At 43.6% G+C, this 64,932-nt stretch overlaps 2 protein-coding genes and 1 pseudogene across 2 annotated transcripts; all 3 read right to left on the bottom strand.

Annotated features, from left to right (window-relative positions):
• Positions 1-5,013: 5,013 nt before the first annotated feature.
• On the bottom strand, positions 5,014-57,867 carry LOC141206956 (uncharacterized). The gene is made up of 4 exons (XM_073664322.1): positions 57,759-57,867; positions 57,579-57,676; positions 57,290-57,380; positions 5,014-8,159 (listed from the first exon to the last, which is right to left on the bottom strand). The coding sequence occupies exons 1-4, from the start codon at positions 57,841-57,843 to the stop codon at positions 6,739-6,741; spliced, it is 1,695 nt and encodes a 564-aa protein (XP_073520423.1). The 5' UTR covers positions 57,844-57,867; the 3' UTR covers positions 5,014-6,738.
• LOC141206960 (gastrula zinc finger protein XlCGF53.1-like) lies at positions 9,345-16,394 on the bottom strand. Its single transcript, XM_073664326.1, has 6 exons — positions 16,005-16,394; positions 15,696-15,875; positions 15,489-15,612; positions 15,308-15,405; positions 15,021-15,111; positions 9,345-9,373 (listed from the first exon to the last, which is right to left on the bottom strand). The coding sequence occupies exons 1-6, from the start codon at positions 16,080-16,082 to the stop codon at positions 9,345-9,347; spliced, it is 600 nt and encodes a 199-aa protein (XP_073520427.1). The 5' UTR covers positions 16,083-16,394.
• Positions 30,854-30,974, bottom strand: LOC141206964 (U5 spliceosomal RNA; annotated as a pseudogene).
• Positions 57,868-64,932: the final 7,065 nt, after the last annotated feature.

Raw genomic sequence — 64,932 nt, 5'->3', positions numbered from 1 at the left:
ATTCCTCCAACAATGCATAGTAGCCTCCGATATTGGTAACACGGCGACCATAGTGCTTCGCTTCACTACTTCTGTCTCCAATATCAATCTGGTAAAATGGTTTCGGGCAAGTAAGGACTCTATTTGCAACCATTTGTGGCCGCTGTCCATGTTCCACCAGTCCCTGATTCCCGTCAAGACCGCCGCTCTATAGTAGGCTATGAGATTGGGCATGCCCATCCCTCCCATGTCATATGGATAATACAGAAGTCTACCAGACACCCTCGGTCTCCTATTGTCCCAAACGTAATTATTAACCAGTCTTTGAAGGGTATTTATGATTTTAGAAAGGATTTTAATTGGGATACACCTAAAATAGTATAACATTTTTGGAAGGACTTTCATTTTAAAAATATTTATCCTGGCTATCCATGATGCAACAACGTTTTGTAATAACGCCAGCTCCTCCCGCACCGTATTTATCAGTCTAGTAAAATTTACTTCCACCAATTGTTTTGAAAGGGTTAAGGTGATACCCAAATACGTCATTCCTTTCTGCGCCCACTGAAAAGGGTATGCCCCTTCCAGTCTTTGCCTAAGTGACAAAGGAACAAGAATCGGCAGGACAACAGTCTTAGCTGCATTCAGTTTATAATACGAGATGTTTGTAAACGTTTTGAGATCGGACATAATGGCAGAGAAGGACCTGTCCAGATCAGTGCACAGGATAACCACATCGTCTGCATGTAGACTGATTTTGTGGGAGGACCCTCCCACCGAGATGCCCGAAATCTCTGAGTTATTTCTAATTTTTTCAGCCAAGGGCTCCATACATAAAGCAAATATGACTGGAGATAAAGGGCAGCCCTGCCGTGTCCCATTTGTTATGGGGAAGGATTCAGAGAGGAAACTAGACGTCAAAACCTTAGCGGAAGGAGTGGAGTACAATGCGTTAATGGCAGACAGAAGAGGCCCGTTTAGTCCAAATTTATGCAAAACACTTTTAAAGTATCCCTAGTGCACCCTATCAAACGCTTTATCAGCATCTAGCGACAGGAGTGCACTTGGGAGGCCGCTCAACTCTGCCACTTTGATCAGATCCAACATCCTCCTCGTACCATCTTTAGCTTCTCTACCAGCTACAAAACCAACTTGATCCGAGGATATCAGGGAAGGAACGACACGATTTAGTCTAACAGCCAAGAGCTTGGTAAAGATCTTTACATCACTATTCAAAAGTGCTATTGGTCTAAAATTACCTGGAGAATCAGGGGTCTTTCCAGGCTTAGGCAATGTGACAATCGTAGCCTCCAAATTAGGTACTGCTACCTCTCCCGAGTCTCTCCAGGTATTATATAACCTGATAAGGTATGGGGTAAGAATTTTTTGGAAACCACGATAGTACTCATTAGCCATGCCATCTGGGCCAGGGGTCTTGTGACATTTGGATGAATCAATAACATCTTTCAGTTCTACTTCTGTGAAGGGGGCATTCAATATTTGTAACTGCTCCCGGGAAACCTTCGGGAGCTTCAAATCACTCAAATATTGATCAATATCTGACTGTTGTGGCTGTGGGGTATCAACATCATCTTTTAGGTTATATAAAGATTTATAGTATGCAGCAAAGACTGCAGCTATGTCCTTCGGACTTCTGGCTATCAACCCTTTCGAGTCCCGTAGATTATCTATTCTGGATTTTGCAGCCCTTTTCTTGACCCGCCTGGCCAAAACGACTCCCGGCCTATCTCCCACGGTGTAGTGACTAAGTTGAAACTTGCGGAGGTTATATTCATATACTGCCAGCAAATCAGAGCGCAGTTTAAATGTGAGCTGATATATGGCCTCAGTGGCAGCCGGGGAGGGGGAGGTTTTATTTAATATTTCTAGCTTTTTCAACTCAGTCAGGAGGTCAGTCCTGTGTTGCTCCCTCTTTCTTTTCAATTGTGACTCTTGTTGTAAGAAGACTCCCCGTATCACAGCTTTGTGCGCTATCCATAAAGTCTCGTCGGAAACTGTGCCATTGTTGTTTAATTCAAAATAATATGTCAATTCTGCTGTTGCTTTTGTCACTATAGAGTCATTCAATAATAGAGAGGTGTTTAGTCGCAAGACGTACATGTAGGTAGATCGGTGCGTGGTCAGACCACGTAATCGTTCCAACCTCCGCAGATATACATCTATTCAGAGCTCTATTGTCTACTAGGAATAAGTCAATCCTACTATATGACCCATGTCGGAGAGAATGAAAAGTATAGTCCCTTTCACTGGCATGAGAGTATCTCCAAAAATCGTGCAGACCAAATTCATGGACCAACTTGCCCAATTCTCTCCGAGGGCGACCCGATCTAGATGAGCAGTCTAAAGTACCATCCATTGGCATGTTAAAATCCCCACATACAATAACCTCCCCTTGTTTAAGTGTTGAAATGGTAGTGAGGACTTTTTGCACAAATGGGAGCTGGGCAGAATTTGGGGCATATAGTGCTGAAATCGTATGAGGGGTCCCATTCAATGTACACACCAACTCCAAGTATCTACCCATGGGGTCTGCACACATCTGAATGTTCTGGAAGGCCAAATTTTTTATCATAATACAGATTCCTGCTGTCTTAGTCTGGGCATTTGCAAAGAATATTTGGGGGAATTGTGCCTGATGCAATCTATGATTATCAGCTGCCAATAAATGTGTCTCCTGCAGACACACAATGTCTGCCTTTGATTTTCTCACCTCCCTCCACAACATAGAGTGTTTGGCAGGTGAATTTAACCCTTTCACATTCAACGAGAGAAATTGTATACTCATAATTACACATAAAGGAGGAAATTGTTATGAGGCACATACAAGAATCCAATGACTGCTTTCTGGACATCTGTCAAGTCAGCAGTCTTCCCCATGATTGTGGAGCCTACTGAAACAGGCTAAGGGACCTTTTTAAATGCTTAGGAAGCCTTTGCAGGTGTTTTTTGTTAATTATTCTAATTTACTGAGATAATGACTTTTGAGTTTCACTCTTTATATTGAAGACCTGAAATAAGTTAACTTTTTGATGATATTCTAATTTAGTGAGAAGCATTTGTATGGTCTGCAAATCTTGCAAGATAGGGTCATGGAGCAATACAGTTTGATAATATGCTGATTACTTATTACACCAGCCTAGGGGGTTGTTGATTTGCTGAGAAATGGAGGACAAACTATGCAAGTTGATTAAATACTCAGAGTCATGGGCCCCTTCCACCTTGATCTCTGACCGTTGACCTGTGAATGATGGCTGAAAGGACAACGGTGATCCATAAAAAGGGGTCTCTGCCTCTATTCAGTATCATTCTACAGCTAGTCAGCTTAGGGGACTTTGACCCCAGCTGGAGGAATACAGATCGGCTCCATTGACCATTGCTGAACCCTCAGAGACATCTTGAAGAATCCAAGTCACCTGGCCCCAGACTTCACTGCTCTCGGCTAGTTTTCTAAGCTTGTCATTACCTTCTCTCTTTGGGGGCCCTACAAAAGTGGGGTGCCAGTGGTGGGTGTGGTCAACCATGGAAGCCCCGAAATCGCAGCTTCTCTATTCCCGGTGGGCCAGTGGAAGGGTGAGGACTCAGTCATTTGCACCATCTAGAGTACTTGCTGGGACTATTCTATCTGTTTATTGTCCACTTTGTGGTTCAATAAAGTATTACCACACTGTTTTCCCCTCACACTGTGTTGTCTGAGTAGTGTTACACCCACGGAAGAAATAGGGTCTTCACAATAGTGTCTGCCATTACTACGTCTTGTAGTAGGTGTTCCACAGTCTGACTGCTCTAACTGTAAAGAATCCTTGCCTGTTTGCTGGATTGGCCATTCTTCCACCTGTAATAAGTGCCCTCTAGTTCTCAGTATGGTCTTTGGACGGAATAAGTCAGCTGGAGATAGTCGACATCGTGCTCTCCAGAGACCCCCCGAGCCTTCCCTAGGAAGAAAAGCAAATCATCGGCATACAAGCCACCTTCTCTTCCTTGGTCCCATATTTAAAGATTAATTTTTTACATCACCTGTGTCCAGCAAACTGCGGAGCAGTGAGCGACAAGCAAGCTGAGAGACTTCACCAAGATATTGCAGCTATGGAGAAAAGATATCACGGAAAATGGAATCCATCAATGCTTGCAGATTATTGATGGACAATTGTAAGAGAAGAGCTGATGGAATACAAGAGTCAAGCAAAAAAAGAGTTGTCACTGAATGAGTAACAAATTTTGTAATGCAATTTTTTTAACTGTTGATGATTCACAATAGTGTTTAGACAGATTTTAGGTTTTTGAATTCTTGCCAAGTTTCCACTAAATAAATATCAGATATTGGAATAACAAAATATTCTGAATCTTTATATTTTCAAAAATAATAATGTTTCAAAGTGTTGAAACTTTTATGCATTAATTATATGTAGTAGTAAAAGGAAAACTCTTTGATATCATAGAAACAAGAGACAACTACAATTTTCATTGTTATATTTGAAAGCAGGTCAACGTCATAAGAAATGGCTCATTTCATAACTGAACCTGAGAAAGTTTGAAAATATGTAAAACAGTGTTATATGATCTGAAACATATATGAGCTACTTGGGTGGAAGGTTCTTAAGCTGCTCACTCAGGACATACAGGCTCTGTGCAGGTCCCGGTACCTTCCCCTCCTGCTCTGCACCAATCAATTAGATAAGTATGGGTTGGAGGAGAGAGAGCAGCTATCTCAGTGATCAGGAAGGAAACTGTCTCATTGTCCTCCTCTGACACAGGAAACTGCCTCCAGTCTATAAGACACACTCACTTATTAGCAATATTTTTTTATTGCTAAAAAGTGTCTTATAAGTCAAACAATAAGGTAAGTTCTAAAGTAATTTCCCTTTCTCATTTAATTATAGAACTGTGTGTTATATGTTTTTGTATAATTTGTCAATAATATATATAGTTTTTCCCCCATTGGAGTCTTTTTGATGGTCAACAAAATACAACTTTCCAGTAATTCATTTTTTTTATGTTTAAAAAAAAGTTGTTCATTACTTGGACAAACCTTTTTCATTCCTCATGTTTGGTTCTATTAAAATAAAATAAGAAATACAAACTTCCCATGCCAGCGCCATTCCAGCGGTGTCAGCACTTGCATTCCTAGGACTCACGTGAGGTTGGTATGTCACGTGAGCCCTGTGCCCAATCAGTGTTGACGTCAATGTCCCCACTGTAGTGCGGCGGTGTTCACACTGTGCGGTAATGAGGCATTGACCCAAGGAAAGTTCAACTTAAATGTCTTTATTTGCCAAAACTCACAGCTCAAATGCAAAAGCTGTCCTCCAGATCGCAGCTGTGATATCCAAAGAGTCTGTGTAAATCTGATGCCATGGGAGACGGCTGTACCGATCCAGTCTGGGGTGCACCAGTTGTTTCCTTCACAAGCCTGTGGTATGCCTTCACTCAGGCTTGCAGTGCACAGAGTCTCCTGCTCTGCAGCTTGCAAACAAAGAATTGACACAACCAAACCTTTGCTGAAGGTTTAAATGGAATGGGAGTGACCCGCCCTACTGCCACCTATACATCACTTCGAAAATAAATTCCTATTCCGGGTTTTCTTAAATCTAACTTGGTCAAACAGTTTGACCAAGTCCAAACTTTACTTTTATTTTGCACTGCAACCACAGGTGTTTTTGCGACTGCAGTGCACTCTAGCGGGGCCAATATGCCTCTATGCACATCCTAGGGAATATATACCGTCCCTCGAATATGATCCCCCTCACTGCCTCACACCACCTTCAGACGAATCAAACATCATGAGGAAGTCAGAGAGCAACCACAGCCCTGGCTTCCTGTTGATATTCAATACATTCAAAGTCAGGGACAGTGAAGCCGGCACTGATTGGGTGCAGGGCTTGTGAGATGTAACAACCTCACATGAACACCGGAAATGCGAGCCCGGAAACGCCTGGAATGGCGCCAGCACAGGTGCTGAATATGAGTGTTTTTACTTTAACGAGGCCAAACATGGGGAATGACAATGGGTTGTCCTAGTATTGCACAACCCCTTTAAGATGATACAATTTTCGGTTAAAAAATTTCCAACATTCTGAACATGAAAAAAGCTTCTTCCCTGTGTGACTTCTCAGATATTTTTTAATCAGAACCTGTCACCACCAAAAACGCTATTAACCTGCAGATATGGGCTTACTCTGCAGGTTAGTAACATTACTATCGTGCCCGGCTCCTGCACATAGCCAAACGCTGCTGGGAGAAAGTTAACTTTATTCTCCTCAGCAGCATTCGGTTTCAGTCACAGGGGTGGTGCTGGTTCAGTCACCACTCTGAGTATAAAGAGCAGTAACTGTAACAGCACCCCAGCACTGACTGACAGCCGGCCCCCATGCAGAGTCAGTGGCAGTCAGAGCTGGGAGTTTGTTTACAGCCGTTCTGTATTCTCCGAGCGGTACCAAAATCCGCACAGGCACTGCCCTCATGACTGAAATTGAATGCTGCCGGGGAGAATAAATTTAATTTGGCTTTGTTTGGCTATGTGCAGGTACCAGGCAAGTTAGTAACCTGCAGATTAAGCCCATATCTGCAGGTTAATAGCGTTATTTCTGGTGGCAGGTTCCCATTAACAGTTGATTTCAGTGTAAATCATTTCCCACATTAAGAACATGAAAAAGGCTTCTCCCCTGTGTGACTGCTCTGGTGACTAAGAAGAGATGATTTCTTCACAAAACATTCCCCACATTCTGAACATTAAAAAGGCTTCTAGCCTGTGTGGGTTCTCTGGTGTTTATCAAGATGCGCTTTCCGCGTAAAACATTTCCCACATTCTGAACATGATAAAGGATTCACCCCTGTGTGGGTTCTCTGGTGTCTATCAAGATGTGCTTTCCGGTTAAAACATTTCCCACATTCTGAACACGAAAAAGGCTTCTCCCCTGTGTGGGTTCTCTGGTGGCTATCAAGATGCGCTTTCCGGTTAAAACATCTCCCACATTCTGAACATGAAAAAGGCTTCTCCCCTGTATGGGTTTTATAGTGGCCATCAAGATACGCCTTCCGATTAAAACATTTTCCACATTCTGAACATGAAAATGGCTTCTCCCCTTTGTGGGTTCTCTGGTGGCTATCAAGAAGCGATTTCCAGCTAAAACATTTCCCACATTCTGAACATGAAAAAGGCTTCTCCCCTGTGTGGCTTCTCTGGTGGCTATCAAGAAGCACTTTCCGTTTAAAACATTTCCTACATTCTAAACATGAAAAAGGCTTCTCCCCTGTGTGGGTTCTTTGATGTATAATAACATCTGATTTGCAGTTAAAACATTTCCCACATTCTGAACATGAAAAAGGTTTCTCCCCTTTGTGGATTCTCTGGTGACTATATAGATTAGCTTTCCGGTTAAAACATTTTCCACATTCTGAACATGAAAAAGGCTTCTCTCCTGTGTGAGTTAGTTTGTGTATAACAAGATTACATTTTTGTCTAAAACATTTCCCACATTCTAAACAGGAAAAGGGCTTCTCCCCTGTGTGACAGTGCTGGTGACTAAGAAGAGATGATTTCTTCACAAAACATTTTCCACATTCTGAACATGAAAATGGTTTCTCCCCAGTGTGAGTTCTCTGGTGACTAACAAGAGTTGATTTATCTACAAAATATTTCCCACATTCTGAACATGAAAAAGGCTTTTCCCCTGTGTGAAATCTTTGATGTCTGATAAGACTTGATTTCTTTGTAAAACATTTCTCACATTCGGAACATGAAAATGGCTTCTCCCCTGTGTGACGTCTCTGGTGACTAACAAGCTGTGATTTGTAGTAAAAACATTTTCCACACTTGGAACAAGAAAATCTATTCTCTGCTGTGTGAATTTTTTGATGTTTAAGAAAACACTTTTTGAGAGGAAAACTATTTCCACATTCTGAATGTGAAAATGGCTTCTTTGCTTTAGGAGCAGTTCGCTTTTTAATGCTTATTTTGCGACTTGGATTTTCCATAGTAGTCAGTAATGAATCAGCAGACAGGACCTGTTTCAAAGGATTAAATGAGAGATCTTTGCTTTCAAGGGATGCTGGTAAATCTGGAGTTATGGCATTCACTTCAGTTGTATCCTGTGGGATCTCAAGGTCATCTGATTTAAAAATTGAAGATGTCAGTTGTCCCTCTGATCTCCTGGTACAGTCATCTGGCAATAAAAAGAAACAATTATTATTTTTGAATAATATATGCTTGATTTTTATATTTTTGAACATTTGTACTTAAATTGTCTATAAAAAGTTATGTTCAAAAATTGAATTATTCACAAATTAATGACAGTTCACAGTCTAATGCAAATCCTCATAGGATGAACCAGTGGAGCGTGGTGTTCAACTGTTTGTTCATTCTGCCTCACAAATATGGAATAAAAAGCCACCAATGTTCTGCAGTCGAAAATAACACCAATAAAAACTTCTACTCATCCCGCAAAAAACACGCCCCCACTCATGATTTGTCAATGGAAAAACAGGTTTCCGCATTATTAGTGGCTCAAATGCTCTTGAAAAGCAACATGGCTTCCATAAACCAATCCAGCAATATCCGCTCTCCCAAAGTCAGATCTCCCCCCTCACTTCTGAGCCTTGCAGTGCGCCCAAACCACATTCAGCATCCATGTATTTGACATTACTATAGTGAGAAGAACCCACTTAATTTACAGTGTGTGTCTCCTGGAGCTCAATCTGGGAACTAGTAAAATGGGAAATGTGCAATTTTTACTCTCCAACATCCACTGCGTGCTAATTTCCGGAAAGTGCCAGTGGAGTCAAAATTGTCACTACTCCTATAGATTAATTCACTGAGGGTTATAATTTCCAAAATGGAGTCACCTTATGGTGATTTCTGCTGCTCTGGTTTTCAGCAATTTAGTCAAATTAGGGATTCTGTAAATGGTGTGTCCCATCTTGTCTGGGATCTACTCCTGCAAATCTGCTTCTGTCATTAGGCACAGTGTCAAAGATACACAGCCGGAGGGGTCATGCAGATCCACCCATTGTTATCACTTCATCAAGGGTAACGCAACTCCACAGCCTCCAAATCGTAAGAACGATACGCAATTGATCAATGATTGATGGATGAGACTGCAGCTGCTTCCACTACTAGGCCGGTTATTAGGAAACTAACAGCACCAATCATTTATACAGGCCAACTGGACACCCATTACAGGTAGCATATTGCTTTAGGTGAGGTTTACAAAGCAAAAGGTACAGAACTATTAAACTATATATTTAATTCAAAATATAGGCAGTGTTTAAAAAATATACAAGATAACACAAAATGGGAACAAAACAGCAGAATATATACAAATACATAAAAGGTATAAACAAGAAACTTGCTAAACTTGGTCACAGAAATGGCTCAGAACTTAAGAGAAGGGAAGCACTTAGATTTGGAATTGGACAGAACCTCCACAGCGAACTACTGTAGGTCTTCCTAGGTGCTGACAATGATCCAGACCCAGGATTTGCTTTTTATTAGCTCCTAGGTTACGCCCACACACTTCTCCTTTATGAACTCATGTGTGGCTGTTTGTGAGATGTTCTCAGCCTTAAGGATTTTAGGAGAGCAACAACTTAAGATATCTTCACCTCTGAAGATCACAGGCACTAGATATTGATGTCTTATTTTTTTATCAGGATTTTACCTGTACATAAAGATCAAATATAACCTTGTTCGCACCATCTATCAGACCGTTATTCAATTGGAGTGATTCTAGTGCCCCCACCCCCGCCGATGTGAGTTAATGCGTCACATCCGCCCTTCGTTATAACGCTGAAAATCTATATCTCATACATATCGGATCGATACCAACGCCAATATTCCGGTCTGAACCCCGGAGCCGGGTTGGCTACAATCTGTGCTGCATGAATAAAAGTTCTGTGCCTGGGAAAGCACACTTCTCCTCTAGTAAACCCCTCTCCTTTTGGCATGTTTTCTCCTAATATAACTTTCTTGTTTAATTACCTGTACACTACAGGATTCCTATGCTTCAAAAGAAGTTAAAGCATTATCTCTCACTTCCCCATATGTTCTATTGCGAGGTCTTCCAAAAGGAGTTTAATTGATAGCTCTTCTTAGATCTTAAAGCGCACCTGTCAGCGGGATTGTGCTCAGTAAACTACATACACTCTCTGGTGGGCACCATTACACTGATTAATATGATACCTTGGTTGATGAAATCCATCCTGTGGTTGCTGTGTTATCTTTACTTTCAGTTTGGAGATAATGATATACATGTGCTCCGGGGCGGCCTGTGGAGGGTGCGCTATCTGGTGCTCTGCTTACATATTCATCTGTATGCTCTTATGACAGCTCACTGATCGCTCACTGACCTGCCTCCTATTTTACCTAACCCTGCACTACTACATGCATTATGTAAAATAAGAGGCAAGTCAGTGAAGGCTTAGAGATTGTCACAGTTTCACCCCTCAGTGTGACTGGGATGCAGTTGCTGCCAACTCAACCGTTAAATCTGGTAAAGGAGCGTGCTGAAGCTGTCAGTACTTTGATTGACAGCTCGGCCGTCCAATTTGAGACTGGGAGGTGCTGGCTATCTCGAAGTGTTCATTATCCCAGGTGATTGCCAGTATACTTAACTGGGCTGTTTCTCCTAGACCTCTGCCAGATGTACATTCAGCTTGGGTGAGGTTTGTCTCTGCCCCTTGTGTTCTGTGAATTTATCTTCTGTTGCCTGACCTTGGACCTAATTGTGCTCTGATCCGCTATACTCATGGTATTCTGACCAACGGAACGTTACCTGACCACGCCATTGTCTCTTCCTTCTGTTTAGGATGTATCCTCCTGGCTTCTGACTTCAGACTCCCTCACTATCCTGCTTCACGACTTGGCCATGAAAGGTGACACATTATGTCTGGCCAAGGTCTAAGAATGTGAAAGCTGACACATTATCTTGTAGTCTCGATTCAGTTTCTCCTCCAGAACCTGCATCCTCCATTATTCCTCACAGTATTGTGGATTCTATGGTAACCTTGAAATTGGAGGAGTAGATCCATAAAGTCCAGTCGTTGGCTCCTTCCGCTACTCCAGGATCTAAATTATTTGTGCCTGTGTACCCAAGATTGCGTGTGTTACAAGAATTTCAGGATTCCATCTTGAGTGGTCATCCTGGGGTTATTGCTGTACAGAAAGCAATTGCTAGATTTTTTGGTGTCTGTGCATGCATAATAATATCAAAGATTTTTGTATCTGTTTGTGAAATTTGCGCTCATGATAAAGTCAGTCATAGCCGGCCGGCTGGGGAATTGAATCCATTGACAATTCCAGAAAGCCAGTGGACTCATCTGTCCATGGATTTCATCACGGATTTTCCTCTGTCTCGTGGGAAAACTGCTATCAGAGCGGTAGTTGACCAATTCAGCAAGCAAGCTAATTTTGTTCCTTTGTCAGGATTACCTAATGCAGAGACACTCTCCAGGTTGTTTTTCTCATATTGTAAGGTTACATGGGATCACTCTTAACATTGTGTCTGATAGGGGAGTACAATTTGTCTCTAAATTCTGGAGAGCTTTTTGTAGTAAACTCAGGATTGACTTATCATTTTCATCTGTTTACCACCCTCAAACCAATGGTCAGACAGACAGGACAAATCAATCTTTGGAATAAGTTTTAAGATGCTTTGTGGCGGCTCAGCAGGAGGTCTTCGTTTTTACACTTGTTGAGTTTCCATTTAACAGCTGAGTGAATCAGTCTACTGGAACCTCACCATTGTTCTGTAATTATGGTTTTCATCCCTATTTTGGTGAATTTTCTAGGATTATTTCTGAATGTCTTGGGGTGGAGGTCACAATACTAAGATTTGGGAATGTCTGAAAGGATGTTCAAAAGAATATTGGGACTGCTCAGATTCGCCAAAAAACAGAAGGCCAATAGAAGACATTCAGTGAGTCCTGTTTTTAAGATCGGGGATAAGGTTTGGTTGTCATAGGAACATTAAACTTAAAGTGCTGAGATCCTAGAGGTGGTCAATCCAGTGGCATTCAGATTAAAGCTTCCTCCATCTCTTCGCATCACTAAAGTCTTTCATAAATCCCTATTAAAGGAGTTTGTCCCTTCGGCATTGTCTCCCTCTTCCCCGCCTCCTCTGGTTTCAGTCGACGGTGGCTTGGAGTATGAGTTTCAGTGAGTTATGGATTCTCATAGGGTCCGAAATTCCCTCCAATACCTCATCCATTGGAAGGAATACGGACCAGAGGAGAGAACGTGGGTCATAGCTTGAGATGTGAAGGCAGATTGGTTAGTCAGGACCTTCCATCTAAAATTTCCTGGGAAGCTTGGGGGTCCGGTGGCCTCCGTTAGAAGAGGGGGTACTGTCACGGTTCTACCACTCAGTGTGTGTGGGATGCAGTTACTGACAACTCGGTCATCCAGTCTGGTGCAGGGTTGTGCTGAGCTGTCAGTGTGTTGATTGACAGCTCAGCCGTCCAATCTGAGACTAAAAGGAACTAGCTATCTTGAAGTGTTCACTATCCCAGGTGATTGCCAGGCTACTTAACTGGGCTGTTTCTGCCAGATGTACATTCAGCTTGTGTGAGGTTTGTCTCTGTGCCTTATGTTTTGTGAATTGATCTTCTGTTGCCTGACCTTGTTCTGATCATCCGTATGTTTAACCCCTTATGCTCTGATTCGCTATCCTCCTGGTATTCTGACGAACAGAGCGTTACCTGTCTACTTCTTTCTTTCTTTTGTTTATGATGTACCCTCCTGGCTTTTGACTTCGGACTTGTTACGCTCACGCCCGGGCTGACTGGCGTGAGCGTGATTAGTGATCCCACTGGATCATGAACCGAGGAGTGCCTGGAGGGGCGTGACTAAGTATCAACCCGGTTCGACCAAGGTCGCACGGCGCTTCAATCGACTCTGTAAACCAGGGCGGAACCGAGCAGAGGGACCAGGTGCTACTCCAGGTCAGACCCCGGTCACAGCTGTTGACCCACACTGGGGAATGCAGGAACAGGCAGGTTAGGCTGGCATACAGACAGGTGGGTACTGGCAGGCACAGCTGATATGCAGACAGGTGGGTACTGGCAGTCACAGCTGATATGCAGACAGGTGGGTACTGGCAGGTAGGAAAGCAGGCAAAATAGGAACCAGTACAGACTATGATACAGGAACAGAGCCGCAGATGCAGTAGACAAGCCGAGCAGAGCAAAACCCGCAGGTGCGGTAGACAAGCAGAGCAGAGCAAAACCCGCAGGTGCAGTAAACAAGCGGAGCAGAGCAAAACCCGCAGATGCAGTAGACAAGCAGAGCAGAGCAAAACCCGCAGGTGCGGTAAACAAGCAGCGCAGAGCAAAAGCACAGGTACGGTGGACAAGCAGAGCAGAGCAAAACCGCAGGTGCAGTGGACAAGAAGAGCAGAGCAAAACCGCAGGTGCAGTGGACAAGCAGAGGAGAGCAAAACCGCAGGTGCGGTGGACAAGCAGAGCAGAGCAAAGCCGCAGGTGCAGTGGACAAGCAGAGCAGAGCAAAACCGCATGTGCGGTGGATAAGCAGAGCAGAGCAAAACCACAGGTGCGATGGACAAGCAGAGCAGAGCAAAACCCAAAGATGCGGTAGACAAGCAGAGCAGAGCAAAACCCACAGATGCGGTAGACAGGACAGGGCTCTGTTCACATGGAACAGACTGGAAAACACAAGAAGATAGCTGGAACACAGGAGTAGATACGGAGACAGGGAAACAGAACGAGCAGAACCAGATACACACAAGGTACCTGCAATGAAGTAGCGAGTGGACACAAAACTCACAAACAGAAGTACAGAGACAACGAGTTGGAGTTAGGTGCAGGTTCAGACACTGTAGGAAAAGGGAAGGTGCAGACATAGAGACAAATAGGTAAAGGGCTAGGACACTGTTCAGACAGGATCTGAACCAGGAACAAGATACAGGAAAGAGCCTGGGAACTCAGCCCCCAGGATGGCAGAAACTGACTAGAAGTCACAGGTAACAGGCCTGGGTATACAGCCCCCAGGGTGGCAGAAACAGGCAAGATACAGGACAAAACCTGGCAACTCAGTTGCACAGAGCACTGGGTGGAGGGGGTTTAAGTATCCAGTGACTCACAGCAATAGGTTGGAGACGCATTAGGAGTGCGCACACTGCAACTATAAGAATCAGAAAGCAACAGCGCCACCGCCCTAAGAAATCAGACAAGAGACATGCAAACAGAAGGCACTGGAGCAAAGTGTGCAGCCTGGACTGATAGATAAGATTGCGGTCTTTCATGGTGGGAGGTGGTAAACCATGTAAGCATGCCACCAGGGATGTTACAGGACTCCTTGACTATCCTGTCTCACGGCTTGGCCATGAAAAGTGACTCAGCATCATAGAGATATATCATGGCACAGGGGTAACGCTTTTTTATGTAGTTTATCATAATCCTCCTTGAAGTTAGTCAGTTTTAAAAGGAATTTAAAAGTCAGGATAAAGGGAATCTCTGTTGTTATTGTACAGAAATTCACACTTGGTCCTCACTGCACATTTAATGTTGTAGATCATAAAAATTAAATTTTTCCAGAAACACTGGACCTGGTCTTGTAGGGACCATATGAGCACATTCAGCAGCACAGAAGGGAGAGAATTTAGATTCATCCAATAAGATATCAGGGTTCTAGGAAGCCAACAGCATCATTACCCTCCACTTTCTCTTACAGGCCCATCATAATATTATTCATCATGTGATTTTCTAACTTGTCAGCAAATTCTATGTACGCTGTCATTTGGCTTTGTAGTTTAAAGATCTGGGCAGGTAAGAATCAGCATCTCCTAATCTCAAAGGGTAGGTGGATCCTTCCGGTTGTAAGTTCTATAGAAAAGGGCTTTCAATGCCCAAAGTCATTTAAACAGTTTTGGATGGAGGAGAATGTTGTGGTCTAGAAGTAAAATGGTGATCACACGATTGTGATACGGCCGGACTACACCACCGATAAAGCAGCCACAGCCGGTGACTGAGATGAATTGGTAACTTCTCTACATTTAGTAGTTACTACTCACCTGTGTAGTCATATGTAGGAATCTCCTCTTTACACCGCTCATCACCCCTCACATATGTCTCTGTAGTATTAATATGGGTCAGATCTTCACCCTGAAACAAATATTGTAAAAGTCACAGACTGATGGAGAAGTCCCATCTATGATCAGCTCTAATCCTGCCATCCCCACCGTTCTCATTACACAAATACAAAATATAATACTGGTGGATAAAACAAGACACAACACAAGACCTTTACAGCCGTCTACACATCATAGGGGAGATCTCTTGACACCTTCTCTCCATCTACCTGATGATCCTGAAGAACATTGGGATCTTCTTGTTTACAGTCCAGTGGAAGAAGAGGACGGGGACATCTCTCTGGTGTTGTCCTTTTACTGGATAGATCTGGAGGAAACACATACAGGGACTGAATTCATTCTTTACATACAGATAATTATAGGCCGTGTGTATTTAGTCCTGTCTATTACCTGGTGATGTGAGGGGCTGGGGAACCTCCATCATGACGTCCTTGTACAGATCTTTGTGTTCTTCTAAATACTCCCACTCCTCCATGGAGAAATAGACAGTGACATCCTGACATCTTATAGGAACCTAACACATACAAAGATACAGTCATCCCCCCGATCCCTTCATAGCATTACTGTATAAAGTCCCAGCATTCCCAGCAGTGTCACCTCTCCAGTCAGCAGCTCAATCATCTTGTAGGTGAGTTCTAGGATCTTCTGGTCATTAATGTTCTCATGTATCAGGGGGTGAGGTGGAGGCCCAGTGATTGGGTTCAGGGGTCTTCCCCATCCCTCAGACACAGGGTTCTGACAGCGCTCACTAGAGGTCTTCTTCACTACTGTATAATCCTGGTTATGGAGAGACACATTAATAAATCTCACTACAGACATTTCCAGAGTCCTCACCTCTCCAGTTCTGTCCATCTGTTATTCCCATAGATAAGAATGATGTAATGTGACGTCATCAGAATCTCTCACCTCTCCAGTAACCCGGAAGAGGATCTCTAGGGTGAGGAGTAATATCCTCTCCGCCATCTTGTCTCTGTCCAAATCCATCTTTGATTTGGACAGATCCGTGTTGTAGAGACCTGAATGAGAAGAAGATGAGCCGATGTAACATCATAAAAATCCTGTGTAATAATACAATTACTGGAGATAATAAAAGGAAACATATGAGGAGATATATTATTTTACAGTATTTAGTTTTCTTCTTTACATCTAGTAATAAATCCTATATATTTTAGGCCACAGACAACAAGCAGTTTCTTCCTCGGAGTCTACAGCTGAATCCGTTTTTCACAAGATGGTTATCTGATGGTTTTACGAGATGGTTGTTTGTTCTCGGCCCCGACCCTTTCACAACTCCTGTCTCCTAAATTAATCGTAAGAGAAACACATAACGAGAACCTGGCTTACACCTCTGGGTTTTTGTAAATGCGCCATTGATAAATGTCCACCATGTAAATATGCCGAACACACGAAATAGATTTAATCACATTAAATAAAACATTTCATTACACAATGTATCACCTGCAGCAGAGAATTTGTAGTATATTGTATTCAGTGTCTGGAGTGTAATGTCAGATATGTTGGCTGCTCCTCCCGTAAATAAGGTAGAGAATTAATGAGCACATAGGAGACCCCACTAATCCCGCGGCCATTAACCCCTCCAACGTTTCCACACATTTCCTAAGAGAACACAATGGTGACTGAAAGAACTTTCGGTTTTGTGGCATTGAAAGAGTAAATAGTTCAGGTGGAGGGGAGATGTCAGAGGGGCATTGCTGAACCGTGAAGGTTCCTGGACACTGAGGGTAAATCCATCGTACCGGAGGGTATAAAGAGAATATGTGGACGGTTATCACTACTATCTACATTACTGTGTTGGAGCTAGGAGATGAATAATGGCGTTGTGTGAGGACTTCTCTGGGCTTCTGTCCTTCATCCTGCAGTCGTCTGAATGGATCTAATGTGGACGGGAACCAGCTAAGCCGTATTCTGTCCACAGCTGTTACCTCACTGTTCACACCACACAGAGACCCCAAAAGAGTCTCCATGCTGCAGGGGTTAATGCCCCCTGCGCCCAGTAATGGGGAATCTCCACATACCTCCACCTGCAGAGCCGCCACCACATATATGGCTGCTCTGTGCGTACAGGACCTGTGATGAGGTCACAGGAGGGGAGGAGTCAGGGGTCACATGAACAGGGGCCTCAGTGGATGCACATTGTGAACTGTGCGGCTCCTGTACAGTGATATCCGGAGTGAAGACGCTACATGGAGACGTCTCCGCAGTCAGTGACATTTCTGGCATTATGTATGTTTTTTGCCTATCCTTCTCTGAAATTTGATGACCCAATTCCTTCTCCCAACCCCAGTAAAGGGTAGAGGGTCATTGCTGGTGTCCATTTGTGTTGCTTTGTGTATGCAAGATAGAAGTTTAGTACAAGGACCTACTTGCATGATTAAGGGTTCAAACGGAGTGAATTCATCCTTTATACTAGTAACATGTGAGAATTTATAAATGACCTGAGCTGGAAATAAGCCAGGCAGGATAGACTCCTAATTGGAAAGGAGCCACGAAGTTCTATAAAGGAAGGAAAAGAGCCTGATCCCATGAGAACGTGTCTCAATCTAACCCCATCAGATCAGGCCCAGATTAGAAATGAGTCCTTACCTGAAGCAGAGGGAAAATCTGGGTTGCCAAACAAGGGCGTTAATGGACCCAACCTACGTGGTATAGATGATGAGATTAAGACTTGATCCCATGTTTTCAAAAAGTGTTGAATGGGTATTGGTAATTGTTTAGTTTGTACATGTATTTAGTCAATCCAAGGTAGAGATGTGAGTATCCAGGGATAGAGGTCCCCTTCCAGTTTCACCCATTACTTATGTTCCACAGACGTGAACCAGTCCACTGCTCTCATAAGAATCAAAGATTGATCGCAGTTTTTTTTAGATCAGGCATACTAGTACCCACCTTTATTTTCGGAACATCACAATATTTTAAAACATATCCTAGACCTTAACGTTCCCCATACTACCTAATAGCGTTGTCGAGATGGGAGAAAAAGGTCTCAGGAACGCAGACAGGAACGGTCTGGAATATATAAAGAAGTTTTGGCAAAATGTCCATTTTATCACATAAATACAAGCAAACCAGGACAAGGGTTTGAATTTATAATTCATTAAATTTTGAAGAGTTTGTTCAAGGACAGTGATATAATCTAAACTATACAGATCATCCATGTTCCCTGGAATTTGTGTACCAAGGTCTTTCTGTCATTTAAAGGGAAAGTTAAAAATTAGCTGTCGTCTTATGTTATTGCTTCTGATTTAGAGTAGTTGACTTTAAAATCGCTTACTTGGCCAAATTCTTTGAATTCCTTTAGTATAGAAGGAAATTAGATAATTGGGTTTGAAAATAGAGCAACAAGTCGTCTGCATGTAGAGCTAGTTTATAGTGATGTGAGCCTATAGTAACTCTACTAATATCTGGATTTTTTTGTAATGCTACCGCGAAATGTTCCATCACCAATGTGTATAGCAGAGGTGATAAGGGACACTCTTGCTTTGTCTCATTTTTAATAGAAAATGTGTTAGATAGAAGGCCGTTTACCCTATCGCTTTAGGGTCAGTGTAGAAGGATAGAATTTTAGATAACAAGAAAGAGCCTAACCCAATTTGTGGTAATGTGCTCTTCAAGAAAGTCCAATGCACTGTGTCAAACACTATTTCAGCGTCCACAGATACAAGGCACATTGGGATCCCCTGTTTTTTTGCACGTGAAACTAACAATGTTTTATCTGTATTATCACGCACTTCTCTACCCTTAACAAAGCCAACCTGATTGTTGCTAACAATTGAGGGTAGGTAGTGGGAGAGCCATGATGCAATTATATTAGAGAATATTTTGATGTATATTAATGAAATTGGATGAACATTAGGGCAGGCATTTAGTTATTTTCCAGGCTTTGATAAAACTGTTATATGAGCTTCAAGTGATTGGGGGGCAAATGGGGAGTCTTCTGAGATATTATTGAACACTAATGGTAATAACAGAGGTGGAAACATGTTATAAAATCTATTATTGAATCCATCTGGCCCAGGGCTCTTCCCGATAGGGAATGATTTATTGGCCTGTCCTATCTGTTGTTCAGTGAAAGCTTTGTCTAGTATCTCCTGCTCAGGGGTCTGTAAGGAAGGAACGGCAGTGTCCATAATATATTTGTCAATTTTTGTTTCAAGAAAATTAGGTGGCATGTGGTGGTATTTTCCATGAATATTATGTAGTGAGCTATAACAGCAATGAAATGCGTCGGCTATGCCAGTGGGGTTATGAATTTATGTATGTATCCTTTTGTTTTGGATACATACATCTCTGGCAAAAATTAAGAGACCACTGCAAAATTTTCTCTGATTTTTCTCTTTATAGGTATATTATAGAGTAAAATGTACATTGATGTTTTAGTCTATAAACTACTGACAACATGTCTCCAAAATTCAAAGCTAAAAATGTTGAATTTATTTGCAGCAAATGATAAAGTGTCAAAATACTAAAAAAGAAACAGAGAAACAGTGCTTTAAGACCTCAAATTACTCATGTTTTAAATGTGAAATCAATATTTGGTGGACTAACCATGATTTTTAATCACAGCTTTCATTCCTCTTGCCATGCTTTCCACCAGTCTTTCCATGCTTTCCAATAGAAAACTGTTCAGTGGTCTCTTAATCTTTGCCGGAGCCGTATGTCCTTTGCATCCGTGGATGTAACTTCCTTGTCAATGAGAGACCACATTTATCTGTGAATTCGTACGAGTACCTTCGCATGCGATCTTGATATTTTGTATACGTTTGATCTATTAAAAAGACCTTCGCTCCTTTCTTTTTTTTCAATCAGATCATTTTTATTTAACAAAAGAAAGAAAGACCAACATTTTGTGTTTGTCATACAAACTTTGTGACAAAAAAAATAAAAAGAAAGAAAAACCAGTAAACGATACAAGAACCGGTTTACAATGATGTAAATCCCAATATCGCTCTATAGTACAATGTTTTGGAATAGTAATTTTACATTTGCACATAAATATCTGAATACTTCCTGACGGCTTTTTTTCCCCTATTGGGACATCAAAAGAAAAAGAATATATCTAAGAAGGGGCAATTGTGTGGACTGAGACCATTATTATTTGCTGACACCTTAGGTATCAGGATATAAATTCCTGGTTTACGGCAGGGATATGTACAAATGGTCCAGTATAGTATTTCTGAAGCAATATCTGGGGTAATTAACCATTGCTCCCATATATGTATGGATTTCTTGAGAGTGTTCCTTTAATATAAGCTCCACTTTCCAAGCATAGAGTGTTATTTATCCTGGATTTTAGTTCTGTTATCGTTGGGGGAGAATTGTCTATCCAATGTAGTGCCAACAACTTTCTGGCTTGGAATAATATTCCTGAGCTATCTATTGCCATATGGGAGTCTGGGTCTACGTCTTCTCCCAGGAGTCCTAGGATACAGATTTTAGGTTCCAACTGAAGCTGTATCCTAGATACATATAGTACAAGAGCGATTGGTACGTTCCATTAGTCGCCAATATTCACACATTCCCACGTCATATGCATCAAGTGGGCGTCCTTTTGACCACATCTAGGACATGTGTCATCCGTTTGTATTTCAATTTTAAATAAAATACTTGGGGATCTATATACCCTATGAATGAGAAGAATTCGGGACAATCTTTGTGACTCTGACAATGAAAGTTTCGGTGTCAAATCCAGTATTTCCCAGATTGCTCCTCAGATAAGGGACCCACATCCTCCTCCCATTTTGTCTTAACTATCAAAGGATATTTATCCAAATGTAGGGCCAGTAACTGCCTATAAATAAGGGATATTAGATCTTTTGTATCCAACGATGTAGTAATGGTATCTATTGGGTGATGTCAATCAGTATGGCGTTTATTCTAGTTGTGTACTATATGCAAGATGTATTTGCAGATATTGATAAAACACCCTATGTGGAAGGTTAAAACCTGCTTTTATTTGTTCAAACATCTTGAATAATCCATCCCTCAAGAGTTCTGACACCAAACATATACCCATATCCTCCCACTTACTAACATCTTTTAGTTTATGTAGCTCTGGTAAGTTATAGTTGTGCCATAAAGGAGTATAATTTGTGTACTTTCCAATTCCCAGAATATTTTTACCCCTATCCCACGCCTTATATATTAACTTTAGTGTACATTTTAAGTCATTTTCTCGAGGAGGCCCCATATCTAGTACCAAGAATGGAAGCTTCCACTTGGTTCCTTCCATAAGTAGGTGCCCTGAAATTACACAATATTTGCAAGTACCCCATCCATGAAACTACTTTAGCTCCCTTCTAGCGTTAAGCAGGTCTACGTATACCTGGAGGGAAGCAGATCATTTATGTTGTTTGTCAAGTAGATCAATCCGCTCAAGCAAATGGGAGACTTTAGCTGTTCTCTCCTTTTTTTAACCTTTATCTATGTTTTATTATTATCCCTCTGAGGACGCATGTGAGTGCTTCCCATTTAAATGGTAAGGCAGTTTCATCATGCTCATATATTTGAAGGAGTCTATAGTCTCAAGAAGGTCTGAGACACAGAGTGAGTCTTTCAGCAGATTATCATTTAGGTTCCAACATCTGAAGCCTTGGTGGAGTCCGGCATAGTCAGATCTATAATACAACGGGAGATGCGTGTCTGTATAGACTGCGCAAGCGCGACAAGCCTGCACAGTCCGGCTCCAGACAGAAGCAGGCATGGAGGCGTTACAGGTAAGAGAAGCGTATATGGCGCCGAAGATCACAGTATGCGTAGACACTGAACGCATACCGCGATCTCCGGCGCCGTACTTACATACTTACCTGACCGGGAGGAGCGTTGCCGCGGCGCCTCTCTTTGCCGGAGACCGGGGCAGGAGTGAAGGTGTCGGAATCAGTACATGCACATAGCGCTATTTGCAGTGTGTCTTCAGCAAAATGGCGCCGGACAGCGCGGTATGGGCATGCGCGTACTCTGGCGCCGCACTCCTCCCCCAGCCTCCGGCAGAACAGAACAACGCAGTGCTGGAGCACAGAGAAGAAAGGTGAGATTAAGTGTTTATTTTTTTGTATGTGTGCAACGTGAAAGGGATGAGGGGTGCCATACATACCAGGATTGGGAGGCGAGGGGGCAACACATATCAGGATTGGGGGATGAGGGGTACCAAGCATACCAGGATTGGGGGATGAGGGGTACCATGCATACCAGGATGAGGAATGGAGTGCCATGCATACCAGGATGAGGGGTACCACACATAGCAGTATTGGGGGGGTGGGTGAGGGGTGCCATACATACCAGTATAGGGATGAGGAGTGTCATGCATACAAGGATTGGTGGGTGAGGGGACCATGCATACCAGGATTGGGGGGTGAGGGGTGCCATGCATACCAGAATAGGGATGAGGGGTACCATACATACCAGGATAGGGATGGGGTACCATGCATACCAGGATAGTGATGGGGTACCATGCATACCAGGATAGGGATGAGGGGTACCCTACATACCAGGATAGGAATGCGGAGTACCATGCATACCAGGATAGGGAAGGGGTAAGATGAATACCAGGATAGGGATGAGGGGTACCATACATACCAGGATAGGAATTCGGGGGTTACCATGCATACCAAGATGAAGGGTACCATGCATACCAGAATAAGGATGAGGGGTACCATACATACCAGTATAGGGATGAGGGGTGCCATGCATACCAGTATATGGATGACGGGTGCCATACATACCAGGATAGGGGATGGGGTGCCATGCATACCAGGATAGGGATGAGGAAGCCATATATACCATGATTGGGGATGAGGCGTGCCATGCATACCAGGATGAGGGATTGGGTGCCATGCATACCAGGATAGGGATGAGGAAGCCATACAAACCAGGATAGGGATGAGGGGTGCCATGTATACCAGGATGAGGGATGTGGTGTCATGCATACCAGGATAGGAATGCGGGGTACCATGCATACCAGGATAGGGATGCGGGGTACCATGCATACCAGGATGAGGGGTACCATGCATACCAGAATAGGGATGAGGGGTGCCATGCATACCAGGATGAGGGATGGGGTGTCATGCATACCAGGATAGGAATGTGGGGTCCCATGCATACCAGGATAGGGATGAGGGGTACCATGCATACCAGGATGAGGGGTACCATGCATACCAGAATAGGGATGAGGGGTGCCATATATACCAGGATTGGGGATGAAGCGTGCATTGCATACCAGGATAAGGGATTGGGTGCCATGCATACCAGGTTTCTGGGATGAGGCCATACATACCAGAATTGGGATGAGGGATGCCATGTATACCAGGAATGAAAGATGAGGTGCCATGCATACCAGGATGAGAGGTATCATACATACCAGAATAGGGATGAGGGGTACCATGCATACCAGGATAGGAATGAGAGGCACCATGCATACCAGGATGAGGGATGGGGTGCCATGCATACCAGGATTGGGGGATGAGTGGTGCCATGCATACCAGGATGAGGGATTGGGTAACATACATACCAGGATTGGAATGAGGGGTACCATACATACCAGAATAGGGATGAGGGGTACCATGCATACCAGGATAGGAATGAGAGGCACCATGCATACCAGGATGAGGGATGGGGTGCCATGCATACCAGGATTGGGGGATGAGTGGTGCCATGCATACCAGGATGAGGGATTGGGTAACATACATACCAGGATTGGGATGAGGGGTGCAATGTATACCAGATTTGGAGTGAGGGGTACCATGCATACCAGGATTGGGGGATGAGGAGGCCATACATACCAGGATTGGGGGATAAGGGGTGCCATACATACCAGGATGAGGGATGGGGTGCTGTGCATACCAGGATTGGGGGATTAGTAGTGCCATGCATACCAGGATGAGGGATTGGGTACCATAATACCGGGATTGGGATGAGGGGTGCAATGTATACCAGATTTGGAATGAGAGCTGCCATGCATACCAAGATTGGGGATGAGGGGTGCCATGCATAACAAGATTGGGGATGAGGGGTGCCATGCATACCAAGAATGGGGATGAGGGGTGCCATGCATACCAAGAATGGGGATGAGGGGTGCCATGCATACCAGGATTGGGGGTGAGGGGTGCCATGCATACCAGGATTGAGAATGAGGGGTGCCATGCATATCAGGATGGGGATGAGGGGTGCCATGCATACCAGGATGGGATGGTGGGGACAGGATGGGGGCAGCAGAAATACCAGGAGGGGGGCAGCATATACCAGCATGGGAGACCATATTCCAATACAAATGCTCGCCACCCAGGCATAGAACGGGTTCAATAGCTAGTTACAATATACAGGAGCATGATCTGACCATAGAGCAGTTCCTACCTGAGATGTAGGTTGCCATGTAGGCTACTTAATTAAGAAAAGGACCATATGGCTATGCATATTGTGTAAAGGAGAATAATAAGTATAATCCTTTCTGTCTGGATGTAGTATCTTCCATACATCAACTGGTTGAGACCAAAGCACAATTAGCAAAGCTTTTGTTTGTGTTTTAGATTGGTGACTCCAGCCCCGGGACGCGTCTAAAGAAGGATCCAAGACAAAATTAACCCCTTTACAACCCAAGGTGGTTTGCACGTTAATGACCAGGCCAATTTTTACAATTCTGACCACTGTCACTTTATGAGGTAATTACTCTGGAACGCTTCAACGGATCCCCCTGATTCTGAGATTGTTTTTTCGGGACATATTGTACTTCAGGATTGTGGTAAAATTTCTCCGATAACACTTGCGTTTATTTGTGAAAAAAACGGAAATTGGGCAAAAATTTTGCAATTTTCAAAATTTTAATTTTTATGCCCTTAAATCAGAGAGATACAGTACAGACCAAAAGTTTGGACACACCTTCTCATTTAAAGATTTTTCTGTATTTTCATGACTATGAAAAGTGTACATTCACACTGAAGGCATCAAAACTATGAATTAACACATATGGAATTATATACTTAACAAAAAAGTGTGAAACAACTGAAAATATGTCTTATATTCTGGGTTCTTCAAAGTAGCCACCTTTTGCTTTGATGACTGCTTTGCACACTCTTGGCATTCTCTTGATGAGCTTCAAGAGGTAGTCACCGGAAATGGTCTTCCAACAATCTTGAAGGAGTTCCCAGAGATGCTTAGCACTTGTTGGCCCTTTTGCCTTCACTCTGCGGTCCAGCTCACCCCAAACCATCTCGATTCTGTTCAGGTCTGGTGACTGTGGAGGCCAGGTCATCTGGCGTAGCACCCCAACACTCTCCTTCTTGGTCTAATAGCCCTTACACAGCCTGGAGGTGTTTTTCTGGTGACACTGTTGGGGACGTATTCAAAATTTAAGGCATACTGAACCAGCATGGCTACCACGGCACCTTGCAGGGGCATGCTATTCCATCCGGTTTGCGTTTATTTGGACCATCATTTATTTTTCAACAGGACAATGACACCAAATACACCTCCATGCTGTGTAAGGGCTATTTGACCAAGAAGGAGAGTTATGGGGTGCTACGCCAGATGTTGGAAGACAATTTCCGGTGACTACCACTTGAAGCTCATCAAGAGAATGCCAAGAGTGTGCAAAGCAGTCATCAAAACAAAAGGTGGCTACTTTGAAGAACCTAGAATATAAGACATATTTTCAGTTGTTTCACACTTTTATGTTAAGTATATAATTCCACATGTGTTAATTCATAGTTTTGATGCCTTTAGTGTGAATGTACAATTTTCATAGTCATGAAAATACAGAAAAATTTTAAATGAGAAGGTGTGTCCAAACTTTTCGTCTGTACTGTATGTGAGCAATTATATGCGTTTTCCATTGAAATCACCAGGACCCAACTCCTCTGCTTTCCTCACAATGGCCTCTTTTACATTGAAAAAATGTATGCGACAGATAATGTCCCTTGGACACTCAGGATCTGGGCCATGATTGCCTATTGTACGGTGTGCTTTTTCAATCTCCAGCTCCTTATCAATAGGATCACCAAGAATATTATTGAATAATGATCGCAGTGTTGGCATAATCACTTGTGCATTGATGCTTTCAGGTATACCCCTTATCCAGATATTATTGTGATTTTCTTCATCATCAACCATATTAAACAGGTGGTTTATTTACTGGCTGTGAAGATCCAGCGTTAGTTTCTGAGCATTATGATGGCCTCTAACTTGGACGACATTATCCTCTAATCTCTGTACCTTGTCAGTAAGCTGTGACAGGATAGAAGTGAGGGGACGTATTTCAGTATTGTATGTGGTCTCCAGCCTCTGAATATATTGCTCCATATCTTCTTTAGTAGGGATAGATGCAATCTGATATACAAATAAGTTATGTTGTTCCCCATATCAGAATAACCTGTGGCTGGTGGGTAAATGTCCCTGTGAAGCAAGCACTGCTCAGCATGGGTGCTTTGGTGAGAGTACAGGGAGATTTGTGGAGCCGTTTTCTTGTGAGGCCTACATTAAGAGAGAAGTTGGTGCAGGACTTACAGGCTGGAGCTGTCTGGCATCATGAGGGTTAAGACTGCTTCTTTTTCCATGCTGAGGTGAGGCAGTAATAGCTCCGGAGCAGGAAGATAAGACCTTCCATAAGAAACGCTGCATACCAGACATGCTGACGGAGGTGGAGGACCTCAGATTAACCTCTCATCTCTTATTTCTTTCCCATATCGAAAGTCATATTTGAGGCTGTAAATTGCTTATAATTCCCCCAAGAACACGGTCTGAAGAGAGTGCTTTCAGTGTGTGCATTCTCTTGGTGCTATGTCCAGGCCATGTCCTTCCTGTTGATGTACAATACGTCTGAAGGTGGCGATGATTGGCAGCAGGATTGTGTGATGTAACAATCTTGTGTGATGTAACAACCTTACGGAAAAGCAAGTTGTGACACCAATGGAATGGCGCCAGAACAGTAAGTGCGTATGAGTGTTTTTATTTTAACAAGGCTAAACATGAGGAATGAGAAGGAGTTATCCTAGTAGTGGACAACCCCATATGAAGATGCAATTTTCGGTTAAAAATGAAAAAGGCTTCTCCCCTGTGTGACTTCTCTGAAGTTTGTTAAGAGTTGATTTCCAGCTAAAACATTTCCCACATTCTGATCAGCAAAAAGGCTTCTCCCCTGTGTGAATTCTCTGGTGCTTAACCAAATCTGATTTCTGGTTAAAATATTTCCCACATTCTGAACAGAAAAAAGGCTTCTGCCCTGTGTGAGTCCTCTGGTGTATAACCAAATCTGATTTCCAGCTAAAACATTTTCCACATTCTGAACAGCAAAAAGGTTTCTCCCCTGTGTGAGTTCTCTGGTGCTTAACCAAATCTGATTTCTGGTTAAAACATTTCTCACATTCTGAACAGGAAACAGGCTTCTCCCCTGTGTGAGTTCTTTGGTGTATAACCCAATCTGATTTCCAGCTAAAACATTTTCCACATTCTGAACAGGAAAAAGGCTTCTCCCCTGTGTGAGTTCTCTTGTGCTTAACCAAACCTGATTTCCGGCTAAAACATTTTCCACATTCTGAACAGGAAAAAGGCTTCTCCCCTGTGTGAGTTCTCTTGTGTATAACCAAACCTGATTTCCAGCTAAAACATTTTCCACATTCTGAACAGCAAAAGGCTTCTCCCCTGTGTGAGTTCTCTTGTGCTCAACCAAATCTGATTTCTGGTTAAAACATTTCTCACATTCTGAACAGGAAAAAGGCTTCTCCCCTGTGTGAGTTCTCTTGTGCTCAACCAAAACTGATTTCCGGCTAAAACATTTTCCACATTCTGAACAGCAAAAAGGCTTCTCCCCTGTGTGAGTTCTCTGGTGCTCAACCAAATCTGATTTCTGGTTAAAACATTTCTCACATTCTGTACAGGAAAAAGGCTTCTCCCCTGTGTGAGTTCTCTGATGTCTATCAAGATGCGCTTTCTGGAAAAAACATTTCCCACATTCTGAACAGGAAAAAGGCTTTTCCCCTGTGTGAATTCTCTTGTGCGCAACCAAAACTGATTTCCGGCTAAAACATTTTCCACATTCTGAACAGGAAAAAGGCTTCTCCACTGTGTGAGTTATCTGATGTCTGATTAAACTTGATTTCTCTGTAAAACATTTTCCACTTTCTGAACATGAAAATGGCTTCTTTGTTTTAGGAGCAATTTCTTTTTTATGGCTTATTTTGTGACTTTGATTTTCCTTAGTAGTTGGTAATGAATCAGAAGACAGGACGTGTTTCAAAGGATCAGATGACAGATCTTTGCTGTGAATGGATGATGGGATATCTGGAGTAATGGCATTCACTTCAATTGTATCCTGTGGGATCACAAGATCATCTGATTTAAAAATTGAAGATGTCAGCTGTCCCTCTGATCTCTTGGTACAGTCATCTGCCAAGAATAAAACCAATTATTATTTATGAATAACATATCCTTAAAATTTATATTGTTGAATATTTTTACTTAAACTCTCTGTAAAAATGCACTTTATGTAAAAGTATCATTATTTACCAAGAAAACATCACAGAAAAAAATCAGCCTTACCAACACCAAATCAGATAACAAATGCATTAGCATTTTAGTGTTGGTTGGGTGTACTGGGGTGTCTGTCCATGTGGGGTGCACTTATATAGTGCTGGGCAGCCTTCCTACCCAGTATGGACATCATCAGTATCCTAAGCCAGACACTGTGCATCAAACCTACCTGTGTGACTGGCGTCCTATGCAAGCTTCATCTGTGTGCATCTTTAATGCTAGGCAACCACACCCTCCATGAATTGCTACGATTATTGGTGTTAGTAAGGCTGTATCTTTTTCTGTGATTTTTTTTTTCATTTTGCCCTAAGTTAGCCGTCATTATTCACCAAGACAATAACAGTTCACAGTCTAATAGAAAACCTCATAGGATGAACCAGTAGAGCGTGGTGTCCAACTGTTTGTTCAGTCTGCCTCCCAAATATGGAATAAAAAGCCACCAAACAATGTTATGTAGGGGAAAATAATACCAATAAACACTTCTACTCATCTCACAAAAAACAAGTCCCCACTCAGGTCCACCATCTGTCAATGGAAAACCAGAGGTTTCCACATTATTAGTGGCTCAAAGGTTTCTGAAAACCAACATGGCTTCCATAAACCAATCCAGCAATATCTGCTCTCCCAAAGTCAGATCTCCCCCTCACTTCTGAGCCTTGCAGTGTGCCCAAAACACATTTAGCATCCATGTATTTGACATTACTATAGTGAGAAGAACCCACTTAATTGATGGTGTGTGTCTCCTGGAGCACAATCTGGACACTATGTGTTGGGTAATGAAATTATATATTTGTAATTTTCACTCTCCAACATCCATTGCGTGCTAATTTCCGAAAAGTGCATGGGGAATCAAAATACTCACTACTCCTATAGATTAATTCACTGAGGGTTATAATTTCCAAAATGGTGTCACTTTATGGGGATTTCTACTGCTCTGGTTTTCTGCATTTTGGTCACATGGTGGGTCCCATCTCCTCTGGGATCTGCTTCTCTCACCAGGAGCCGCCTTATTCATCCTGCAGGTGGTGCTGGTGATGGAGGAGACATCAGAACCAGAAGCTCTGGGCAGCGCAGACTCTGTCCAGCCACTAAGATTAGGGAGCCTGGACCAGTAGTACCATCCAGTCTGGCAGTATGGGTGTGTGCTATCCAGCTTAAGTAATCTGCTCCTTGCTTCAGCCAACTGGAGAGCACCACACCCTACTAAAGCTGGAAGCATATTGCCGGAAGCTGCCAGATACAGCCTTGTTCTCCTCTGGTTCAGGCCTCTGTGCTCAGCTCCCGGCTTGTGTATTTGATTCCTGTTGTGACCTCGGCCAGTTTACCGACTACTTTTGTGTGATTTTGTATTTTCTCTGACCTTCATGTTCTGACCCGGCTATCTGACTATTCTTCTTGCCATCTCACACCACAGAACATTAGGTTACACTGTGGCACAATCTTAGGGGGTCTCTAAGTCCAAATCCATGTAGAGGGGTTAAAGGATGATGAGCAAGGCAATCCCTGGGATCTGGAAAATGGAGTAGATAGCGCTAAGCCTGTTTGTGGTAGCCATCTTTGGAGCTGCCAGGTGACCATGAACAGTGCCCCCAATACATTGTGTCTGCACACTATCCCAGCAAGATCTGCATTCAAATAGCTAAATGTCGCTCCTTCCCTTCTTAACCTGCCATGTGCCCAGACAGTAGTGTACAATCGTATATAGGGGATTGTCAGATTCAAGAAAAGTTGGAAAATAATTTGTAAGGTCCATTTGTTTCCTATTATCCTTTGTGAAGAATTCCAACACTTATCACCACATAAAGTGACACACGTCAGATTTGAAAAATGTCAGAGATAGGTGCTGGGAAAGGAAGTTGTTTCTGCGCTCTCTGGAGTCACGACAAACCATTAGTATGGATAAAAATGGAGGTTTATTGTCTACGCATTTCAGAGACCACCGACTCCTTCCTCAGGACAACCGTACATAACCTCTTTAACAGGTTTAGTGGTTTAACCACATAGCGCGTTTGGGGGAGCAGATGAAGCTCTCCATTTTTCAGCTCTTTGTGGTTGTTTTTTTCTTTCCATTTTTGGAGCATCCTTCAGTTAAGGGTAAAACAAAAAAAGCAAAAGCATTCAGTCAACGCCCAGAATATAAATACCCCGATACCACAAACCATTCAGCAGTTTTGCAGACATTCTGTAAAATCAAAGTAAAATTCCCCGTAATCTCTCAATTTGTGCTTAAAAAAAATAAAAAATAGAAAAAATATCTTCACAAAACTCAGTTTTGCTTCTCTCCATGGAAATCTTTAGTAAAAAGGCGAAAGATTTTTACATTCTGAAGAGAAGCCAGAGTATTTTTCCATAGATTTGAAAAATGGGCCCAGATAGGAACATAAAACTGGCTGCAGGAAGGGGTTAAATCTGAGTATTTTGGGCACTAACTACTATAGTAAAAACTGTGAGTATAGACAATAACACATCTACTGAAATGATCAAACTCAACAGTCTTCATCAGTAAGAAGTGAGTAACTAGTGGTGAAACCTCTCTAGGGTAATTGGAGTATGGGGCTCGGTGGCTCTTGGCAATCTAAACTATCGTAAGGAACAATATTTTCTGTCAGATGAGTTTCAAGAAGAAATATTAGACGTTCAAAGAGAACTTGTTATAATAGTGCAGAGATGAGGCGTCTTAAATTTAGCTTAGAGATATATCATGGCACAGGTGTAATGTTTTCTGTATAGTTTATCACTCACAATCTGGTTTGACGTTAGACGGTTTTAAAAGAAATTGAACAGTCAGGATAAAGGGAAACTCTGTTGTTATTGTACAGAAATTCACACTTGGCCTCACTGCACATTTAATGTTGTCGATCATAAAAGTGAAGTTAGGTCAGAAAGACTGGACCTGGTCTTGTAAGGACCATATGAGCACATTCAGCAGCACAGAAGAGAGAGAAGGTAGATTCATCCAATAAGATATCAGGGATCTAGGAAGCCAACAGCATCATTACCCTCCGCTTTCTCTTACAGTCCCATCATAATATTTTTCTTCAAGTAATTTTCTGGCTTTGTGGTTTACAGATCTGGGCAGGTAACGTCTCCTAATCACAGGGGGTAGGTGGATGCTCCAGCTTGTAAGTTCTATGGAAAAGGGTTTCAATGCCCAAAATCATTTGAACAGTTTTGGGTGGAAGAGAATTTTGTGGTCTAGAGGCAAAATGGTGATCACACGATTGTGATACGGCCGGACTACACAACCGATAAAGCAGCCACAGATGGTGACTGAGAAGAATCTGTGACTTCTCTGCATTTAGTGGTAAATACCCACCTGGGTAGTCATATGTAGGAATCTCCTCTTTACACCGCTCATCACCCCTCACATATGTCTCTGTAGTATTAATATGGGTCAGATCTTCACCCTGAAACAAATATTGTAAAAGTCACAGACAGATGGAGAAGTCCCATCTATGATCAGCTCTAATCCTGCCATCTCCACCGTTCTCATTACACAAAAGGAAAACACATAATACTGGTGGATAAAACAAGACTGAACACAAGACCTTCACAGCCGTCTACACATCATAGGGGAAATCTCATGACACCTTCTCTCCATCTACCTGATGATCCTGAGGAACATTGGGATCTTCTTGTTTACAGTCATGTGGAAGAAGAGGACGGGGACATCTCTCTGGTGTTGTCCTCTTACTGGATAGATCTGGAGGAAACACATACAGGGACTGAATTCATTCTTTACATGCAGATAATTATAGGCAGTGTGTATTTAGTCCTGTCTATTACCTGGCGATGTGAGGGACTGGGGAACCTCCATCATGACGTCTTTGTACAAATCTTTGGGTCCTTCTAAATACTCCCACTCCTCCATGGAGAAATAGACAGTGACATCCTGACACCTTATAGGAACCTGTCACATACAATGATACAGTCATCCCCCCGATCCCTTCATAGCGTTACTGTATAATGTCCCAGTATTCCCAGCACTGTCACCTCTCCAGTCAGCAGCTCAATCATCTTGTAGGTGAGTTCTACGATCTTCCGGTCATTGATGTCCTCATGTATCAGGGGGTGAGGTGGGGGCCCTGTGATTGGGGGTCTTTCCCATCCCTTAGACACATGAACCTGATAGCGCTCACTAGAGGTCTTCTTCACTAATATGTAATCCTGGTTATGGAAAGACATATAAATAAATCTCACTCCAGACATTTCCAGAGTCCTCACCTCTCCAGTTCTGTTCATCTGTTATTCCCATAGATAAGAATGAGGTAATGGGACGTCATCAGAATCTCTCACCTCTCCAGTAAGCTGGAAGAGGATCTCTAGGGTGAGGTGTAATATCCTCTCTGCCATCTTGTCTCTGTCAAAATCCATCTTTGATGGGTCCATTAGGAAAATTCTCTTAAATAGAAGATCTTCACTGAGAGGATCTGATATTGTAGGGACCTGAATGAGAAGATGATGAGCCTATGTAACATCATAAAAATCCTGCGTCATAATACAATTACTGGAGATAATAAGGGAAACATATGAGGAGATATATTATTTTACAGTATTTAGTTTTCTGCTTTCCATCTACTAATAAAACCTATATATTTTAGGCCACAGACAACAAGCAGTTTCTTTCTTGGAGTCTGTAGCTGAACACATATCTCAAAGACTCATCTTCCATAAAGCTAATTCTCGTCTCATTTACAGACACTGCAATCGGCATTAGCAATACTGCAGGAGATATTAATTACACGTGACATGAGAAATAACTACTTCATGATGAGGACGACATCTTCATCTTCTACTACGGCTCTTGAAATATATTTAGCCAGAGTTCTTCACTGACTACATCTCCACCGGCCGTCTATATGAATGTTTCCTGTCTTCCCCGGACTGTAATCTTCTATCACATTAGATCTCATGTCTGAACAGAAAAAAGGCTTCTCCCCTGTGTGTATTCTCTTGTGCTTAACCAAACCTGATTTCCGGCTAAAACATTTTCCACATTCTGAACAAGAAAATGGCTTCTCCTCTGTGTGACTTCTCTGGTGATTAACAAGATTTGATTTCTGGTTAAAAAATTTCCCACACTTGAAACAAAAAAATCTATTTTCTGCTGTGTGAATGCTTTTGTGTTTAAGGCTATGTGCCCACGATGCAGAAATGTTGCATATTTTTTATGCTTCTCCCTGGCAGGAAAAACGCATGCATTTTTTACATGCGTTTTTCCCGCCAGGTAGAAGCGTTTGTCAAGCGTCTTTGCATGCATTTCTGCATGCGGGTTATCAAGCGCTTTTCCGAGCGATTTTAGCATCACTTGGAAAAGTGCTTGACAAGTTGTTCACACTATATAAATCCATGCAACCGGCATGGATAGTAGTGTGACCAAGTTAGTTAAAAAAAAAAGAATAAGAATGTTAAAAAATAAAAAAATTAAGTTTATACTCACCTTCCGATGTCCTCCCGGTGTTATCTCCGCTGCGTCCGGTGTGTTGGGCGGCTCGCACTGTTTTGAAGGACCTGCGGTGACGTCATTGAGCCATGTGTTGGGTCACATGACTCTGATGTCATGGCAGGTCCTTCACAACAGCGCAAGCATTGCAAGAGACCGGACGGAGCAGACAAAACACCGGGAGGACATCGGAAGGGAAGTATAAACTTCATTTTTTATTTTAAATTCTTTTTTTAGCTTCTATGGTACCCAGGTCTGGATGAGAGTCTCCTCTCCTCCAGACTTGGGTACCATCCGCACATAGAAACGCATAATATCCCTGTGTACAAATGTACTGACACGGATATTATGCGTTTCAATGCAGGTCAATGGCGGCGATTACGCTGCGTGTCCGCAAAATTAATGGACATGCTGTGGATTTTTGAGCGCAGCATAAAAGCTGCAGAAGAATCCGCAGCATGGGCATTGACATTGCGGCTTGTCATTGGGGACCCTGGGGGGCGGATTACCAAGCGTTTCCCAAGCGTTTATGCTGCGGAAATTTCGCAGCATAAACGCTTGGAAAATGCATAGTGGGCACACAGCCCAAGAAAAGACTTTGAGGGAAAAACGTTTTCCATATTCTGAACATGAAAATGGCTTCTTTGCTTTAGGAGCAATTTGTTTTTTAATGCTTATTTTGTGACTTTGATTTTCCTTAGTAGTCGGTAATGAATCAGAAGACAAGACCTGTTTCAAAGGATCAGATGACAGATCTTTGCTGTGAAGGGATGATGGTATATCTGGAGTAATGGCATTCACTTCAGTTGTATCTTGTGGGATCTGAAAATTATCTGATTTGAAAATTGAAGATGTCAGCTGTCCCTCTGATCTCCTGGTACAGACATCTGCCAAGAAGAAAACCAATTATTATTTATGAATAACATATCCTTAAAATTTATATTGTTGAATATTCCTAATTAAACTCTATGTAAAAATGCACTTTATGTAAAAGTATCATTATCTACCAAGAAAACATCACAGAAAAAATCAGCCTTACCAACACCAATCAGATAACAAATGCATTATCATTTTAGTGTTGGTTGGGTGTACTGGGGTGTCTGTCCATGTGGGGTGCACTTATATAGTGCTGGGCAGCCTTCCTGATCTAATAGTATGGGCATCATCACTATCCTAAGCCAGATACTGCATCACACCTACCTGTGTGACTGGCGTCCTATGCAAGCTTCATCTGTGTGCATCTTTAATACTAAGTAATCACCCTCTCCATGAATTGGTACGATTGTGAGTGGTTGCTTCATAAGTATTTTGCACCTACGCTGCCCCCACCTTTATCATGGAGGTCTGCGGCATCCTGCTAGTGCATTTGTTATATGATTTGTGTTGGTAAGGCTGTATCTTTTTCTGTGATTTTTTTTAATTTTGCCCTATGTTAGCCGTCATTATTCACCAAGACAATGACAGTTCACAGTCTAATAGAAAACCTCATAGGATGAACCAGTGGAGCGTGTTGTCCAACTGTTTGTTCATTCTGTCTCCCAAATATGGAATAAAAAGCCACCAAACAATGTTATGTAGGCAAAAATAATATCAATAATAACTTCTACTCATCTCACAAAAAACAAGTCCCCACTCAGGTCCATCATCTGTCAGTGGAAAACCAGAGGTTTCCACATTATTAGTGGCTCAAAGGCTTTAGAAAAGCAACATGGCTTCCATAAACCAATCCAGCAATATCCACTCTCCCAAAGTCTAATCTCACCCTCACTTCAAAGCCTTGCAGTGCGCCCAAAACACATTTAGCATCCATGTATTTGACATTACTATAGTGAGAAGAACCCACTTAATTGATGGTGTGTGTCTCCTGGAGCACAATCTGGGCACTATGTGTTGGGTAATGAAATTATATATTTGTAATTTTCACTCTCCATCATCCACTGCGTGCTAATATCCAGAAAGTGCCTGTAGAGTGAAAATAGTCACTACTCCTATAGATTATTTCACTGAGGGTTATAATTTCCAAAATGGAGTCACTTTATGAGGATTTCTACTGCTCTTGTTTTATGCAATTTGGTCACATTAGGGCTTCTGTAAATGGTGTGTCCCATCTCCTCTGGGATCTGCTCCTGTGACGTCTGCTTCTCTCACCAGAATCCGCCTTATTCATCCTGCAGGCGGCGCTGGTGATGGAAGAGACATAGGAGCCAGAAGCTCTGGGCGGCGGAGGCTCTGTCCAGCCACTAAGATTAGGGTGCCTGGGACCTGTAGTACCATCCAGTCTGGCAGTATGGGTGTGTGTGCTGTCCAGCTGGAATAATCTGCTCTCTGCTTCAGCCAACTGGAAAGCACCGCACCCTACTAAAGCTGGAAGCATATTGCCGGAAGCTGCCAGATACAGCCTTGTTCTCCTCTGGTTCAGTCCTCTGTGCTCAGTTCCCGCCTTGTGTATTTGTTTCCTGTTCGGAGAATCTCTAATCCCGTTTATTTTACTTAGCATTATATATTGTTTTGAGTATATCAATAGCCAATCACCTACAGCCGTACTACAGGCTTAAACCAATGTTAGTATGATTATTACAGAAACACACATATGGTCATATTATCGTTAGTTCGGCACATGATGGAATGTTACAAGGTTATACATCCCGGCTCAGACTAGTTAGATAACAGGAGCAGGGTGTTTCATAGAATGTTCTTGAGAGAAAAGGTTCTTGTGAGAAAATTGCATGTGAAGCAGGAGAAAAGAATGAAAGAATGTATGCTATGCAAGGTGTAATAATAACATCATTTTAGAAGCAAGCACAAAATGAAGTAACTATAGCATGAATATCGATATGTAATTTACATCAACCTTGTAACATAATAATTTGACACTCACTTGGTCTACCGTGAACGGTCATTGCTGCCCTCCCTCAACAGCTTGGTGCCGTGACTCGGATCCCTAACCAGGGACGCCCCACCACCTCTGGACGTCCACAAAGAGAGACTTGCTTTCGGCCTCCCCCACTGGAATTGGGACTGATCATCCCCCGCAAAAGCCACGGTAAGTGCCTGAGTTCTTTACTAGTGATACTGACCGTTTGGCGTGGTTTCCACGTGGTGCGTGGTTGTTTGCAGTATCTCCGGATGTCTTGGTTGGATATAGTCAAAGGTGAGACTATAGAGGTGTAGTCCCTTTAGGGGTCTGATATTGATAACTTTTAAAGCAGTACCACCTCGGATTGACAAGTGAATATTGTATGAATCTTCCTTAACTTCTGATAAAGATTCTTAGGAGACTGAACACTATTAGTATCAGTCGCGGCAGGTGATCGAAGATTGGGTAGGACACGCACACAGATATAAGTATATCGAGTGTCCAGAGGGCTGCAGACGCGAGCTCTCCTCCTTTCACCTAGTACCGTACGTGACTTCCCCAAAGGGAGGGGAGAGTCAGTGGAACAGTTGAGGCCGGCCGGACTCATACTGTGCACAAATCAAGGATCTTTGTCAGTCGAAAGGCAGCAGTGCAGTGATTAATCAATGTTTCTGTGGAGCAGAAAGAAAGTGTCTCCCCCTCAGGAGGGAGAGGATGTGATGACTATCATGGTCGGTCGAGAGGGGAAAAGATCATTTAAGAATGCACCAAAAGTGTTTAAGTTGTTAAACTTTCCCGTGGAGGGGAGGCTTCAGCCTACATTGTGGGACGAAGGAATCCGGCAGAAAAGGGGAAGACTAGTTGACTGTGGATTGTTGGAAGATGCAGAAAAGTTTAAGAAAGTTGCACATGAGATTTGTGGTGATAGATATGTTGAAATAGAGGAGGAGCCTGGTTATTTCAATTATCTTTATGTCAAGAAAGTAAAATTATCTAGCACTGTAACAAAAACTGTCTGTTTTGTGCTACAAAATGAAGCTGATGGGGAAAAGGTAGAGGAGGAAGTAGATTCCCCTTCCCAACTTATGTGTCAACAAACTGAATCTGAAGCCCCTAAAGAAGCATCCCCTACCCCCACAAATGTAGCCGTACCCCAGCCCCTGAATCCGGAAACTGAGCAATTTATACCTAAGGAGATTAAATACCCTGCACTTCCCACTGGTGGCCAGCCACCACCATATAACCCAGATGGCTGGCTTTGTAAAGTGTGTTGGGTCACCAATCCGGGATGGCGCGAGATGTGTTATAATTGTGGAACACGCAGACCCAGTGTTGTAGCACCAACCTTCCCATTACTTAACGCTGACGGCGGGTATTATAAACCATTGCCCCCACCTGCTCCCGCCATGGTCCACACTCCATTCGGGGAGACCCAGGGACCTCCGAACTCTACCCTATTCACCCTCTCCCGAAGTGGGGAAATAGAACATGGACACAAGTACCAGGAGGTGGCGTCTGTTTTGCTGAACGGTCCTTCGGAATTTTCCACTATACTGAGAATAGGCATGGGGAGTATACCGCAATAGCAAGTTGGGATCATTGTAAACGCAGCAAATGCAAAACTACAGCATGGGGGGGGGGGGCTAGCTGCAGAAATATGTCGTATTTGGGGACCTACAATACAAACTCATCCAACGATTACATCCGTGACCACGGTCCGTTAAGAGAAGGAGAAGTGATGGCTACAAGAGCGGGACAGCTATCATGTCAGTATGTTATACATGCGGTGGGACCAAAATATGATCCCCTGGATGTACCCAGGTCACAACACCTGTTTGCAGAAACAATTCAAAACACCATAGCATACGCATCACAGCTTCATGCGGTCCCAACCCTAGCCCTGCCATTTATTTCCACCGGTATTTTTGGATATCCAAAACAAGACGCGGCCAAAATAATAGTCGGGGCTATAAAGCAATACATCGCCACGCATCCAACTAAATTGAGAGAGATAAGACTCTTGGCCATCGACAGGGATCTCGTTGATTATGCCGCTCAACTAATCAAACCCGATATCTGGTCTCCCCCAGTGTTCCCCTACCTCCAAGATCTCCCAACAATCAGTACTCATGCTGATTTCCCTCCACCTCCACCCCCTCTCACAAAGATGGAGGAAATGGAGGAAGCGGACCACAATACCAGCCCACCCAAATATACCCCGTTTACCCCAGTACAGATGGATACTCTGTGTAACCGTCTCCCGGATCCCGAACATTCCCCCATGGCTTTTTACAGGGGCATGGCCGCAAATAGAGAGATATATTCAACAACAAGGCAAGATCTTTTACACCTGCTCCGTGTAAAAGCCGGTGAAGGATATTATCCTATGGTAGAGGCAGCTGTCCCATATAATAGAGCATTAGACACCAATACGTATGAGAGCGGGGTTGACTTCTGTCAAGCCCTTAAAATATGGGCTTAGGATAAGTTGGCTGATCAATCCACTACCCTCACAGATGTCACTCATGAGAAGGGAGAGTCGGCTGAGAAGTTTTATGGGCGCCTTATGCAGGTCTATAAGGACCTTGGGTTCTCCTTACATACTAAAACTCATTGCCAGCTGTTAGTATCCGCTGTTATCCAGGGGTTACGGACTGAAATCAAGGACGCGATATTGGCTGAATGACCAGATGTTGAGTCAGCCACCCCAGGAGATGCCCTAAAGGTAGCAAAAAGCTTCCAGAAAAGTGTCGCCCGGACCGCTTCTGCGGTTAAGCCCAAATCTAAACCCGCTGCAGTGGCAGTTGCGGCACCTGCACTACCCGCAACACAGTATCCTCCCTTACAGCCCCACTATTACCCCATGGCGGTACCTGATCAGCGAGTAATGTATCCCGGGAAAAGGCCAATAGTGAATTCCCGTCTTCAGTGTTGGAGGTGTGGCCGGACGGGACAGTTCCAAAGGGACTGTCACACCCCTGCTAGCCAGTGCACCGCCCAAGCCCCAATATCTAGAAATAGGACGCCCGGCCCACGAGACTCACGAGAAAATGTCCCCCAAGACCATCCATTCTGAAATGGAGCCCAACCAGAGTCTGCCATCGTGATGTCCGCAACCACTGGGGCGGCCAACTCCATTTTAAAATCTACTGAACTGCTCCAGGGTCTCCCAGTCCAATTTTCTAACGACAATCTAATATTGATCAGTGTAGATGGCAGACCTAACAAACACACTCTCACTAAACCTATTCCGATTGGCCCATTTCCGGAAGTAATGGCACAATTTGTCATATCCCCGACCTGCCCGGTAAATCTTTTAGGAGCAGACCTCTTGTCTAAATTCCGATCCCGAATTCAATACCAGGACAATGGTCAGATGATCCTTACTTTAAAGGATCCAAACTCTGGTGCACACATAGAGGTCTGCATCTTACGGGCGCTACCCACGGTTATGATTAACATATCAGATACGATTGGAAATCTCCCAAAAGATCCCAGGTTAGCTCCATACACAGAGGAAATCCCTTCTCATCTGTGGTCACAAGGCCCAGACGACATTGGGTGGTTGCCGGTAGAACCAATACAGGTGTACCTCAAGCCCGGAGCACCCTTTCCCAAGGTTCGCCAGTACCCGCTCACACATGCACAAGAACAAGGTCTACACCAGCAAATTCACACCTTGTTAGAGAATGGGGCACTAATCCCCTGCGTCTCCCCGTGCAATACGCCGTTGTTCCCCGTAAGGAAAAAATCCCAACCGGGGCAGCCGCCCGCTTATCGATTGGCGCAGGATTTGAGGGCAGTAAATGCAGCAATAGTCTTGGAAACTCCTGTGGTGCCTAACCCACATACACTTCTCTCACAAATACCATCTACCGCAGCCTGGTTTACAGTAATTGATTTAGCAAACACCTTTTTCAGCATTCCACTACATAAAGACTGTCAGTTTCTGTTTGCATTTACATATCAGGGAAGGCAATTGACTTGGACGGTGATGCCGCAGGGAGCGCAGAATAGCCCTAATCAGTTTGCAAAGAACATGTCTAGCTGTCTGCTGCCGTGGCAGCTGGACAACTCTGAGGTAGTACTATTACAATACGTTGATGATCTTCTTTTGTGTGCCCCCACGGAGCAAGTGTCCATCAGGGCCAGTGTTATCCTCCTCAAGCATCTAGCAAAACTGAATTGTAGAGTCTCAGCCTTGAAACTTCAGTTTTGCCTCGGTCAAGTGGTTTTCTTAGGCCACTGCCTTACTCAGGGTGCCAGACATCTCACAGAAGAAAGAAAGACCATCTACCTACTACCATTTCCAAAAGATCCCATAGAGCTGCAACGGTTCCTCGGACTATGTACATATTGCAGACAATGGATCCCAGGCGTGTCACGTCTGATGCAACCCCTATATGATGCATTAAAAGAAGACACTCTGGCTGGTGTAAACAACAAGGACCACCAAGAACTGCTGCAACAAGCCTTTGAGCAACTAATATCAAGGATAATGACAGCCCCTGCCCTTGGAAACCCAGATTATGCTCAACCTTTCCATTTGTATGTCTCCGAGACAGGAGGGCATGCAGCCGGGGTACTCACGCAGAGACACTGTACAAAGCAGCGCCCGGTCGGTTATTACTCAGCGCGTTTGGGCCCAGTAGCCAGGGCCTCCCCCAGCTGTCTAGGAGCGGTTCACGCCACACAGCAGTTACCTGAAAAAACGGCGGACATCATCCTTGGACATGAGACTCACATTTATGCTCCACACAATATTGCGGCTGTTTTGGCTTTACAGCAACTTAAACATCTGTCCACACAGAGACACCTGCGGCTGCAGTGTTCGTTGATTTTGCCAGAAAATGTGAAATTATACCGGTGCACCACCATCAACCCGGCCACCCTGCTACCAGCACCTGAAGGAGAGGGGAAAGATGCTCCACCACATGATTGTCTGGAACAAATTACTGCGGAGTCAACTCCACTTGTTTTAGTGGGGGAAGTACCCTTGGATGACCCAGGACTTACGTTAAATACGGATGGATCCAGATATGCTGACACCTCTGGCAGGTTTCATACTGGATATGCTGTCACAACTGAAGATACATTGGTAGAGCCTGAAGCTTTACCTCCCAGTATGTCAGCACAGGAAGCAGAGCTCAAAGCTCCGATTGCTGCTTGTCAACAGGCCGAAGGAAAACGTGTGAATATATTTACTGACTCGAGATACGCCTTCGGGATTGCACATGACTTTGGGGAGATCTGGGCAAGGAGAGGCTTTGTCACGACTGCAGGTTCTCCTGTGAAAAATGCTGAAAGCGTCAGACAATTGATGGAAGCGGTACAACTACCAAGACAGTTGGCTGTTGTAAAGGTAAAAGCTCATACCCGACCAGATGCCCCTGAAGCAAGAGGTAATGCACTTGCTGATCTCCATGCTAAGCAAGCAGCTCTTCTTCCAACATCCATGTCCATGGCTGTTACGCGGCAGCAGACCAAACAGCTAAATTCCGTGCCAACCCTGGATCAACCTGCAGAAAATCATCAACCGGTCCATCCAATCACAAAGCTACGCTGCACATAGCAAAAAGTCTCTAAAGAAGAACACCAGTCATGGAAGGAGGCGGTGCTAAATTGATAGATGGGCTATGGAAAAAGGGACAACTGTATTGTTTGCTTCGACTCCTATATCAGGCCGTTGCAGCCTGGGCCCATGGACCGGTGCATCGAGGGAAGAATCAAGCTTTGCTACTGGTACAGAAACTCTATTGGGCCCCAGGAATTTCCATCGTGTTGAGCGCACAAAACAAAGGTTGCACAATATGCCAAACCAGCAACCCAGGCAGATTACCGAATGTACCGACAAAACACCTTGCTAAACCAGAGTATCCGTTCCAACGATTGCAAGTTGATCATATCACTCTCCCTAAAGCAGGACGATATTAATACTGCTTAGTGGTAGTGGATATGTTTTCCAGCTGGCCAGAAGCATTCGCCGTTCCAAACATGACTGCCAAGAAGCTGGTCTCTGAAGTTGTTTGCCGGTATGGAGTCCCAGAAGTTATCGAAAGTGATCAGGGACCAGCCTTTTCCTCATGCGCATATCAACAAATACTTACCATGATTGGATCAACAGTGGCGCTGCATACTCCTTACAATCCTCAGTCAAGCGGCAAGGTGGAGAGATTGAATGGCACACTGAAAAGGCAATTGACCAAAATGATGCAGGAGACTACGGCCCAGTGGTCTGAACTCCTTCCCATTGCACTATACCACATACGCACCACCCCCATAGGGAAACAAACTGTCACCCTATGAGATACTATTTGGGTCACAACCAGCTATAGCTCGATTTACCCCACAACAATTATCAGAAGAAACAGATCATGTTGTGCAATATGTGATTCAGCTTGCCAAAGCCTTAACTAACACCCATGCGTTAGTATCATCTTCTATTCCAGATCCAGCTGATGTAGAAGGTTATCATACCCTCAAGCCCGGAGATTATGTGTATGTGAAGAGGTATGTACGGAAACACGGACTAGAACCATTGTATGACGGACCATACCAAGTGCTCCTTACAACCCCAACAGAAGTAAAACTTGAAAGGTGGTCAACATGGATCCATACTTCACATTGCAAACGTCAACCATCCTGAGATGTTTTATGATAATATGTATGGTTAGATTAATCAATACCTGGAATAGCCTACAACAGAGTACTGACCCTTTTAATAACAAGTTCATAATTCTTGTAACAAAATCTGGTGGTGAGTAGAGTCAATTAGAGAACAACCCGATCAGTGACTGTTGGATATGTACTCACTCACCAGTTTCAGCCACTAGTATGCCTTTTCTGGCGGTCCCAGTCACTCTGGAAGAAATACTAAACTGGCCCAATTGTAGCGACGCACTTGCTAATAACGCTACTAAGTTTAGTAGATTATGGAACACCACCGTATCTCCACTTGTGGCAAGGAAATCTTACTGCCACCAGTAGAAACCTACAATTTCTTACCCTTAAAGGAAACAAATGGGTGCCCAGAAACAAGTCCTCCTTGACTAATTTAGGCTTCATACCAACTGAAGGTCTACAAATCAGTTTTAATGCTACTCCTAGTACGGCAGATGCTTTTAAACCATCATTGTTGGAAAGATACATTCATAATCACTCATGGGTACATGCAAATCTGTTTATAAAAGGTACCAATGACACATGTTATAAAATATCTGGTAACATCCCTTGCAATGAATCTTCTGAATATACAGTATGCCTATTGATCCAACATGTGGCAATCCGGATATTGGATACTGTAGCCCCCTGGGACAAATGCCTTCATGGTGTATGTTCTCAAATAACACCGTTTTTATCGATTTGGTACATAAATTAGTATTACAGCACTCTGCTTTATGGGATCTGCCATCAGCCACATTTTGGGTCTGTGGGAATAATGCGTATAAATGGCTCCCAGTCAGAGTAGGGGGGACTTGTACGTTGGCCCGGCTAACTCCAGCCACTTATCTTATTCCCCATAGTAAAGTAGATATGAGAGCCATCCCTCTTCATACCATCTATAAATGTGCCAAGGACAACACTCCACGCCCATCAGGAAGACCTCATTTAGTACAAATGAGTATACCCAATAAGATAGCCAGAACTGTCTTCCTCTACCCTATTGTAACACAAATGTGGGACAAATTAGTGGAAGTCACTGACTACTTAGGTGACAAGATTTGGAGTATATTGGAATTAATACTACTGTTGCGGTGCAGAATCAACTTATTACAGTAGCTAATCAACATACTTTAGTTCTGGACTATTTGACAGCAGCTCAAGGAGGGATGTGTCAGGTTATAGGCCCAGCCTGTTGTCACTATATTGACCCCGACTCTACCATAAGGTTAAAGACTAAAATGGAAGACATTAGGAAACTCAGGGAAGAATATAACAAACATAATGAATTGACCAAAGACAGTTGGTGGTCTGATAAGTTCTCCTTTTTAAATCCTGCTAATTGCTTTAAAGGGATTGGTGGATGGATTGTTGGAATATTACAAGGAGTGTTGCATATTGCTGCTTGCATCTTGTTAATATATGTTTTACTAAAACTAGTCTTTTATTGTATCCCAATTTGCATGAGGAAAACCTACTGTTAGAACCCTCCTGTTAGTTTTTTCTATTTTGCTGGTCACATGACTTTTTGCCTATATAATCCAGCTCCGCCCTCCTGGTCTTGCTGGACTTCAGTGTTACATTTACTCTTAAGTTAGCCAGGTGCCTTGTACCTTACTCTGTAGTTTGCTTGGTCTTTTGACCACTAGTACTTCTGTTTGTTTGTTTGTCTTTGCTCTGCTACAATTTCTGCTAGGAGGTGTCCAACTATATCCCAGTCCTTAGTTCTTGTAGGGACCCCTCCATTATAACAATAGGTCTGCGTTCAGACTACCCGAGGACTTAGGAACAGGTCCCCCGCTGCATCGTAGGGAATCAGCTTAGTCCTATTGTAGGGACAGTCCTATCTTTCCTTAGTGTTTGTAGCAGTTCATAACAGTAAGTCCAGCCCAAAAATAAAACACTCTAAGGAAAGAAATCAGCATGGTGTTGGTTCAGGAGTTGGCTCAACACCTGCAGGGACTGTCTTTGGAGGTGGCCGAGCTCCAGCAACACGTGAGTAGCTGTCCTGGAGCGCATTTTGTCGAACAGAAGGTAGGACTGCCAGATTTTTTTTTATGGTAAACGGCAAGATTTTTTTTCCTTTAAAAACGCTTGTTTATTATATTTTCGTTTAAGACCCAGATCCTCGGGGAATGAATCACAGCGCATTGGGTTTATAATGTCACTTTTGCGCAAAGAACCACAGGGATGGGCCTTTTCTCTACAACCTAATGATCTGTGTTTTAGATCTGTGGAAGATTTTTTTTCTGCTATGGGGTTGTTGTATGATGATCCTGATCGAGTCTCATCTGCTGAAACTGAATTAAGACATTTGAAGCAGGGATCAGGTGATGTGGAAAATTATTGCACATACTTCAGAAGATGGTCGGCTGAAGTGGAATGGAATGACTCAGCATTAAAATGTTTGTTTCTTGATGGTCTAGGTGAAAGGGTTAAGGATCTGCTGATTGGACTTCCCAAAACCTGGAACCTTGCAGGAGGCAATGCAATTAGCCATACGTGTGGACAGGAGACTGCGTGCTAGGAGTAATGAAGAGAAATCTACTGCTATGGCAGCTCCTAGTTTTCAGAGGGTCTGTTCGGAGGGTGGAGAATCGATGGAGATTGGGGCGATGTCACCCCACTCTCAGGAAAAAGACCGCAGGTTTGCTAAAGGATTGTGTTTTATTGCGGTAAATCTGACCACTTTATTAAGAACTGTGTGCTTCGTTTGAACAAAGAAAAAAAAAAAAAAAAGAGGTCAGTTACGCCCGCATAGCTTGTTTAAACTCAAAAGGAGTATTTCTTTCTGGAAACACCTCATTTCAGGAGGAGTTGATTGAATTTCGGGTATTTGTGAATTGTGGTTCTACACTCAATGTGATTGATGAGGGTTTTTTGGAAAAATTTAAATTAGAATCCAAACTTTTGTCATCTCCTATCTCTGTGGTTGCTGTTGATGGCTCTCCCTTGAAAGGTATTACTCACAAGGTTTTTGAATTTCGCCTCACCATTAATGGTATCCACCAAGAGAATTTGGATTTGGCGGTATTAAATAATTTGCCTGCTCCAGTGGTTTTGGGGTTACCTTGGTTAAAATTGCACAATCCTGTACTGGACTGGTTTACCGATGAAATTAAGTCTTGAAGTCCTAAGTGTTATGATAGATGTTGCAATGGTCGCATTGCTGCTGTGGAAAAAGGGGAATTACCTGTACCTATTCATGATTTTTGGAAGGTTTTTTCTGAGGAGGAGTCGCAAGTTTTGCCTCCTCATAGGGACTATGATTGTACTATTGAGTTTGTCCCAGGAGCAACTCTTCCCAAGAGTAGCTTATTTAATCTTACTATCCCTGAGAGAAAGGCCTTGGAGGAATACATACAGACAAGCTTGGCCGCCGGTCACATTAGACCTTCTAAGTCACCTGTGGCTGTTGGATTCTTTTTTGTAAAAAAAAAGGACGGCGGTTTACGTCCATGTCTGGACTTTCGCGAAATTAATAAAATTACAGTACGCAATTCCTACCCACTGCCATTAATTCCTGACTTGTTCAACCAGTTAGTGGGGGCCAAATGGTTCTCTAAGATTGATCTCCGGGGGGCATACAATTTGTTACGTATGAAGGAAGGTGATGAGTGGAAAACTGCTTTTAACACTCCAGTGGGTCATTTTGAGAACCTGGTTATGCCCTTTGGTCTTACCAACGCACCAGCGTTTTTTCAGAACCTTATTAATGACATCCTAAGACCGTTGATCGGTAAGAATGTGGTGGTGTATTTGGATGACAATTTGATTTTTGCGCCGGATCTGGAGTCTCATTGGCAGAGCGTACGTGAGGTATTGCAGTTGTTAAGCGACAATTCACTTTTTGCTAAGCTGGAGAAATGTGAGTTCGCTGTGCAGAGGATTAGTTTTTTGGGCTACATTATCTCCAGCAAGGGCTTTGAGATGGACCCGGTGAAGGTTCAGGCGGTTCAGGAATGGCCTAGGCCTATTGGTTTGAAACCAATACAGAGATTTTTGGGTTTAGCCAATTATTACAGAAAATTCATTAAGAATTTTTCTATAATTGTTAAGCCGCTGACCGATCTCACCAGGAAAGGTGCGAATACGGTCCAGTGGACTACTGAGGCCATTGAAGCTTTTGTGTATCTCAAGGAGAGGTTCAGTTCTGCCCCCATCCTTATGCAGCCTGATGAGACCAAGCCTTTTTTGGTCGAGGTTGATGCTGCTTCGGTGGGGGTCGGTGCTGTTTTGTCTCAGGAACACAAGGATGGAGTACATCCCTGTGCTTTTTTTTTTAAAAAAAATTTCTGAGACCAAACTTCATTACGATGTCGGTAATCGGGAATTGCTGCCGATTAAACTCGCATTTGAACATTGGCGTCATCTCTTGGAAGGTGCTAAATTTCCCATTCAGGTTTTTACTGATCATAAGAATCTGATCTATCTTGATGCTGCCAAGCGCTTGAATGCCCGTCAAGCTAGGTGGGCACTTTTTTTTTCGCGGTTTAATTTTTCTGTTACTTACATTCCGGGTACCAAGAATGTAAAAGCGGATGCTTTATCTCGCAGTTTTTCTCCCATGGTTGGTACCGAGGAGGAGGAGAGCATTTTACAGGAAGGTGTTGTGATAGCAGCATTGGACTCCGTTTTGGAAGAGGGGATTCTGAAAGCCCAGGAGGATGCCCCATCTAACACTCCCCATGGGAGGTTGTTTGTGCCTAGGAACTTTAGGAGAGCTTTGTTTGTGGAGTGTCATGAGTCTCGGTTGGCAGGTCATCCAGGAATTTCGGAGACTACGAGACTTGTAGGTCGCAGTTTTTGGTGGCCTGGGTGGCAGAAGGAAGTCATTAAGTGGGTGCGTCAATGTACTGTGTGAGCTAGATCTAAGTCTTCACATGCTCCTGCTGCGGGGTTGCTTTGCCCTCTGGAGGTTCCTAGTGCTCCTTGGACGCATCTTGCTATGGATTTTATTACTGACCTTCCTGCCTCTGAGGGTTTCACTGTTATCTGGGTGGTCGTGGACCGTTTTAGCAAGATGTGTCACTAGGTTCCCTTCATCAAACTGCCCTGCGCCAAGACACTCGCTAAGGCTTTTGTTAAAGAAATTGTCAGGCCCCATGGCGTTCCTACCGACATTGTTTCCGATAGGGGACCTCAGTTCGTGGCTCGTTTTTGGCGTGCCTTTTGTGACAGGTTGGGAGCCCATTTGTCATTTTCATCTGGTTATCATCCGGAGTCTAACGGACAGACAGAAAGAAAGAACCAGGATGTTGAACAGTTTTTGCGTTGTTTTGTGGCTGACAATCAAGAGGGGTGGTCTCAGTTTCCGCCACTGGCTGAATTTGCTCTTAACAACCATACATCCTCTTCCTCTCGGGTGTTCTCCTTTTTTTGGTTGTACTGGGAGACATCCGTCGTTTGGGTCATTCTCCAAATTGGTATCGGCTGTGCCGGAAGATGAGAATTTTTCCGGTGATTGGGAGAGAGTTTGGACTGATGTACGTCGTAACCTTCAAGAGGCTAACAAAAAATCCAAGAGGTACTTTGACAGGAAACGTCAAGAGGTTTTGTTTACTGTTGGTGACATGGTTTGGTTGTCCTCTAGGAATCTGCGGTTGAGGATTCCTTCTAAGAAATTGGGCCCGAAGTTTGTGGGTCCGTTTAAGGTGCTTCAGGTAGTTAACCAATCTGCTGTTAGGTTGGAAGTTCCTACATCCTGGAAGATTAATCCGGTGTTTCATGTTACCTTATTGAAAAAAGCTGATGTTTCTGATAGGGACGCCACTGTCTCTGTGTTATGTTCTGCTACCAGAGCTAAGGAAAGAGAGGAGATCTGTCCCTACGATAGAACTCAGCTTGATCCCTACGATGTAACAGGGAACCTGATCCTGCGATCAGACCTGCTAAAGTCGTCAGCTAGTCTGTACGGAGACCTATAGATGTGGGGGAGGAATCCATACAAGTACTAGGGACTGGGAGCAAAATGGACACCTCCTAACAGAAATAGTAGCAGACAGACGAACAAACAAACAATATAGAACACAGAGGTCCGAAGACCAAGCAAACTAACAGAGTTAGATACTGAGCACAGGCTAGCTAAAGAGTAGTAATACAATGAAGTCCAGCAAAGCCAGAAGGGCGGAGCAAGACTAAATAGGCCAACAAGGTCATGTGACCAGCAATAGAAAAAACCTAGAGCAAGGTTCTAACAGTACCCCCCCTTCTAAGAGGATCCTCCGGATCCCCTAGGACCAGGCTTATCAGGAAATCTCCTGTGAAACGCTCTGATAAGTCTGGACGCGGAAACATCATCCGACCTCACCCATGAGTTATCCTCGGGTCCGAAACCTTTCTAGGCCACGAGATACTGCAAACTACCTCTATACCGTCTAGAATTAAGGATGCAAGAAATTTCATATTCCCCGTCCTCCACCACCGGAGGAACAGAGGCAGAGGCATCACAATCCGACACAACAGCTTTTTTCAACAGAGAGACATGAAACACCGGATTAATTCTCCAGGAGGTAGGAACCTCCAACTTAACAGCAGATTGGTTGACAACCTGAAGCACCTTAAAGGGCCCTACAAACTTGGGACCCAATTTCTTAGAAGGAATCCTCAACCGCAGATTCCTAGAGGACAACCAAACCATGTCACCAACAGCGAACAAAACCTCCTGTCGTTTCCTATCAAAGTAGTCTTTAGATTTTCTGTTAGCCTCCTGAAGATTACCACGTACATCCGTCCAAACTCTCTCCAAATCGCCGGAAAAATTCTCCTCCTCAGGCACGGCAGATACCAACTTGGAGAACGACCCAAACGACGGATGTCTCCCAGAACAACAAAAAAAGGCGAACAACCAGCAGAAGAAGATGTATGATTGTTCAGAGCAAATTCAGCAAGTGGCAGAAACTCAGACCACCCCTCTTGATTGTCTGCCACAAAACAACGCAAGAACTGCTCAACATCCTGGTTTTTCCTTTCTGTCTGGCCATTAGATTCAGGATGATATCCGGATGAGAACGACAAATGAACTCCCAACCTGTCACAAAAGGCGCGCCAAAAACGAGCCACGAACTGAGGTCCCCTATCAGAAACAATGTCAGTAGGAACGCCATGAAGTCTGACAATTTCCTTGACAAAGGCCTTAGCGAGAGTCTTAGCGCAGGGCAGTTTGACGAAGGGAACCAAGTGACACATCTTGCTAAAACGGTCCACGACCACCCAGATGACCGTAAAACCCTCAGAGGGGGGAAGGTCAGTTATAAAGTCCATAGCCAAATGTGTCCAAGGAGCACTGGGAACCTCCAGAGGGCAAAGTAACCCCGCAGCAGGAGTATGTGAGGACTTAGATCTAGCACATATAGTACATTGACGTACCCACTTAATGACTTCCTTCTGCCATCCAGGCCACCAAAAACTGCGACCCACCAGTCTCTTGGTCTCAGAGATTCCGGGATGACCTGCCAACCGAGATTCGTGACACTCAACAAACAAATCTCTCCTAAAGGTCCCAGGCACAAACAACCTCCCATGGGGAGTGTTAGATGGGGCATTCTCCTGTGCTTTAAGAATCTCATCTTCCAAAACGGAGTCCAAAGCAGCTATCACAACACCTTCTTGTAAAATGTTCTCCTCTTTCTCAGCACCGACTATGGGAGAAAAACTGCGAGACAAGGCATCCGCCTTAACATTCTTAGTACCTGGGATGTAAGTAACGGAAAAATTAAACCGCGAGAAAAACAGTGCCCACCTAGCCTGACGGGCATTCAGGCGCTTGGCAGCATCAAGATATATCAGATTTTTATGATCCGTAAAAACCTGAACGGGAAATTCAGCACCTTCCAAGAGGTGGCGCCAGTGTTCAAATGCGAGTTTAATAGCCAATAATTCCCGATTACCAATATCGTAATTCAGTTCAGTCTCTGAAAATTTTTTTGAAAAAAAGGCACAGGGATGTACTCCATCCCCGTTATCCTGAGACAATACTGCGCCAACCCCCACAGAGGAAGCATCAACCTCAACCAAAAACGGCTTAGTCACATCAGGCTGCATAAGGATGGGAGCAGAGGTGAACCTCTCCTTGAGATACACAAAAGCTTCAATGGCCTCAGAAGTCCACTGAACCGCATCAGCACCTTTCCTGGTGAGATCGGTCAGAGGTTTGACAATAATAGAAAAAATTTTTTAATGAATTTTCTATAATAATTGGCGAAACCCAAAAACCTCTGTATCGATTTCAAACCAATAGGCCTAGGCCATTCCTGCACAGCTTGAACTTTAACCGGGTCCATCTCAAAACCTTCGCTGGAGATAATGTAGCCCAAAAAACTAATTCTCTGTACAGCGAACTCACATTTTTCCAGCTTAGCAAAAAGCGAATTGTCCATTAATAACTGTAATACCTCACGTACGCTCCGCCAATGAGACTCCAGATCCGGCGAATAAATCAAAATGTCATCCAAATACACAACCACATTTTTGCCGATCAAAGGTCTAAGGATGTCATTAATAAGATTCTGAAAAAATGCAGGAGCATTAGTAAGACCAAAAGGCATAACCAAATTCTCAAAATGACCCACAGGAGTGTTAAAAGCAGTCTTCCATTCGTCACCCTCCTTCATGCGCAACAGATTGTATGCCCCCCGAAGGTCAATTTTAGAGAACCACTTGGCCCCCACTAACTGGTTAAACAGATCAGGAATCAATGGCAGTGGGTAAGAATTGCGTACAGTAATTTTGTTAATCTCACGAAAATCCAGACAAGGACGTAAACCGCCGTCCTTTTTTTTTTACAAAAAAAAATCCAACCGCCACAGGAGACTTAGAGGGCCTAATGTGACCGGCGGCCAAACTTGTCTGTATGTATTCCTCCAAAGCCTTTCTCTCAGGAATAGTAAGGTTAAATAAACGACTTTTAGGAAGAGTCGCTCCAGGGACAAATTCAATAGTACAATCATAGTCTCTATGGGGAGGCAAAACTTGCGATTCCTTCTCAGAAAAAACTCTCCAAAGATCCTGAATAGGAACAGGCAATTCCCCCCTATCCACAGCTGCAATACGCCCGTTACACTTGTCATAACATTTATGGCTCCAGGATTTAATTTCATTGGTAGACCAATCCAGTACAGGATTGTGCAATTTTAACCAGGGCAATCCCAACACCACCGGAGAAGGCAAGTTATTCAAAACTACCAAATCCAATTTCTCATGGTGAACACCATTAATAGTGAGGGGAAATTCACAGACCTTGAGAGTAACATTCTTCAAAGGGGAGCCATCCACAGAAACCACAGCAATGGGGGATGACAAAGGTTCGGGTTTTAAATTGAGTTTTTCCAAGAATCCCCCATCAATTATATTCAGAGTAGACCCACAATCGACAAACACCCGAAATTCCATTAATTTTTCCTGAGCAATAGTGGAAGCAGCTAAAAATACACCCTTGGAATTTAAACAGGCAATACGGGCATGACTGACCATTTTTTTTTCTTTCTTCATACGAAGCACACAGCTTTTAATGAGATGACCAGAATTTCCGCAATAGAAACACAAACCTTCAGAAAATCTGCGGTCCTTTTCTTGAGAGCGAGGTGCCATCGCTCCAATCTCCATCGGCTCTCCACTGTCAGTACACACATTCTCATGACCAGAAACTGACATAGCAGAGGATTTGCTCTCATTAACCCTTGCACGCAGTCTCCTATCCACCCGTATAGCTAATTGCATAGCCTGTTGCAAATCTTCAGGTGTGGGATAAGCAATTAGCAGGTCTTTAACCCTTTCACTAAGCCCAGCAAGAAACAGACTCTTCAGAGCAGAATCGTTCCACCCTATTTGAGTAGACCACCGACGGAAATGAGTACAATATTTTTCCACATTACCTGATCCCTGTCTCAAACGTCTCAACTCAGTCTCAGCAGATGAGACACGGTCAGGATCATCATATAATAGCCCCAAAGCAGAAAAAAACTATCCACTGATCTAAAGCATGTATCACTAGGTTGCAAAGAAAAGGCCCACTCCTGAGGCTCTTTGCGCAAAAGTGACATTATGAACCCTACGCGCTGGGATTCATCCCCAGAGGACCTGGGTCTCAAACGAAAATACAATAAGCAAGCATTTTTAAATGAAAAAAATTCTTGGTGTTCACCAAAAAATAAATCAGGCAAACGTACCTTAGGCTCCAAGAAATGTGCTCCAGGACAGTTACTCACGTGCTGACGGAGCTCGGCCACCTCCAGAGAGAGTCCCTGCAGGCGTTGAGCCAAATCCTGAACCGACACCATGATGGAACAGAAAAATCTTTCCTTAGAGAATTTGCAGGCTGGATTTACTGTTATGTTCTGCTACCAGAGCTAAGGAAAGAGAGGAGATCTGTCCCTACGATAGAACTCAGCTTGATCCCTACGATGTAACAGGGAACCTGATCCTGCGATCAGACCTGCTAAAGTCCTCAGCTAGTCTGTACGGAGACCTATAGATGTGGGGGAGGAATCCCTACAAGTACTAGGGACTGGGAGCAAAATGGACACCTCCTAACAGAAATAGTAGCAGACAGACGAACAAACAAACAATATAGAACACAGAGGTCCGAAGACCAAGCAAACTAACAGAGTTAGATACTGAGCACAGGCTAGCTAAAGAGTAGTAATACAATGAAGTCCAGCAAAGCCAGAAGGGCGGAGCAAGACTAAATAGGCCAACAAGGTCATGTGACCAGCAATAGAAAAAACCTAAGAGCAAGGTTCTAACACTCTGTTCCTCCGGTAGAGGAAGACGGTGAATATGAAATTTCTCGCATTCTTAATTCTAGATGGCATAGAGGAAGATTGCAGTATCTCGTCGCTTGGAAAGGTTTCGGTCCCGAGGATAACTCCTGGGTAAGGGCGGATGATGTATCTGCTCCTAGACTTGTCGGAGCGTTTCACAGGAGGTTTCCTGATAGACCTGGGCCTGGAGGATCCGGAGGATCCTCATAGAAGAGTGGGTACTGTTAGAACCCTCCTGTTAGTTTTTTCTATTTTGCTGGTCACATGACTTTTTGCCTATTTAATCCAGCTCCGCCCTCCTGGCCTAGCTGGACTTCAGTGTTACATTTACTCTTAAGCTAGCCAGGTGCCTTGTACCTTACTCTGTAGTTTGCTTGGTCTTTTGACCACTAGTACTTCTGTTTGCTTGTTTGTCTTTGCTCTGCTACAATTTCTGCTAGGAGGTGTCCAACTATATCCCAGTCCTTAGTTCTTGTAGGGACCCCTTCCTTATATCTATAGGACTGCGTTCAGACTAGCCGAGGACTTAGGCGGGTCTGTTCACAAGGAACAGGTCCCCCGCTGCATCGTAGGGAATCAGCTTAGTCCTATTGTAGGGTCAGTTTTCCTATCTTTCCTTAGTGTTTGTAGCAGTTCATAACACCTGCCAGTCATCAGAGAGCAAGGAGAACGCTGTCAACCAACATCCAGTGCTACTATACACGGACCTCCCAGATGTGACCAGCATTGAGGACCTGGACGACAAGGGAATGATGACCTTCACCCGCTTGCCAAGACCAACCTCACGTCTGAAGATCAGAGCTTTATGATTATATCAACGGACAAGGGGGGGTGGACATGCCGTGATGGCCTCAATTGGTAACAAGGGCACTAAATGAGTGAAGACCAATGTCCCTCAGGCTCAAAACATGACCCTGGGATAGCACCTCTATTGTTGATAATAACATAATTTTTAGGGGGAAAATGTAAAGGACATATTGATATTCATGCTATAGTTACTTCATTTTGTGCTTGCTTCTAAAATCATGTTATTATTACACCTTGAATAGCATACATTCTTTTCTCCTGCTTCACATGCAATTTTCTCACAAGAACCTTTTCTCTCAAGTACATTCTATGAAATACCCTGCTCCTGTTATCTAACTAGTCTGAGCCGGGATGTATAACCTTGTAACTTTCCATCATGAGCCGAACTAACGATAATATGACCATATGTGTGTTTCTGTAATAATCGTACAAACATTGGTTTAAGCCTGTAGTATGGCTGCAGGTGATTGGCTATTGATATACTCAAAACAATATATAATGCTAAGTAAAATAAACGGGATTAGAGATTCTCCAAATCCTCCCATACAGAGCTCTGTCTTCGTCTGGTTTCCTGATTGCAATCAACCTTGTAACATAATAATTTGACACTCACTTGGTCAACCGTGAAGGGTCATTGCTGCCCTCCTTCAACAGTGACCTCGGCCCGTTTACTGACTACTTTTGTGTGATTTTGTATTTTCTCTGACCTCCATGTTCTGACCCGGCTATCTGACTATTCTTCTTGCAATCTCACACCACAGAACATTAGGTAACACTGTGGCCCAAGCTTAGGGGGTCTCTGTCTAAGTCCAAATCCATGTAGAGGGGTTAAAGGATGATGAGCAAGGCAAACCCTGGGATCTGGAAAATGGAGTAGATAGCGCTAAGCCTGTTTGTGGTAGCCATCTTTTGAGCTGCCAGGTGAAAACGAACAGTGTCCACAATACATTGCGTCTGCACACCATCCCAGCAAGATCTGCATTCAAATAGCTAAATGGCGCTCCTTCCCTTCTTAACCTGCCATGTGCCCAGACAGTAGTGTACAACCGTATATAGGGTATTGTCAGATTCAAGAGAAGTTGAAATATTATTTGTAAGGTCCATTTGTTTCTTATTATCCTTTGTGAAGAATTCCAGAGTAATCATCATATAAAGTGACACACGTCAGATTTGAAAAATGGGCACAGATAGGAACACAAAACTGGCTGCAGGAAGAGGTTAAATCAGAGTATTTTGGGCACTAACTACTGTAGTCAAAAACTGTGACTATAGACAATAACACATCTACTGAAATAATCAATCTCAACAGTCTCCATCAGTAAGTAGTGAGCAACTACTGGTGAAACCTCTCTGGGGTAATTAGAGTATGGGGCACGGTGGCTCTTGGCAATCTAAACTATCGTAAGGGACAATATTTTCTGGCAGATGAGTTTCAAGAAGAAATATTAGACGTTCAAAGAGAACTTTTTATAATAGTGCAGAGATGAGGTGTCTAAAATTTAGCTTAGAGAGATATCATGTCACAGATGTAATGTTTTTTATTGTTTAGTTTATCACAATCTTGTTTGACGTTAGACGGTTTTAAAATAAATTGAAAAGTCAGGATAAAGGGAAACTCTGTTGTTATTGTACAGAAATTCACACGTGGCCTCACTGCACATTTAATGTTGTAGATCATAAATGTGAAGTTTGGCCAGAAAGACTGGACCTGGTCTTGTAGGGACAATATGAGCACATTCAGCAGCACAGAAGAGAGAGAAGGTAGATTTATCCAATAAGATATCACGGATCTAGGAAGCCAACAGCATCATTACCCTCCATTTTCTCTTACAGTCCCATCATAATATTTTTCTTCAAGTAATTTTCTGGCTTTGTGGTTTACAGATCTGGGCAGGTAACGTCTCCTAATCACAGTGAGTAGCTGGATCCTCCAGCTTGTAAGTTCTATGGAAAAGGGTTTCAATGCCCAAAATCATTTGAACAGTTTTGGGTGGAAGAGAATGTTGTGGTCTAGAGGCAAAATGGTGATCACATGATGGTGATACGGCCGGACTACACCACCGATAAAGCAGCCACAGCCGGTGACTGAGAAGAATCTGTGACTTCTCTGCATTTAGTGGTTACTACTCACCTGGGTAGTCATATGTAGGAGTCTCCTCTTTACACCACTCATCACCCCTTACATATGTCTCTGTAGTATCAATATGGGTCAGATCTTCACCCTGAAACAAATATTGTAAAAGTCACAGACAGATGGAGAAGTCACATCTATGATCAGCTCTAATCCTGCCATCTCCACCGTTCTCATTACACAAGTATAAAACATATAATACTGGTGGATAAAACAAGACTGAGCACAAGACCTTCACAGCCGTCTACACATCATAGGGGAGATCTCATGACACCTTCTCTCCATCTACCTGATGATCCTGAGGAACATTGGGATCTTCTTGTTTACAGTCATGTGGAAGAAGAGGACGGGGACATCTGTCTGGTGTTGTCCTCTTACTGGATAGATCTGGAGGAAACACATAAGGGACTGAATTCATTCTTTACATACAAATAGTTATAGGCCGTGTGCATTTAGTCCTGTCTATTACCTGGTGATGTGAGGGGCTGAGGAACCTCCATCATGACGTCTTTGTACAAATCTTTGTGTTCTTCTAAATACTCCCACTCTTCCATGGAGAAATAGACAGCGACATCCTGACACCTTATAGGAACCTGACACATACAATGACACCGTCATCTCCCCGATCCCTTAATAGGGTTACTATATAATGTCCCAGCATTCCCAGCAGTGTCACCTCTCCAGTCAGCAGCTCAATCATCTTATAGGTGAGTTCTAGGATCTTCTGGTCATTGATATCTTCATGCATCAGGGGAAGAGGTGGAGGCCCCGTGAATGGGCTCAGGGGTCTTTCCCATCCCTTAGACACATAGACCTGACGGCGCTCACTAGAGGTCTTCTTCACTACTGTGTAATCCTGGTTATGGAGAAACACATTAATAAATCTCCCTCCAGACATTTCCTGAGTCCTCACCTCTCCAGTTCTGTTCATCCGTTATTCCCATAGATAAGAATGATGTAATGTGACGTCATCAGAATCTCTCACCTCTCCAGTAAGCCGGAAGAGGATCTCTAGGGTGAGGTGTAATATCCTCTCCGCCATCTTGTCTCTGTCAAAATCCATCTTTGATGGGTCAATAAGGAAAATTCTCTTAAATAGAAGATCTTCACTGAGAGGATCTGATATTGTAGAGACCTGAATGAGAAAATGATGAGCCGATGTAACATCATAAAAATCCTGTGTAATAATACAATTACTGGAGATAATAAGGGAAACATATGAGGAGGTATATTATTTTACAGTATTTAGTTTTCTGCTTTACATTTAGTAATAAAACCTATATATTTTAGGCCACAGACAACAAGCAGTTTCTTCCTTGGAGTCTGTAGCTGAAGACGTTTCTCAAAAACTTATCTTCCATAAAGCTAATTCTCGTCTCATTTACCGACACTGCAATAGGCATTAGCAATACTGCAGGAGATATTCATTACACGTAACATGAGAAATAACTACTTCATGATGAGGACGACATTCATCTTCTACTACGGCTCTAGAAACATATTTAGCCACAGTGCTTCACTGACTACATCTCCACCGGTCGTCTATATGAATGTTTCCCATCTTCCCTGAACTGTAATCTTCTATCACATTAGATCTCATGTCTGATTCACACACAGAAGTTTGAGGCTTTGACACATGGTAAGGTTTCTAATATTATACAGAGTAGGACTATCCCGAATGGGTTCACCTTGCCATGGTGGAATAGCTTTCATGCTATTTTTGATCAAAAACAGACCGCCGGGGGGAGCCGCCTGAAAAATGCTCAAGTTTCCCATAGACTTACATTGGGCTCGTTGCTCGGGTCGAGAACCCGAGTGTTCCTATGTGCTCAACCCGAGCATCGAGCACCCGAGCATTTTAGTGCTCGCCCATCACTAGTTCCGAGTTTAAATCCCTGGTGCAGAAAAAATAAACTTTAGTTTTTTAAATGATGTTGGCTAGCACACAAACTTCACTGATGCTTGGCTTTGATATCTGACTTTTCACACACATCAGAATAAGAATCACAATTACTTTTAGACCCCCTGAGTATTATCATGGTTAATCTCATAAGCTAAGAAAAACCTCTAGGGACACTGAACTTTTTATTATTAATTATTATTATTATTATCCTTTCAAACCAAAACTATGTGACACAGATGCCTTACCATTAAACTGTAGGTTCATTATTTGATTATTTCGCTAGCGACTTCAGTCTGTGTCTCTCAGCTTAAGTGTCCATTAGCTGAAGTGTCTGAAATTTGAATTAATTCTGAATAATATGATGCATGCAGACTGTACCTTACATGCCATCACCACACTCTAATCAGCATCTGTTTATCCATTCCTCTTACAGGTACGTCACCCAGCTTTTCCCATGCTGAATTCCATGCTGTCTTCCCTATACCATTCTGTTCCAATTCTCTAATGGTACGTCACCCAACTTTTCCGTCTTGACTCCCATGCAGATTTCTCTATTTCTCTACCCCTATGTTTTACTGGTATGTGACCCAGCCATCCCCCCAGTTTCATTTATGGCCTTGTTTACTCTGTTTTGAGCATCCAGCATCTGGTTCAATCTAATCAGCTGATCAAGATGAGCACAGACCACTCCCATCTGCTTCACAGCTGAATGCATTCTGTAGGCCATATATTGAGAACTAGGAGTCTGTGTCAGACTTCAGTCTGTGTCCCTCAGCTTAAGTGTCCATTAGCTGAAGTGTCTGAAATTTGAATTAATTCTGAATAAAACCTGAAGTGAACTGAAGGTAACTGGATACTAAATCACAGTAAACAATGTTTGTGTTTGTTTTCACTCTCACCCCCTTAATCCTTCACTTCTTTCAACCACCCCTAATCTCTACACCTAGTAAGGAACTCTTCATCTCTCCCTCCATTCTCCCCACCCATCTCACCTCCTCCTCAGAGCTATTCCACAACATACAATCCTTTGTCTCCAAACACAGACAGCCAACTCATGCCTTCTCCTGCTCCCACCTAATAACGCTTTCTCTGCTCCTCCTTACTGCCGGCGACATCTCTCCAAATCCTGGCCCTCCTCACCACATCCCTACATTCACTTCCACCTCCTACCCACGATCTATCCCAAACTCTCGTAACCCTTCTAACCTTATACCCATCCGCCCAGCCCCCGCTTCCCAGTTCCACTAACAGGAGCTTTATGGAACGCTCGCTCTGTCTGCAATAAACTTTCCTACATTCACGATCTCTTCATCACTAACAAGCTTTCCTTCCTCGGCATCACTGAAACCTGGCTCACCCCCTCCGACACAGCCTCTCCTGCTGCACTTTCGTATGGCGGATTCCACCTCTCCCATACCCCCCCGCCCCACAGGCAAGCACGGTGGAGGAGTAGGTTTCCTCCTCTCAGATAACTGCTCCTTCACCCATATCCCACTGCCGCCCGCAATTACTCTCCCCTTTTTTGAAGTGCACTGCGTGCGCATCTACTCCCCATCCAACCTCCAAATGGCTATCATCTACCGCCCCCCAGGATCAACCACCACTTTCTTTGACCACTTCACCACCTGGCTCCTTCATTTCCTCTCCGTTGACATCCCCACTATCATCATGGGCGACTTTAACATCCCCATTGACACTTCCCTCTCAGCTTCCTCTAAGCTTCTATCCCTCACTTCCTCCTTTGGTCTTACCCAGTGGTCTTCCACACCCACCCACAAGCTGGACCTCATCTTCACCCACCTCTGTTCCCTATCTAACCTCTCTAACTCACCTCTCCCTCTCTCTGACCACAACCTACTCACATTCTCTTCTCTCTCCTCCCCGGGGCAACAATCCCCACTCCACAAACTTGCATACCTTCGTAGAAATCTCAAACACCTTGACCTACACTCTCTCTCTGAATCCCTCCTCCCTCTTACAGACATTAGTTCCTTAAATGATGCAGATGCTGCTGCCACTTTATACAACACCACAACAGCTGCAGCTCTAGATTCGGTCGCCCCTCTCACGCATACCAAGGCTCGCACAATCAACAGACAACCCTGGCACACCAGCCTAACTAAAGAACAGCGAAGGGCCTCCAGGGTTGCTGAACGTAGATGGAAAAGGCCCCACTCTCATGAGCACTTCATCGCATTCAAACAGTCCCTCACTACCTTCAAGTGCACACTCACTGCAGCAAAACAAACATACTTTGCATCTCTCATATCCTCCCTGTCTCACAACCCTAAACAACTATTCAACACCTTCAATTCTCTTCTCCGTCCCCCAGTGCCTCCTCCCTCTCCTCTTATTTCAGCCGAAGACTTTGCCTCATTCTTCAAGCAGAAGATTGACACCATCAGACAAAGCTTTTGCCTAAAGCCCCCACCGCCCCTCCCCAAACCTACTCAACCCTCCTCCTCCAAAACTACATTCTCCACCATTTCTGAAGATCAACTTTCCTCCTTACTCTCCAAATTACACCTCACCACCTGTAAACTTGACCCAATCCCCTCCCACCTCATCCCAAACCTTACCACTATCTTTATCCCAGCCCTAGCCCACCTCTTCAACCTGTCACTAACAACTGGTGTCTTCCCCTCATGCTTCAGACATGCCTCAATCACACCCATCCTCAAAAAGCCCTCCCTTGACCCATCCTCCGTGTCTAGCTATCGCCCCATATCACTTCTCCCCTATGCCTCAAAACTACTGGAACAACATGTCCATTCTGAACTGTCCTCCCACCTCTCCTCCTGCTCCCTCTTTGACCGCCTACAATCTGGTTTCCGACCGCACCATTCTACTGAAACTGCACTGACTAAAGTCACAAACGACCTACTAACCGCCAAATCTAAGCGACACTACCCTGTCCTCCTCCTCCTAGACCTGTCATCTGCCTTTGACACAGTGGAACATTCCCTCTTACTCCAGACTCTCTCATCTCTTGGCATCACAGACTTGGCCCTATCCTGGATCTCCTCATACCTAACAGACAGGACATTCAGTGTCTCCCACTCACACACCACCTCTTCATCTCGCCCCCTATCTGTCGGTGTCCCCCAAGGTACAGTTCTAGGACCCCTGCTCTTCTCCATCTACACCTTAGGCCTGGGACAGCTCATAGAGTCTCATGGCTTTCATTATCACCTCTATGCTGATGACACACAGATCTATCTCTCTGGACCCGATATCAACTCCCTACTAACCAAAATCCCACAATATCTGTCCGCTATTTCATCTCTGCTAGATTTCTAAAACTTAACATGGACAAAACAGAATTCATCATCTTTCCGCCATCTCATTCAACCCTCCCAACTGACCGATCTAAATCTACATTCCTAAACCATGAATCTGCAAAAACACTAGTGCACGCCCTCATCATCTCCGGCCTTGACTACTGCAACCTCCTGCTCTGTGGCCTCCCCTCTAACACTCTCGCACCCCTCCAATCTATCCTAAACTCTGCTGCTCGACTAATCAACCTGTCCCCCCGCTATTCCCCGGCCTCTCCTCTCTGTCAATCTCTTCACTGGCTCCCCATTGCTCAGAGACTCCAGTTCAAAACCCTAACCATGACATACAAAGCCATTCACAACCTGTCTCCTCCATATATCTCCGACCTAGTCTCCCGTTACATACCTGCACGCAACCTCCGATCCTCACAAGATCTCCTGCTCTACTCCCCTCTTATCTCCTTCTCTCACAACAGTATACAAGATTTCTCCCGTGCTTCCGCCCTACTCTGGAACGCTCTACCCCAACGTATCAGACTCTCGCCTACCGTGGAAACCTTCAAAAGGAACCTGAAGACCCACCTCTTCCGACAAGCCTACAACCTGCAGTAACCACCGCTCCACCATACCGCTGCACGACCAGCTCTACCCTCACCTACTGTATCCTCACCCATCCCTCGTAGATTGTGAGCCCTCGCGGGCAGGGTCCTCGCTCCTCCTGTACCAGTCGCTGTCACATTGTGTTCAAGATTCTTGTAATTGTTCTTGTATTATACCCCTTTTTCACATGTAAAGCGCCATGGAATAAATGGCGCTATAATAATAAATAATAATAATAATAATAGTGATATATAATTATAATAATTACATAGCAAAAGTAATTTGTGAGTTTGCAGCCAGTTGTTGGGTGGATGGAAAGAAAAATTGACAATAAAGAAATTTTATCATTAGACCCCTTTAAGAAATTATGCAAATGAACAGTCACTTGGAAATAGATTTGTAGTAAATTAGTGCCTCCCAATTTACTTTGGCTATGTAATTTACCATGCTAATAGACAGCGTGTCTGAAACTCTTAGCACGTCAGGATGACAATCAAAATGTCAGATATTAAAAGTAAAACACCCCTGTAGTTTGTGTGCTAAATAGGGATAGTTAAAAAAAAAAAAATAATAATAATAATATTTCTATTGGGATTTGAACTGTGACACTTTAGTTTCAGAGGCTGATGCCTTACCATTGAGCTATCCAGGCAAGTGATTATAACCGGCCAGTTTTTCTTGTCTTATGAGATCAACCATGAAACTACTCAGGGTGACTAAAAGTCATTGTGATTCTGATTCTGATGTTTGAAGAAAGTTACACATCAGACTCACACATCAAAATCAAACATCATTTGAATCTGTCTGGCTAGCAGTCTATGCATAAGTCCCAATGAGTTTCAATCAGATTTGCACTGAAAATCATATAACCAAATGGAACTCCTAGGTTTCTTCAACTGAGTTAATAGCTCAGTGGTTAGTGCACTGGTGTCTGGATACAGAATTTTAGGTTCAAGTCCCATCAGCGAACAGTGACTTTTTTTATTATTATTATTATTACAGTTGTAAAAGTCACTTATCAAAGTCACTTGTGAGAAACATTTGTCAGACAGGGTATTTAGCCTCAAACTGACATCATTATGATGTTTGATTTTGATATCTGATCATGTCCTAAAATGGATACTGCACTCCTGTGACTGTTAACCCCTCTAGTTGCTGGATGCTTCTGGAGCACAACACTTCCTGTCTCATGTGCTTGTGTTACTGCTAATAGTTGCTGAATGCTTTTAAAGCAACAGCACTACTTCTGCATGTCACACTCTGCAACAGCACCAATTCTGGATGTCACAATTGGCATTGCAGAAAATGACCTTGGTGGATGACGTTCAGGCCTTCCTAACGGTGTTTGAAAGGGTCGCTGAGAGGGAGAAACTTATGCCAGAGCAGTGGGCTGAGGTATTGGCACCATACTTGACGGGAGAGCCCCAGAAGGTGTACTATGATTTAGCTTTGCAGGACGCCAAAGGGTATGGCAAGCTAAAAACTGAGATTCTCGCCCACTTGGGGGTGACAATGACTATCAGGGAGCAGTGGGTTCACCGCTGGGGTAATCATCAGGACAAACCACCTAGTTTCCAAATGTTTGACCTGTTGCACCTGGTCCAGAAGTTGCTGGTACCGGATTCCCCTACACCTGCGCAGATGGTAGAGCGGGTGGTGATGGACTGGTTTGTGCACTCCCTGCCAAGGCCCATACAGACTTGGGTTGCCCAGGGTGATCCTTGGAATGCGGATGACCTGGTTGGACTGGTCAAGAGATACCAGGGGGTTGAAGGTTCCTTGGGAAGGCAGCCCACTCCATACTGGGGTTCCCCACAGGGGGCAGAGACTGAAAAGGGGGTGGGCCATCCAAGGTCCAAAGG

This window comes from Phyllobates terribilis, unplaced genomic scaffold (assembly GCF_046119375.1).
Source record: "Phyllobates terribilis strain yellow unplaced genomic scaffold, ASM4611937v1 Scaffold_153__1_contigs__length_4458050, whole genome shotgun sequence".
NCBI classification, from domain to species: domain Eukaryota; kingdom Metazoa; phylum Chordata; class Amphibia; order Anura; family Dendrobatidae; genus Phyllobates; species Phyllobates terribilis.
This window is presented reverse-complemented; position numbering and strand designations above follow the sequence as displayed.

What these genes read in the sequence shown, in the direction of transcription:
- LOC141206960 (XM_073664326.1), bottom strand. Translation starts at nt 16,082, where the DNA reads ATGGATTTGGACAGAGACAAGATGGCGGAGAGGATATTACTCCTCACC. An exon ending in CCAGCCCCTCACATCACCAG is followed by an intron (nt 15,406 to 15,488) that starts GTAATAGACAGG and finishes TGTTTCCTCCAG; the next exon opens with ATCTATCCAGTAAAAGGACA. An exon ending in TCCTACATATGACTACACAG is followed by an intron (nt 9,374 to 15,020) that starts GTGAGTAGTAAC and finishes CCTTCTCTTAAG; the next exon opens with TTCTGAGCCATTTCTGTGAC.
- LOC141206956 (XM_073664322.1), bottom strand. Translation starts at nt 57,843, where the DNA reads ATGGAAGAGTGGGAGTATTTAGAAGAACACAAAGATTTGTACAAAGAC. An exon ending in ATGTTCCTCAGGATCATCAG is followed by an intron (nt 57,381 to 57,578) that starts GTAGATGGAGAG and finishes TATTTGTTTCAG; the next exon opens with GGTGAAGATCTGACCCATAT. An exon ending in TCCTACATATGACTACCCAG is followed by an intron (nt 8,160 to 57,289) that starts GTGAGTAGTAAC and finishes TTTTATTGCCAG; the next exon opens with ATGACTGTACCAGGAGATCA.